Source organism: Lathamus discolor, chromosome 1, assembly GCF_037157495.1.
Source record: "Lathamus discolor isolate bLatDis1 chromosome 1, bLatDis1.hap1, whole genome shotgun sequence".
Classification (NCBI taxonomy): domain Eukaryota; kingdom Metazoa; phylum Chordata; class Aves; order Psittaciformes; family Psittacidae; genus Lathamus; species Lathamus discolor.
Genome location: NC_088884.1, coordinates 32356749 through 32428837, shown reverse-complemented (window position 1 = coordinate 32428837; position 72089 = coordinate 32356749). Strand labels below are relative to the sequence as shown.

Here is a 72089-nt window from a genome sequence, read left to right as displayed (position 1 = left end):
GAAAGGGCAGCTTCTATTCTGACTCATTGTTATTTTGCACTCAGTAATTCTGTTTCTGACTAATTCACTAAATCATCATCTCTCTATATGCTTTAATGTGTTAATTCCTCCATGCTTTTAGAGTGGGCTGCATTTTTCACCTGAGACAAAGACTGGAATGCAGTAGATTTTTAGCTATCAGCAGTCGCCCATATCATATCTTCCTCGACATAAAAAGGCATGGAACTGTTGGAACAAGTCCAGAGAAGGCCACGAGGATGATCAGGGGACTGGAGCACCTCCTGTCCGAAGACAGGCTGAGAAAGTTGGGGCTGTTCAGCCTGGAGAAGGCTGCACGCAGACCCTGTAGCAGCCTTACAGTGTCTGAAGGGGGCCTATAGGGATGCTGGGGAGGGACTCTTTGTCAGGGACTGTAGTGACAGGACAAGGGGTAATGGGTTAAAACTTAAACAGGGGAAGTTTAGATTGGATATAAGGAGGAAATTCTTTACTGTAAGGGTGGTGAGGCACTGGAATCGGTTGCCCAGGGAGGTTGTGAGTGCTCCATCCCTGGCAGTGTTCAAGGTCAGGTTGGATAAAGCCTTGGGTGGGATGGTTTAGTGTGAGGTGTCCCTGCCCATGGCAGGGGGGTTGGAACTGGATGATCTTGAGGTCCTTTCCAGCCCTAACTATTCTATGATTCTGTGATTCTATATTTTGCAGCATCATTTGACAAAGCCATGGAGAAGTCTAGTGTTCCTCCTCCTGAAGCAGGGCAGTAAGGCAATATTACAAATGATCTTGTAAAACACATTTCAGTGTGCAATGTTCAAACTGCTCCAGAGACAGCTGTGGTAGATACTGCAAATCCAAGAAAATCATATGTCAAGAAAGATTTCTGACAGACAAGGAACTCAAAGCCATTAAGCCCTCTATAGATCGCATTATTTTTAGCCATTTGTTCATGTCTTAGTGACAATACCCTCTCCACTGCCTTTTCTTCACTACATATTACTTTAAATGACAACACATGGACTCAGTGTGATAACCACACTCAGTGTGATAACTGCAAGACTCAATGTGATAACAGATTTTTGCCAAAGTCTCAGTTTACAGGACATAATAGATGTACAATTATTTAACGTAATGAAACCAAACTATCTGGCTGAGCAACTTGGCTATCCATGCTTTTGAAAGACCCGGAATGATGAGCATGAAGTTTAAATTTGTAATTTCAATCCCTTGCTACAATATACACCATCAATTCTGCACAGTTGTATATACCTCCCAAGGAATCAAGCTGTCGGCATCATGACCACATTCAAATAGTGTTTCTGAGATCAGATTGGTTTAAGCCAAAGAAAAATATAACAACTCCCTACACTTCACTACCTGCTACTTGTGCTTTAGCACTGTGGTATAACTTCATTTCAGCTTTCCTAGATGGGAAACTCCAAATTTCCCCCTCTAAACTTTCTATGTGCAGCCTGTAACAGGTATTACAAGGCCAAGCAGATGTGCAACATCAGGAGACTTCTCAGTACTTGCTTCTGGTAACTACGACTGTCTGTGCTGTTGTTCAGCTAAAGTAGCTGCACTAAACTTCTGTAATTCATAACAAATCATAACAATAACAGGATTATCTGTGGATAACCATCTGTGAGAACTGCTGACAGAGTGGCAGGAGAAAAGACTGTCCATTATGTTAAGTCCAGTTTGGAGGAGCCCAAAAGGAGGGGGAAGTGCAGCCCCATGGCCCTGGAGTGCTTTCAAAGCAGCCTACCGTGATCCAGGTAACATCCTCCCTCAGCTTTCCGAAGCTCTGATTTGGCCAGGTAGGGCTACCCAGCAGAGCCAAGGGCAGTCTGTTGTCCACTAACAGCAGGCATGTTTGTTGGAGACTCGACATAGCAAAAAAGCCTAAAAAGTCAGAGAAGGCTGGATTCCACCCCATGGTCCACCAGACTCTCCTTTCCACAACACAAAGGATGAGGGCAAAAACTGTTTCCATCTCCCACATTACAGAGATAGCTTAGTTTATCACAAGAGCCCGTGTCATCCCAAGAACATCAGTAGGAACAGCATGGTCAGATTTGCAGGACAACCTTTGTTGCTTATAACTCGCTCATCTTCAGTGCCATTTCTCTAAGCTCCAGTAAAGCAAACAGCTCCATATTCCACACTGTTACTTCAAAGAAGTTTTAAAACAGATGTCGCTCTACAGATTCATGGAGTACTCGGAGCAGAAAGGAAGTCTGCCATGAAGAAAAAAAGAGGTCAGTTTCCTTTGTTGCATTCAGTGGTGCAGTTGTGCCATTTTGCTTCTGCCACACATTTGTTGTTGTTGTGAAATAGAATATTGATTGGAGAAAGTAGAAAGGAGGCAGTCACAAAAGCCCGAAACATCAAAACTGGTAAGTATGCCCATTTTAGGGACTGTCTGATCTAGAATGCACCAAAGAGCATTTGATCTTTGCGTTCCCCCCAACCCACAGATATAAGCAGCTGCAAACCTAGGTTTGAAAAAACAAATGATCAGTTGCACAAAGAAAAGATGTTATCTTTAGAAGTTGGGTTATGGCTCTTTTTGCTGATTGCCAGGCACAGTAAATATTTGCCTAGAGTATTTACTTTTACTTTGTTAAAGGTCCAGATTCATAAACATACCCTACCTGCTTTATACTATCCCAAAGATGAAAAGCAGCCATAAACTCTACTGAAAAATAAACTGATTACACTTGCTTTGTATGGACAGAATGCAATAAGCCAGCAAGAATATACCAGTCAGTGTGGACATAAAATCTGTCTCCACTGCTAATAGACAATTTACCTTCCTAAAATGTTACACTTTAAATGGAAAAATGTGTCTCTTTCTTTGCTACTGAAATAGTTTCCCCCTTTCCTATAACATTGAGATATGTCTTTAAAATTGCATGTTCTGATATTAGTTCATGTTTTTCAAAGGTCACTTGTATTTCCAAATCTATTGATGATAAAGCTTAGACACCAGGGAAATGATTCTTGTAATGGCTTTGCCTGTTCAGTGTCTATTTCTATTTCCTGAAGGAAATCAAATCATGAGAAATATTAAAGTCCCTGGTCACATATGTGAATGTTTCATAAGTGACTTCTGTATTTATTTTCCTAAAAGGGATTCATCACCTCTGAATTACTCTGCTTATAAAGTGTTACATCCAAAGAATACAAAAGTCAATTCAAGTCTTCTGAATAACATTTAGTAGGCTTAACACCAAGCTTTAAAGTGGAAGAACAAATGTATTCCTGTATGCCTGGGTTTTTAGATTGAAAGCCATTGAACTTGGCCATTAAGAATAATTTAATGATATGTTGTACTTTTAATTCCAGATACATGTCAAGGTCTTGGGAGGCCATTTCCTCATTCTATCCTCACCTCCCTTACTGTTACACATTGCAGCCCAATGAGGCTGTCGAGTACATACACAGCAAACCCAGTTAGCGCACACAAAACCTATATGTTTACATACACAGCAAACCCAGTTAGCGCACACAAAACCTATATGTTATTCAGCTCTTTTCTTTATAGCTTGCAGCACTTTGCTTGAGCTGTGAATGGAACTGTCTATGCATGAACTCAGGCAGATTGAAATGCATCAGCAGATACAAGAGCTGTCTCCTGGTTGTCTTTCCCCCTCTGCTAGATCATCTCTATTTTCTCAGGAAACAGAAGATGGAAAGTTCTCAAAACTGTGATTTCATATACCCATCTTCAAGACCATGTAACACCTCATAGATCTCAGATTAAGTGGCTTCACATTGCTTTCAACACAGTGTTGTCTTTTAGCTTGAGTCAAAGCACTCCACAAGAAAGCTTTCATCTGCTAAAACCATTATCATTGTTTTCTGCTAAACAGGAGAGTACTCAGTTGAACAGACCCTGCACTTCCTTTATTGGGACAATAGAGTAATTCTTTTTGTTGTTTGTTTTAGCCATTTTTAAGCAACAAATAAGAATTCTGGCAGCCCAAATTAAGTGCTGTCATTCACATTATCAAGTGATTTCATTAACTGGAGAAATGAAAGGAATAAGGAGCTGCAAGAACACAATTTTATTAACTCTAGTGGCATAAGTAACAAAATATTAAATATATGAGTATTATCACCAGCTTTATCACTTTAGGAAAAAGCATATATGAATATATTTGGTTTTTTCCCCAAGACAACAATAGGTGCCCCAGAAGAAAGCTCAAATAACCCCATGATCCTAGTCTGAACTGCACACTGGGTCAGCCAGACAGCTAACCAGAGATCATTTCATTCAGGCACAGGGTTGTGGAACAAAGACAATTACTACTTTTGTTCTCAAGACTTAACCCTTCTTTTAGAAAGGTGACATCATTACCAAGCATTAGTAAACTGAAAGAAGACTGAGCTGATTTCCTGCTGCTTTGCTACCTCCCTTAAAGATGCATTTTACAGCCCCTGCTCACAGAAGACAATGCTTATTTTTAGCAACATCCTTGAAGGTTTCTACCAGTGAGCAGATCTATAAGCAAACAGTACAATTGCTAAATCTCATTGATCCAAGCGGGTTTTGTTACTGAAGAACAAAGCTAAACAGACTACAGTGGTGGGTTTATATAATGAAATCAAGCACCAAAGACTGGAAAGAACACCAAAATCATCTTATGTTTGCTTTTTATTAACATTTTAATTAAAAGAAAAATAGGTAAGCGAACAAGTGGAGGTCACAGCTTATGTTTCCAAGCAGAATGATTCACATCTACAGTTCTGAAAACATTACAAAATTCAGACCATGCAATCGAGTCCTGTGATAGAGATACAAACCTGCTCCAGATGATTTGACTTCAGAAGCCTCCAGCAGCAAATCTGCCTTTTACCTTCTCTTCCCATGCCGACAGCACCTGTTCTGTCATATTACCCACTATAAAATTCCTGACAGGAATCCTGTGCTACTTCACTGGATTTTAATTCACCACAGACAGTTCTAAAACAATATTTCTTGAATCGAGACAAGGACAGAAATTGCAGATCCTCAGGTTTCCTGTTTTGGCATCCCAGAGTACCAGAATCCACATCTCCATGGTAGCTTTCATTGGATCTTAAGTATTCCATATTCTATGACTGCATGGACTTAATACCCTTGAGGGCACTAAGGCCACAGAAGGCCTTAAATATATTTTCACCACACATCCTTCTGCTTCAGTCATAAACAATGTACCCCCAGATCGTTTATGGAAAGGTAAAATGCAGATGCAGCCCTGCTGCACTGCTTTGCTTTGGCTGTGCTTGCCTGGGACATGAGGAAGTGCCAACACCAGGTGCACCCTGGGGACACATGGGATGGTTTGAAAGCAAGCAGCTGTTAGCACCTAGGAGACAGACATCACAAAATATATATAATCTGGTACAGAAGAAGCACCAATTACTATCCCATTCCAATCTTCCTGCCCTCCACACTCCACCTTCTCCCACAGAAGACTACTCCAAGCTCCTAAGGCTTCATATTCTTTTTCAGGACAGCCTGTCCATAGTACAGATCCCAAATGCTGAGCTCCTTAGTAGAGAGAACATCAGCAGATTTTCCTGCAGTGCCCACCCCAGGTATTTTGCCACCAGAAAGAGCAGCAGATCACATAGCCTCAGTCCCAGATCTGGCTGAGAATCAATAAGACTAAGGGCAATGCCCAGCAGAAGATGTCTCCCTAAAGGATGATGTAGCTATTGCGGTTAACGATGGAGCACTACTTGCAACAGCACAAAGGAACCAATCCAATCCTTCCAGAGCAGGCAAAAAACTAAAACCAGGGATGGACCATTAGCATCAAATCCTTCCTCCAGCAGACTCAGACCATCTCAACTACTATTTCCCACAGTTACAGGAAAACTCATTCCAAGTACTCATCTCTGAGTCACTACTAAAACAGAGAGATCATCCAGACTGAACACAGAGCGCTGCCATCCACACCCTCTCCACACTGAAGGATTAGCAGTACTTAGGAAGTCAACTCAGTAAAAGCCCTCCTCCAAGAAGTCTTTTTTTGGTATGATCACCAAGCTGAAGATTCTTACTAAAAACTCTAGTGTCGAGGTTCTACTAAGATAGGTGCAGATATGGGCAACAGTGTGTGCCTTGAGACTAAAGCACTTCCTCACCACAAACACATCTGAGAATTTAGCCACACCTATTCCCAGGCTGGCACACCAGATTCAGTGCGGGTCATCCAGCAGCAGGCTGAATGCCAAAATATTGCATACAGAAGAAGGAACAACAGAAAACCAGGCTGTCTCATCGGCTGCATTTGAAAGATGGTCATGGGTAGCAAAAAGAGAGCAGCTCCTTGTTCATGTTTTCTAATCTAAGTCTCCCACCCCAGAAGACCCCATGGCAGGACACTTGTCTGGCCTCAGCGGAACAGCAGGGGCCCTGGCAGAGGCTGACTAGGCTGCCACCAAGGCTGCTGGCAATCTCTTCACAGTGTCCTCCACACACATACAGGCTGGCTGGATCCTTACCAAAACTGTAAAAATAACCCTTAAAAAATTATTTGTTTCAATGTTTTGTTGGGAATCTTTGCTGCTCCTACTCTTTTCCAAAACAGCGAGCTTATTGCCAAGAAGGCAACCCACATAGAAGGGTTGATACAGGCTGCTAGACAGGAGAGATATTATGGAAGAACACTTTATCTCCACAGATAAAAGGCTGGCAGCAGTAAGGAGGAAAGCCCAGAAGCTTGTAGAGATTTGGTGGAGGCTAAAGAGGAGCCTTCACACATACACACACAGATTTTTTCATAAAGATTTTCCTAGTCCTGTAGAACAGGGATGACCTTTACAAGGATTAAATGATCTGAATAAAAAGCAATATACTGCTTATGCCTTGTACTATACAAGGGTCCTTTTAAGTGCCATTGTATGGTAGAGGGTATTTTGTGCATACAGCATGCTTTTGCTGTGGAGAAAAGATCAGTGCTTTAGGCAGGGAAGAGGGAACAATACAGGTGAGTGCAATGCCTAGTTGTGCTAGAAGGGAAGTAGGCAGGTTCGGAGAAAGGCAGCATGGAACAAGGCTGAGCCTATTAACCCCTGCCTTGTGAACAATTCACTGCAGCTCACGGCTCTCTGCTCCCTGCACTAAGCACTTGGCCCTGTTGGCAGAAAGGCTGTCCCAGTGACATCCTCCTCCTTACTGAGATGACAGAAAACATGCTGTGTCAACACTGAGGAGTTAGGAATCTCTCAGGGCACGTGCATGAGCCTCTTGGTCTCCTGGTACAGCTGAATAGTGACAAAGAGTGTGGACTAATATACTGGTACCATGGAGGATGAGGTTTTCTTGGAGGATAAGAAATGTATTCTCAGTGGAAGAGGGCTAAGGTATAAAAGTCAATTTGCTGCAGAGACTCACAGAAACCACTTGTCTTCCATGATGGTTCACAGGGCCTGTAAAATGACAGAACGATAGTTATTAGTTAACACAGTCATGAGCTGCACACAGGGATGTGTGCTTCTTTTCAGTTGAGAGATCCCTGATAACACCACCAGTACGATTAACCTTGGGTACACAACCATTATGGGCTAAACTACACAGAAAGTGATACGCAGTGGCTGAGCATCCATGCGTAGACTCTTACATAGAGTGAATAGTATAAGGTGTGTCCACATTAGATTTAACTTTCATCAGGAATGGGTTTCCAAAGCAAATTTCCTAGTCATCCTTACTGGCTCCCACTGCGGCCAAGTTCTGCAATATCTGAACCAAGCGCGCACCTACCAAGTTCCAGCTGCTAAGGGCACTTGGCCTTGCAGCTGTAACGCAGAGATTGGGCACTGACTGCATCCTTAGTGATAGGCATTGTACTTGAACAGATCTGCCCCTCTTGATCTGCACTGCTTGCCGACGGGTATAGCCGAGGTGAGAGTGAGACAAGTGATCCATGAGCATAGGCAACACTAGAGACACATTGAAGAAGCAGCAAGTTTGTCCTGCAGGTGAACCATAGCACAGCCCAGGCAGTCCACTGTAGAGCACAGCAAGACAGAACAGTATGGTCACAAGACAGACTGCAACCCTTGGAAGAAAGACTTACACGTACCCCTGATAATGCCTATTAAAGTTAGCATAAACACGACTTTCCTCAGCTTCTTTCTATACTCAAGGTGTGTTTGCAGTGTTCTGTTTTTCTCTAATGGATAGAAAAAGCACACCAGGCTGGAACAGGCCTGGCAATTTCAGTTTCAGCTACAAACTGGTTTTAGTATCAGTTTTTATGAACCCTTGAAAAGAGGCTCAGTTTTACTTTAACAGGACTGCTGACAGATCATATTGTAAACAGTGATAGTACATAACATTTACAACCTTACAACTGGATTTGAGCAGCTGGCAAAATGTGAAGAGAAGCTACGGAATATGTTTCCGAGAAGTTAATCCCACTCTGAAGTCAGCTCTTCTTTATGGCAGAGAAAACATGATAAAACAGACTAACATAAGGTTCAGCTAAACATGCTTTCTCAAAGGACATAAATATACGTTTTCCAAGAAAAAGGTTGTACACCTAATTTCTAAAGTAGTGGTTTACTCTGTCTCTGTGGAAAATTGTGGAGAAGACTACTTTTTAACCTATGGCTTTAAAGAGAAGCTCAGTGCCTTTCCAGGCCAGATGGATAATTACATAGTAAATAAATTGTCTGTATTACATCACTGCAGCCCAGAGAACCAGATCTCAGAAATGGCTGAGGGATAATGGCGCATTTTGAGAGACATCCTAAAGAGTAAAGCTGAATATGATTATCTCATATTCACTTGTTCTGCACAGACTTCACATTCAACTTAGAGCAAGAAATTTAGTGTAATAAATTAGGTATGCCAGGAAATGGGTTTTGAGAGATTCTACTGAAGTCAGTTTTGGCCTTTGTTTTCAGTAAAAGTAATACCCCATGTAATTTCCATCAGTGGAAAAGAACTTCCAGTTTATTCTTACAGAAAATATCTTAAACATAAGACAGCACATTAAAGTCCGCAGAGTGTTTTACAGGTACAAGAACCATCTTAGCCTGTACTCTACATAGTATTGTTTATATACTCACATATAAGTAAAAAGCAACTGAATTCAGAATAAAAGTATATTTAAAATATATAGTGGAAGTATTTAGATTCATTAAAACACAGTAGTAATACAGTAAGTCTTGCTGCTAATTATTTTATGATGCTTCTGCTTCTGAAAACATTTGGGTCCCATTCATCAATCAGACAGAGGCCATCTTAAATGCCCATTGGACACCACTAAACCACTGTGCATCAGACCACCCACTGAGAGAACTGCCATGTTAGGAGGTGATCGTTCACCTCACTTACTAGCCTGCATGGGGCTTTGTGGCCATCTCGGGTAAGTCAGCATTGTGCTAGCTGATCATCCTCTACCCTTAACAGGAGCAGAATTCAGTTGTATGAGACAGACAATGCTGAACACAAAACTCCCATCTGTGTTGGCAGCAATGAGCAGCACTGCCTGGTACATTTTGCTGTTGTATTCTAGAACCAGTGGGTTTTGCTAGTGTCTTGAGAGAAACTCCCTACCTCTGATGGCCTTTTCTCATGTATACAGTGTGGCAAAGCGTTCTGATGGTTGCAGGTTTTTTTCTAAAGAGGATTGGTATCCCTGTCAAAACCAGGCTAATCTCTCAATCTTATTTACAGCAGTACAATCCTATCCAACTGGTAAATCACGATGTCATCTGTACATGCTGCAGACTCCTTCAGCTGCAATTCACTTTGTGGAACAACTTCTTATGTATCTTATCTCAGTTAACTGTGGGGAACTGAACCTTACTCATGTCTTATTTCCATGAAATGTTATTCCAGATAGTTCACTTCAAATGGTCATCTATGGAAACAAATCCAAAAGGATTTTGCGTTCCTGGTTACAGTGGGCAATTTGCCTAAGAAATGAGGCAACTTTCAGTTCAGAAGGAGTTTGCTCACTATAAACGGGAAATATTTAGGAAGTCTGGTTTAGAGTCCTCCAAATCTTCTTGTACCATCACTGCTTCATCTCTAATTCAGCATGGTTTCATAGCACTCCACTGCCTTGGATCAGACAGACCAGCTGTGACTACCACTATTAAAACAGCAGCATCAGGAGTCCTCTTTTTTCTAGAGCAGGGTAATAGTGACTGGGACCTGCACTTTAAGAAGTACCAACCCCAATAAAGACACATGATATAGTTGATAGTTGTAAACAAAGCACTTAAAGCCACAACACAGCAAGTGCTCAGAAACACATGTCAAAACCTCCTTTGATCATACATAAAGCGCAGAGTTCAGGAGCTGCATGGAAAACAGCCAGAGGCTGCATGTATGCCCATATGGAGACCGTTACAGAAGAGAGATCCACCCGTAAAGATTATGTATTGCTCTGAATGGGCTTATTCTTTATCTTTCCATGTTGTGCAGATCTGATAGTCTCTTTCCATCTGCTTCCTCTCCAGAACACTAAAAATAGCAATCACAACAGAGACATTAAAAGTCTTATTTTTGAGCTCTAACAAATCCCGCAGCCACCGGCAACCCCAGCTGCTTCCTCTTCCCCAAGATCTACTCACTGCCTTTCCTCCTACCTCCCCTCTGCTAATAAAATTCCTCTTAAATCAACGCATTACTTGGAAAGTGCATTTATTGTAGCCATAGATAAATAACTAGAGGAAAAAAAAACAACAACCCTGTAAGTAGAAAGGTACACGGGCTCACAGCTTCATTAAACTACTTAACTTTTACCAAAGTCTGTTTCATGAGCTAATGGCCCAAGTTAGCCTACATGCAGATTTCAGGCAGCCTACACTAAAAAGTAATTTGAAAAACACACTCAAACCTTCAAGTGGAGTCTCAGAACGGAAAAAGAAAACATGCACGACATTTTTAAACTGTCAGAGACATTTAATCATTGTGGTCCATAATGATCATTGTACCAGCAAGACCATAGTACCTGTGTTGTTTCACTCTCAGTATCTTCAGCACAGCTGTAGTGCTATAGAACATAGAAAAAGAAAGCAACAATAGAGAATAATAATTAAAATCCCAAACCCTCTAAATTCAAGCAATGAAATATCTAAACCCACAATAGGGCAATGAAAATAGAGCTGCAGAAAGACGGTTGAAGCATTTTCCATATACTGCATAAGATGGCTCTTGAAGAGGCAGTTCTGATGGGACACTTTGCAACAAAGACAGTATGAAATGTTTTCAAAGCATTTCAAACTGCCACAAAACTAACCACCTGCCTCTTGAGCTGAAGAGCCTCCAATGAGTAGCAGCCAGCTGAGATCTAAAGCCAAGATCATTGAGCAAAACTATTCACATACCCCACAGAAGTATTAAAAGTTCTGTCATTTGGCTGTTACTCCTCCATTATCTATAATCTTAGGCAGTAGAAGCCAATTCATCTTTGTGACTCAAAATACATTTTGATTATGCTGCTTCACAATTATCATGCTCCATGGCATGCCCTCTATGTTGTCTGACAGCAATAAAAACAACAGAACAGATTTTAAAGATACAGGAAGTCAAGTGATGGTAGCTTCTTACCATACTTCTCTTGCCATCTCTAACAGAACCAAGCCCAGAGGCAGAATGCAGCACCATTGGGCACCTACTTCGAATACAAGTGAAGAGCTGTGCTGATACAACGGCTAACAAAGTACCTTATTTTGGTATAATGAAATGCTATAAACTTCAATTTGCTGTGTTTGAAGCAGAGAAGCTTGTATAGATACTTTAACTCCACAAAATAGTGGCAAAATAGCCTTCCAGAATACAGCTTATAAGAAAGATATGCATTAAAAGTGCAGCTAGTACCTCTTGGGCCATTGCCCACCTAGGAACATGAAAGTCCTCTGAGGAAAATTAAAGCAGACAATGACTTCTTAAGAATCTCTTTCTGAATCAAAAACTAACAGCTCTAGAGCAGAATTCTGGTTGGCAATGAGGCTTAGAAATGCTTTAGTAGTAGCCTTTGCTCAAAATCAAATCAGAAAAGGGACCAACACCTCACAAGAAAGCTGCATGCATTCACTCAGAAATGTAAAGCATTCTGCTGTCCACTTAAACGCCTACAGTCCTGTTTCATTGAAGGCATTTCCTCAATATGCTACCCGAATTCTTCCAGAATGAATACAATATTATATGTCTGTCTTTCCATTGTCTAATAACATCATGACTTAATGGAAGTCATCAATTACTTATTCTAGTCTGAACACAAGCAGCATGGAGACAGAAAGAGGGCTTGGTATTTCAGCCTATGATGATATATTTTTCTGCCTTTCAATCTCCATTTTTATTTAAAAACTGTATTAAGTTGTTTACTAATCTGCAAACCTCTGAAGTAATAGTTAAGCTTTGGGAATGGAAAATTTTGAAGCTTGTTGAGATGTTTCAAACTGATATTTTTTAGTCAAACACTCATTTTGTATTCCTTCCCCATTCATCCTACCGAAAGGAAAACAATACAAAAAAAAAAAGCTTTCCACTTTTAAACCCTTTTCACTTATAAATAGCTTTGCAAATCAAGATTCACAAGGAGAAATGGAAATTGATGCAGAAAAGAATTGCAAGAATGAATGGACAGACTAAGAAATCCCACGCATTGTACATAAAAGTCTCACCAGGCTGCATCCATCCAGCTCAAAGAAACAGCTAAAAGATGGCTAGATCAGGCTTAAGTGAGCTGCAAGCTTTTCCTGTTTGCTGGCAGCTCAGAAAATAATTGATAAATTAATTTCAAATTAAATTGGACATTGTAACTATTGTGAATAAGATGGTATCTGGAAAAGAGATCTGAAAAGATGAATTTGTTACCATTCAAAGGTAAAGAGGAGGGACACAGCTGTAGCCTCACAGAACACAATAGGGGTACTCCCTCAGGATACAGGCAAATGAGTTCAGCACCTGCTTTGGTTCAGAGCAAGGACCTAAGTGAAGGTTTAACTCTGAGATTATAGCATAGTTTGGGTTGGAAGGGGTCTTAAAGATCATCTAGTTCCACCCCCCCGCCCATGTACAGGCACACTTGCCAGACCAGGTTGCTTCAAGCCCCCTCTAACCTGGCCTTGAAAACTGCCAGGGATGGGGCAGCCACAGCTTCTCTAGGCAGCATGTGCCAGGGTCTCACTGTCCTTACAGTGAAGATTTTTTTCCTAATAGCTAATCAAAATCTCCATCAGTTTAAAGCCATTCACCCTTGTCTGCCACTACATGTCCTTGTAAAAAAGTCGCTCTCTAGATCTCTTGTAGGCCCAGATTTCTTGTAGATCTTCTACTGGACTTCATACAAAATACAAACATGCAAAAGAATGAATTATTAGGGTTGGAAACTGTGATACATAAATTCTAGCCGTTGCAGAAATGAGGAGCATTATGTAAAGTGAAGTCAGTGTAACAAGCCAAGGTAGAATAACCAATTCAGAGTGTTTACTAACTGATTCATCAGGGCACTTCCCTCAGATTTGAGCAGTACACATCTATTTAAAAAAGCAGACCAAGTCTGAATCTTTATGTCCCAGGTGCCAGCTAAATAGCCTTTCAACCAGACTATGGAAAACACTATGGGTGGTCACCAACCCCTCAGTTCTGTCCATAGTATGACAATGAGAAGTGTTACCTCCAAAACCTGGCTTAGATCTACTTCACAAACAAGTTTCTGAAATACTGGCATACCATGATTATGTGTGTATTATCAAGAGAACACTAGCCTGGGCTACCTAATTTTAATTGTACCAATTTTAATTTTGCAAATTATTTCCTCATTAGCCCTGTGTTCCTTACTTCTAAATGTACAAGTTTCATTGTGTTTTAAATGAACTACACTGCACTTGTCAAAGGCTAAGAAAACATACCCATTACCACATGCCAGCTGATAGGTGATCACTTGACAAACTGTTTTAACTTGAAATGCTGAACATTAAAGTGAGGCAAATTACCCCATTTCTAAGAGAACTGCTCATTGCTTTCTGAAATCCTTTTGAAAGTGATGAAACAGCTAACTCCTTTTAAAGCTGTCAATGAAAGTCAGTTTATCTAAAGAGCCCTTCTACAGCAGTCACCACAGTTTGGCCTCAAAGGACCTTAACACTTGTACTCCGGTAGTTTAGGGCTCTGAATCATTGATACAATTTTAATATTTCTTTCTTCTTTGTCAAGGATGTCAACTGTCAATGTACCAGATTAAAACACTAGAGCTATCAGGAAGTGGTATCAGTTCTTTGCTGCAATTCCACAGAATATAGAAATGCTTTGTTCTTCCTCACTTACAGCACTGTATACAGCCTATGCAGTGCTGTCTCAGGAAGGCTCACAAAGAGCACTCTGAGTGCTCTATTAATCTTCCCTTCACACATTTACTGGGGAAAAAAATAAGTTAAAGGAAATAGCTTGTCCCTATCTCTGCTCTTTAATATTTAAAGCACTATAAAACTTATTTAACAGCTTCAGGATTTAAATTTTAGATCATCTTTGAAACTCTACAATACTAAAAATTCTAGTTTTGAAGAGAAAGCTCATTCAAGACAAGCAAACTATTACTCTGCAGCTGCATCAGCATTTTAGTCTTTCTGGCACAGCTTTTAACTAGAGGAATACAGATCTTCAAAGGCTGAGAATCTGGATAGGACAAGATGTTTCAAGGTTAAGTGTACAATATACCAACAACTTTCTCCCAGAAGCATCCAAATACATAATCTCTTCTTGTAAAACTGTATTAAACCCTCAGAGCATTCAAACACAGAGTTAACAGACATCAAAGGAGCAGCCACCTCCCTCCCTCTCCATCTCTCTGGAGAGTCTCTCCAGAAGCTGAAGGCCTTTTGCAGGTTTCTTTTTGCTGAATAAGCTCACAACCCTTTGCCTCAGCATTTGTAAGTTCAGGCTGCCTGGGCCTCTAATACACTGGCACCTAACAGCCTCACCTGGGAAAGAAAAGGGTAAAGGGCTGAGCAACTGCACATACCTCACTGTATCTCCTCACAATCAGAGCTCCAAAAACCAGAAACATACAAGAATCTGCCAAAACACAACGCTATGCCATGTGACTCTCCCAAAGTTGCTTCTTCAAATGTTGGACACAGCTGTGAAGTTCATCACTATTTTCTTTAAAGCCTTCCCAGAACATCAGTCTCATACGCCTGAGTGACTACAAATGTCTTGAAAATGTTCTTTTTGCTCAGTAGATGTTATAGTTTATGATTTCCTTCCATCCCCTAAATAGAAGGACAAAGACCAAAAACTGTATAAGGAATTAATTTACAAGCAGAAAACCAAGGCAAACTAACAACTTGTAAGCCAAGCCAACATAACTTGGCTATGAAAGATACTGGCAGAATCTATAAGCAACTTCAGAATTTGATCACATGTACTCATCTCCATGTGCAGTACCTAATAAGTTACTTTTTTTACAGTAACATTTGCATTAGTATGAAAGATTAAACCCAGATTTTTGTTAAAGACTAAAAATAGCAGAAAGATCATCAATAAAAACTAGATGTGATGAACTATCCTTGCTGACTTACAGGTATCTCAAAATGTAATACACAGGAAAAAAAAAAATCACTTCCTGGACATGTGATCAACTAAGACTGTTACAATAAGCCACTGAATGCAATTTGTATATGCTTCTTCTGTTTGTTTGTGTCCAGTTTTACAGTCTAAATTATGCAATTGATGACTTCTGATTTTTATCTAATAAATACACCAATAATTCTTATTAAGGAAATATAAGTTTTAGCAATTGACACCAAGTGAAGGTTAATATTGTTCTCATTGGAAAATTGCCTTTGCTCTAGCAACAAAAGTTAGACAAAGTATTTTAAGTTTCTAATTTATGTAATCAAAACAGGAATAGCTGCATCTTTGTTTTAATCTACGAAAAAAAGTCATGACCAACAGGACAAATTATCTCCAAATACTGGACAAGCATTTTCAATCAAAACTATGCAATTCTCAAGATGCCTTAGTTTCACAGGGTTTTTAGAACAGATTACAGGGGGGGGGGGTGGGGTATCACACTGTTTACTGGAAGAGAGGAAGAGTAAGAATTTGTGACTACACCTCAGCATATTTTTGTCAGAGTAAGACATTTTGGTTCCTGAGGTAAACTATTACACCTTTGAGTTTATGCACAAAACCGATGGATTACTAATTCGGTTTAGTTTAGATAATCTCTACTTTAACAAGTGGCCAAATCCTCCTACAAGTATTCTGGTATCTATTTGAAATGCGTTTCCCTCTCAGCCATTTGTACTGTACGGTGCCAAAGTATACTCTTGATTTTGTAGAAACAATGACACTCATTTGCAAGAGGTATTTGAGATGCTCTCTGTGTCATACTATAACGCCTTCTGATAAGACTGTATCACTCGACTTATAAGCTATGTAACTGAAAAGCTTTACCTGCTCAAGTTCCTGGTTTCCTAGACTTTTCTTCATACTTGTCAATATAAACACATGAAGTTTTAAGTACACTTATTTATTATCAGTCTGCATATTCTTACATTACTATAATAACATTATATAGACACATCTGTATGCTCTTTATTTGCAAAACTAATTAAAGATCAGCATATTCTGCAGGATTCAAGGCACCCATTCCTTGGATGCCTATACAACAGCATAACCTGAGAGTGAGAAAGCTCAATGACAACACCACTTCCCAAACTTCTCTATCAGTGGAAGGATAGAAAAGGAGGGAGAATAACAAGGGTAGCTGGGAACAGCTAATTCTATGAAGCTGCCAATGCATTTGGTCTTACACTCTTGTTCCATTGCAATTAAAAACAAAGTCAAACAGCACATTCGGCTCAGTACATTCTTGCATATATACATCTTTCTTTTGTAACAGCTGCTCTGAAATTCGTTTCAGAAGTCAGGCACTGCACTACAGGAACATAGTTCTCCTACAAGGCCTGTATTTCCACACTGCAGGCTCAACTCTTTCCCTTCCTAAAATCCGGAAGGGAATGAGACCAAGAACGGTATAGCATTACACTATCCCATTTGGAGCTCAACCCATTAACTGCACTTTAAAAAATAATCTAAATTATGCCTTAGTCCAAGCAAATTATTACTAAAATAGAACTGCTCAATAACCACAATCTCTGCATCTATAAGGAAACATATCTGCTGCCTGCTGATGTCAAAAACCACAAGCTTATTTGCCTGGACTAGCAAGCTGAAGTATATCACAATTTTGTTTTGTATTAAGATGTAAATACTTCAGAAAACACCATGTATGAAATTTAAAACATTCTCCAGTTGAAGGTATTAGGAACAATGCTCAAGGGAAAATATTTAGGAATTAATCAACAATCATCAATTTCTGCTCATTTTCACTGTTTCTTGCACAGTTTTTGCATTTACTCTGGACTTCTCTTTTTTCCTACCTAGTTACCCCACATGATGGATGAAAAAATATTTCTATCAGCATATTTAATGAAAAACATTTCTTTCAAGCAAGGCACAAAATTTAGATTTATTTGATTAATCCCAATTCTAAGTTTTACATTTAGTACAAAAACCAACTTGAACGTAGGTGTAAATACAATTTCCACAAAGTAGTTCAATGAGATTTAAAATCAGTTATGTATCCAGAACCGTAAAGCACAACTAAAACCAGCCCAGGATATACAGATTGTTTACCATAACTGGTGAAAGAGCTCATAATGTATGAATATATTTAACAAACTCCAGTAATAAGTTATCTCCTTTCTAATCTTTCATTTGAAACATATTTAGCAATTCTGTACCTAACAAAGCATTAAAGAATAAGAAGTGCAGGTAAGTGTTACTCAAGCTGAGGCCTAAATGAAACACAATAAATAACAATGACTTAAATAGTTTGGCTGAACATTAAGAACATAAATGTTAAGATAATATAGAAAAATAGCAAGAGGTTGAAAGACTTATTTACTTCTCAAAGAGCCTATGGTGTACTGTAGCTGCCTGAAATATTTTAACAATTATAGAAAACCATATTTCCAAGTTTGGTACATTTGTACTTTCTAGATGACATACATTTAAGACAACCATCCATGAACTTATTTACAAACAGGAGCTTATTCATTTTAAAACTTGTATAAAAAAAATCAGTTTTGGCACTACCCATAAGGCAATGGATGATATGTACCTAAGATAGCAGAACACATAATGAAAGCAAAATCAGAAGAAAATCATACATTTTAGCTTATTAAAGAAACTGTGAGACTTTAATTATAATTAAGGAAATTAATCAGCATATGCAAGTCAATAAAACATCCTATTCAAAATACTAATGATTCTTTCCATATGCAACAGGATATAGCTTTAATCTGTGATGCCACTGTGCCATGTCTTGCAGGAGAACCTGATATTTCTATGGTTATTAAATTATCAAACTAGTTTATTATCAGAAAATAGCAAAACGTTTAAAGGAGAACATGATTTGAATTTTAAGCTAAGCAGAAAAAAAACATTACTCTGAAGTCCAGCCTTTGTTAACTGTTTAAAAAAGTAATTTTGCCATTCACTTCACTGAGTAAAGACCACAGTTTCAAACTTTATTGATATGATTTGTTTTAACAACTTCCTTTTTGCATTTCCAACAGCTTCAATAACAGTGGAACTTTAAAATTCAATTTCAGTGTTGCCACATTTGCACTGCAAAGACTGAAAATGTCCAGATTTCATAAACTATCAATTTCATTTAAATTTAGAAAATAATCCTTGCATTTATCTTAAATTTATAAAAACATTTTTTCCCCCTGAAACTTAAGGCAAGCATAAGTTTTATTGGTTATGTTTAAGTCTGAGCAAGTGTATGAGGCTGTTTAAATATCAAAAAAGCTAACGCCATATACAGTATTACCAACAAAAGTAAAGAATAAGGCAGCATGCACCTTTAAGATGAAAAGAAAATTTAATTTTACAAGATGTTTAAATAATTCAAAGGCAAAAAGGTCTGTCTCCCCTAAGAGTATCTTCATAAAACATGGAAAGTTTAGAGGACACCAAGTTACTAAAATATTCCATTCAATGTTTATACAAATACATTACTACAATTATAAGTATACATACAATCAACTGACATCTCAGTGTTAACTAATTACTTAAATTTACAAGACAAACATAAATAAAGCTGTTAAAACAGGCAAGTACAGTACTGATCTATCATTCAGCACAATGCATTTTTCATTTCTTTCACCTTGAAAAGAATCAGATTAGAATTGTGCGAAGTCGTTCTCCAAACCTAGAAATAAAATGAAAGAGAATTAAGTATATCTATGCAGGTATTACACAGCATGGGCATATTCCAAATGCTTAAGTCCTGTTTCCAGAAATGTAATTTACCATTTAGCAACCTTCTGTCTGCTCTCAGAAGAGGCCACAGTCTTTAAGGTTATTTTTAATAATGACATCGGTTACAGCATCGAAAACAAACTGCACATTTTTTGTGTCTGTGGCACATGTGAAGTGAGTGTAGATTTCCTTCGTGTCTTTTCTCTTGTTAAGATCTTCAAACTGACACTGAATGTAAGCAGCTGCTTCTTCATAAGTGTTTGACCCTAGAAGGATAAAAATTGCTCAGTAAGCAAACTGAGAAAGAACAAGATACATAGTGTATCTTTCAAGGAAATGGTTCTCTGGAAATAGTTAACCTAAACCTGAAAGGGAATAGTTCCTCAGCCATTGCTTTAAGTTATTACAAGTAAATTATGAAGGAAACCTTTCAGAAACATTTTTAAGGATAAAAACTAAGGAGACAATTCCAGCTGCAGGAACAGTCTTTCCATTTACTTCAGCAGAAGACAGAACAAATCATTAATAACCCATCACTGCTCCCTAGATTAGGATATTTTGTTTCCTTCATTCATTTTATTTGCTTTCTATTTTTATGTTTTTAAAAGCTTTGGAGGTAAAAATTAGGGGGAATGTGTATGCCAAGTGTCTTTAACTGAATTTGAAAAGAACCCAATCTGCTATTTTCAGTACAATGGAACAGTCTGAAGTTACAATGAAATGATACATAAAAAAACTAAGACTTGTTGAACGAAATAATCCTCTTTTGCTATGTATTTCCTGAACAAGCTACCTACTTCTAACATACATGTACACTCCCTGTTCAAATACACTCTCACGTATCCCAAGGGATTCCTGCTAGCAAAAAAAAAATTACATCCAAGTACATAAATAGGAGGTAATCAGAAAAAAAAGAATGGACTAAATAAATTAGGCTGAAGAGTTGCAGCAGTTTCATGTAAATGCTTTCAGTGGACCAGCATTATTTTACTCAGTTGAAAATATGCCTCTGACTTAGCGCACTATTTTATTTGTGATGATAAAAACAACCTCCCCCTTCTTAACCTTTACTTTATTAAAAGTATTTTAGATACCTAAAGTTTAGAGTTATCAAGCTCCCCCTGATTTGTGCATCAAAACTGAGGCATTTTAGCCAAAATTACTTGACACCTGCACCCGCCCTCTGATACCTGCATATTCAGGGTAGCAAATAGTGAGAGGACTCCTTTTGATTTTTTCTTCAAAAAGATCTTTCTTGTTCAGGAAGAGAATAATAGAAGTGTCTGTGAACCACTTATTGTTGCAGATACTGTCAAACAATTTCATGCTTTCATGCATCCGATTCTGTAATTAGAAAAAACACCTCACTGTATTTCAGACTTCAGTAGTAAGATCAGGATACACATTATTGAATAGATACAAATGAGCCAAGTAAGTTACAGAACTACGTTTCTAGCCTACAGAATCACATTTTACCACAGGGAAACACCGAGAAGCCAAGATCACTACAAATAACACTTCCACGAGCAGGGTTTAGTCAATCTCTTTTCTTTCTTCTCATTTCCAGGTTTAAGCTGTTTAATATCTTAGGAATTTTTGGTGTGTTTTGACATTTTCCAGTGCAGACATTCTACAAGAGTTCCTGAGTTACCTGAATTTGTCCTACACCGATGTTCTGGATACTGAAAATTAAATTCTGCACCTAGCAGAGATTCCAGCATAAGAAGAAAAAAAAATATTCTACAGGACTAGAGAGAGAATCAAGTGAACAGGTTTTTTATCTCAGCATAATTTTTAACTGTAGAAAAACTGACCAACATGTAAGTACTTTGGCCAAGATCCAGTTATTAAGTAGCAAGGTCCTAGCTATGACCTTCTTTGACTACATTTGACCTGAAGGGTTTTTTTCCTTCCTCTTTCCTCCCCAAAATATATTCTGTAAGAAGTTGCAGAACTTGAGGAAGAACACAGAAATCTGTTAATGATTCACACAGTACAGATTAAGCATCACTTTAGACCACTCTGTGCATACTGATATAGAGGAGTCACACCTTGAAAGAGTAAAGGAACAGAGGGATTTGAAAAGGAGAAGGTAAAGAAAAATTTCTGCAACTAATGAAATAAATCAGAGAAACACATTTAGAAAGAAACAAAACCTTCAGGTTTTGAAGACTGAGGAAAGGAAAACAAAACACAAAGTAAAGTACAAACACAGAAGCTGAGCAATTTCTTACTAGATACTTCCAGCATCCATAAAGAGACTAAAATATATACTACTACTGATAACCTATCCTCCTGAATTTACGCATCCTTTAAAACATGAAAGAGTGTGGCTGGAAAGAATTGTCTCAGTATTCCTTCTGAGAATATGAAGAAAGACTTTGAAACCTGAAAGCATGAATTTTATCACAATTTCTCTGAGACCTTTTACAGAAACCCCATACATCTTACAAAGCAGTAAAACTCTAGAAGATTTATTTCTAGCTTTCCTTTCAAAACTTATTTAGTTTGAAAGAACTAAGGTTTATCCAAGAACATTCTTCAACATTACAGTACTTGCCATTTCCTCGTCTTCAGCCAAGACCAAGTCATAATCACTTAATGCCACACAAAAAATAATTGCCGTAACACCCTCAAAACAATGAATCCACTTCTTCCGCTCTGATCTCTGGCCTCCAACATCAAACATTCTGCAAAACAGAAGTGAAAAGCAGAGAATGAACTTTAGAATTTCTAACTTTCTGAATGTTAACCAATAAAATCTGAAATTATCAGCTGTACACGTGATCACAACATTTCTAAAAAGGCATAAAAACATTTGCCACATTTATTACCATTTAATGTCTCAAGTATGGAAAAAAAATATCTATATAAAGCCTTAAAAAGCATTCCTGTACAACATTTTATAAAATATGAGAAAGGGCAAGATGAAAGCTAAACAAAACTACTTATTTACAATACTATATTTAATAATTAATTGTAATCTATAAAAAGTAAAAATGCAGTTAGCTTTACTAAATGTAAACTAATGAAAGTGTTATTCAGCCTTTAGCCCAAATGAATTTAAAATATTGAGTTGAAAGGTACTGATCAACACTGTAAGATTCTTTACAAGCAGCATGGCGTCTAACAGTTGGAAATAGTGCAATACTAAGGAAGCTGGATACAAGTAACACTGTTATTCTAGTATTCTGAATGTAAATATATGAAATCTAATTTTCACTTTTTCAATCATCCCTTTTAAATCGGGTTTTTTTAAGAGATGCTAATATTTTCAAAGTTCACTTAAAAGACAAAACAAGCATCACATAATAAGAGTAATTCTTTTCCCTCTAATTAATGCATTTTTTTTGAAATGCAGTTAAGGGGGTGGAGAAACTGAGCTCTGTAAGTGAAACTTGTTTCTTTTAAATTCTTAGCTTAGCAGGAAAGAAAACCTTTCTGAATGGTTTATCTGTAATTGAGCAAACTGAAAGCCTTATGCAAGGTCCTTTCATCAGCACCATGTATTTTTAAAAGCAAGTGTTGCCACAACTGCTGAGTTCTGCTTCTTTCAGGCTATTTAAGCAACGAACATCGTCCCAGTACCCATACAAAATGGGATACAGGCCAAAAGCACAACAGATATTTCTTGTAATTGCTTTTTTTAAGGTTATACAAGTTGTTTGTTCCAATCCTCATCCTTGCGAAAGACTTTGACATATATTTTTTTGAATCGGGGTGTTCATAAAAATATAATATATATCTGGAAAGCATCACAGATCACACACTTGTTAAATCTGACCTGTATTTTTGTTATCCCCCTTTCCTGTTTACCTTGAACTGTGTGGGGGCAGGCAGACAAAAAAAAAACTCCCAATGTTAAGTTAGTGTACAACATGACTAGGTAAATTGCACTTGAAGAGGTTCAATTACAGTTGTTATTTTTAGAAATCTTCAAGTGTTCTGAGGTGCTACACTTTTATTTAAAAAAAAAACAAAAAACAACACAGTAAAAATAAAAAGAACCTTTGCTTTCCTATAAAAAATTATCAGAAACATCATAACCTCGAACAAGGTCTTCTGCTTGTGTATGCTATTGTGCAAGTGACAATACTCATTGTGCAATTAATGTTATCTAATGGAATAACGCCAACTTAAAAACACTTTGAAGATGACTCCTGTTAGAATTTAGAAAGGAAAAATGGATTCCTCGGAAGTGTTCCTTACTTTCAGAGACATCTTTGAGGGGAAATCTCTCTCTGGATATCAGCTTATATACATGTAAGTCACAACCACCTACTCTTAATCAGTTCTCAAATAGTTAGTGATGGCTGTACCCATAGGAAGGTATTTTGTACTTGTATACCTTAATAATTAATACCTTAAATTTTAGTTGTTACCAGCAATCCTAATGCTAATATTTTTTAATTTTGTATTAAGACCTGGATTCATTAGGTTATCAGAAGAACATTTCTACAAAATAAGGTGTTCTTTGAAGGCAAAAGCAGTAAATAATCAGACTCAACTTCTGAAATAGCCTATATAAAACATAACGAAGATGACTTGCAATTTGCATTTGAGATTGAATCAATAATCAAAGCTAGGCTAAGTGCTTCATAGAGAAGGTAGAAATGAGGCTCAACATCAAAGAATCTAAAAGCACACAGCAAAACAGGAAAGAAAAGATAATGAAAAACAACTCAAGTACGCAATATTGCACAGCTAGTCGCTTACGTACCCTCATCTTGGTATAATCAAGCCTTTTATGCCTTTAGTTCATCTTAAAAGTTCTTTTCAATGTTATGCAAGAGTATACTTCAAGCCCTTCCAATAACTCAAAGTTATCACTATCTCCTAAAGCACCTAAAATTTAAACACCTGCTGTTCAGGTGTTTTACATGACAGCTAAATACTTCCAAAGACCTGCCTTTAATTTGCACATTTTATAGAAGTGTAATCATATGGTCCTTGTAATAGACTTCATAGGACTGTAATGATATGATCTTTTCAACAGCCCAAAAAAATCAGTACGGACTGGAAATAGCCACCTGCATACAATCACTGAGTGGAAAAGAATTTAAACCCATCTACAATAGGGTCTGAACAAGAAACATTAGTAAGTTAGTGAGAAAACTGATAGCTTCTCAGAATACTGAAGACCTCCCTTGAGGCTTGGCTAAGGACTACTCTTAGGTTTGCAAGAGGTTCATTCACATTTAAGCATCCACATTACAGTACTTGCTATGCATTTACATGAAAAAAATACTTTCTATTAAGATACCATACATTGAATAGACATGACAACAGTCTCTGCATAATTTAAATGCAGATGCAACATGAGTTTTACTGAGTTATCTTCCCATTCTTCCTGATCAGGAAGAGGTAGGGTATTATTGCATTTAAACTATCCTATGCTTTTATCATGAATGTCTTTGGGCATAGAATGTTCAGATTTTTAACATTATTTTGTCAATCCCACACAACAGGAGACATAAGTCATATTAATTTACTAAATAAGGTACTAAAGTACAACACATTTTAATAAAGTTCTCCAGGAAAACATGTTTACTCTTTCATACAACACCAGCAAATGTTCATAAGCCTCCAACTCTCCAACTGAATTTAAAAGGGACAAATCTTATAAATGAACAGCTATTTAACATGGCAGAAAATTGAGCACTTCGAGATTTTAATTTACATGTATCTTTACAAAAAGCTTCCAATACATCCAAAGCATTCATTATTTAATATCTGCATATTTATTTCTGAGTTATTACAAGAGTTCCAATAACTCCCCATGTCCCTTCAGAAAATTCAGCCAAGCATGTAGAATTTTTTTCATAGGGAAACAAACAAAAAAAAAGGATGGGGGGTGTCAAAGTTGTAATTTAACAAATTTGTCTAACAACATCATTGTACTTTACAGAAAGCCATAACAGACAGATGAACATGCAGCATGATTTACATACTTAAAATGAAGATCTTTGAATGTAAAGTGAGTTTCCACTATTCCTGTAGTTTTCACTCTAGTCCTGAGAACATCCTGTTGGGTTGGAATGTAGCTGGTTTGTGCTATCCTGTCCAAGTCATTCAAGTAACTGAAGGTAAAAATAAATACTGCTTTCAGTCATTCATAAAATAGCAACATAATTACAAAGAAGTTCTAGGTCCATTTGTCATATTGTCCTTGACTTACTTTATGAAATAGCTTTCTCTGAGATAAGGCAAAAAACAAGACACATACTTGCCCTGAATTTTCCAAGGTTTTTTGAAATAAGCTTTAGAGACACAAAAGATATTTCATTCCAGAAGAAAGAAAACATATCCAACTGACTCCACTACAAAGAATTCTTCTTTTGAAATCCTAAAATGCAAACATGGCTCCACGTGCACTAATGTTACCTGCACTCACTGGAAGAACACCTTCATATTTGCAACATACTGAACTACAAGTTATTTTGAGCAACCAAAGCTCAAAATTACCCTGGATTTGATAACAGGTATGACAATAGTAACTCTGCATTTTAGCCAGAATTAATGTGTTTAAGAAAATGCTTAATGCTTTAACTTTCTATGAAGAATTTATAATTGCACACTTTTTTTACAATAGCACACTTCCACTACCAAAATTCCTGCAAAGCAGCCCAACATTTCTAAAAGCCATACAGATCTTATTGTGCTTTTTCCATAGTAAATAGGGAAGGCATTATGATGTTCTCAGAGCATAACCAAAAGTTTGCAATTTTAAGAATACAATTGTATGGCTGGAAGAACAGTCTTATGAAATTGGAGCAAGAGTTATCTAAAACAACAAAACAGAACCAAGGAGGTTACTAAGACGAAAGTGATCCATATTGAAGAAAGTTTGTGCAAGTGGTATCTCTTAAATTACGAGATCTGTCATCATGAGAGCTCAGCTTGTTGCCATCTACCCTCTGTACCCTCAGAAGCACTTCAGCAAACAAGTAACAATCATGCTGGAAGTATCAGTATTATTTCAATACAATTTGATAACATTCCTATTCATTCAGCGTGTCTATTATTATGTTACAGTCTTCTCAGTTACCACATCTGCATGTTCATTGTTTACATTATTCTAAAGAACCTTATTTTAAGGAAAGTGAAAATCAATTTCAAACACTACAAATTAATTCAGAACAATAAGGCTTTAAAAAATTGCCCTGTGAGACCAGTATCACTGCTACATTGTTATTTACCCTGTTATCACTCTTTCTATGGACTCTTTTCCTTCACTGACTTACCATTACTTGCTGCCATCACATCTTATTTCTCACACCCCCGATTCCTTAATATTTTACTTTTTCAGTGAAGTACCCTAGCATAGAAAACATCATGATTGTTGCTTCTGCTCAACATGTTTCTAACAGACTTTTAATTAACAAAGAAAATGCAGCAATGTTGAACCACAGAAGAAACTACTATGAACATGACAGTAGTATCCTCAGTAATATAGAATCACATCGTGCAATCAAGTTTCCTGGACATGTTCCGATACCAAACAAGTATTTGAGTCGTGTTTTTGCAATAAAAATGCTCTGGAAGTTATTTCTGTCTTCCTCAAGAAGATGAAACAACTGATCAGGTCATGACTCATTGATAATTATACCACATCTCTTCCTTTCCAAGCCTGAAGCTTACTTGGAGCATTTTGACCTAAGTAGACAGTATCCTTCTGCAGATACTTCTAAGCTTTCTATTTATATGGGAGCAGAATTCCTCAAAAGATGACACTTCCTTTAGCTACTACTTACAAGATGAGGAGAATCTTGTCTGTCACATAGTACTTACTAAGCAGCAGAGTCATTAAGCTGGTATTCTCTAGATCTGTTGAAGCAAGCCTGAACTCCACTGTCTTTCCACAGTCTCTTGATGACTCCGGCAAGCTCTGAAGTCATAAACCCTTCTTCTGCTGCTCCAGCTAACACAAAGAGTTGACGAGCATCATCCTTTAGGATGTAAACAGAAAGTGGAGACACAAACATTGAGAAATACAACAGAAGTATTATCACCTAAGAAATATATTCAGCACATTAATGATTCTCTTAACCTGGTAAATGTGAATGTAACCAAACAAAAAAATTTGAAGGAAAACAGCTGAGTTTAGTGTTCTGCATAGGATATTAATTCCCACATTTTTCAACAGAAAGACTAACAAATTTAAGTTCTCATTAGCTGATAAAGCTTCTGATCTGTTTGTAACTGGAATTAAGCTTTTATAAACAGAAGTAGTAACATTTTGTGCTCAAGTCTAAAGCAACCTTATTTGCTTACCAAATATCACAAACTGCACAGAATGGTTACAATGCATACTAGAACCTTCAGGAATGCAGATGCATATTGACTGACTGAAGAAAACACATTAATCACTTAAACCTCAAAAACCAACTTTGTCTAAAAGTAACAAATAATCATTTTTTACCAAATCCTGCATCAGGAAATAGAAAATTACTTTTTAAAACCTTTCTAGATAAATCAGTTACAAATACCCATTACCTTAATTGTTCTACAAAGACCCAGTTTTCTCAGTAATGCAATATCAAGGAAACATTAAGATTTTTGAAAGAGCAAATGCTGAATTTGAAGACTACATATAAGGACTGCCTTTGAGAGTGAGGCTAATGGAGTATGGGATGTCAATTCATCAGTCTCCTTTAACAGAATTTGACCGGTTAGCTACCTTCATCCAATTCTGAGTGAGGAAAGAAACTTCAAAACGTTAACCCTGCAAGGCACTGGAAAAAAAGAAGATAGCACATGGTAGAGGAAAGAGACCCATACACATTGGTATTCTACTGTGGGTAGCTACCTGACCTTGGTTATTAGTTCTACATGATCTAACGCCAAGGTATGTCAGCCAGAAAAACCAGCGTATTTGTGGCTTGTAACTACTGCCACAGCATGTACTGTTTGTCCAATGATTATGAGAACAGATGACCCTGGAAAGCGGGAAGGAGAAAAGAGAAACTTGGGCACATCAGCCAGGAACTGAAAGTATTTCAGTAAAGAGGAGGATTTTAAAAAGCAACATGTAAGGTTATTCTCATAAACAGTAAGTTAAAATACAGAGGCAAATTTTAGAAAAATCCAGTTCTGTCACTTTTGCTGTTCAAACAATAAGCTGGTGGGGAAAACCAAACCAAACCAAACCAAATATTTCAGGCTAACCACAGGAAGTAGTAATTGTTCTAAAGATACAGTTCTGCTGTAAACTTAAATAATCAAAGATCAGGACATGGAAATTGTTTACAGATGGATTCAGTAACACTGATATTCACAGCCTGAAAATGAAAAGCTTACATACAGTCAGTCAATTCAAGGCAAACTTGAAGAGATTTTTATATATATGTATACATATGTAGTTATACTTATGATATACATACACATATATCAGATATCTGATGTATATCACTCTATGATATAGTTGAAAGTCTTTTGAAAGCTAGAGTAGTTACAAATCTAAAACTAAGCATTTGTCAAACAAATTAACAGAATACTTATTACTGTACATGCACAGGACAAATTGTGGACAACCGAAAATTCAATGGGTTGCACTAATAATTATATAAAAAAAAGTCCAGAACAGCAAATATCAAAGGCCTGAATAGTCAGATCTCACAGACTGTCATGTGAGCAATATGCCTGAACAAAAGAAACCTGAATGACAATTCTGCTTTTGAGCATTGTTTGTGGATGCAAATACCAAGGACCTCAGACTCACAGAAGGCAGCAGATCTTGAAGAAGAGCCAATATATTAAGATGCGTTATGGAAACAGCTTAGAAACTAACAGTCAATTTTGTCATGAATGACCATGCCATTTTATACCTAACATGGTCTGACTTTTCAAACACTCCAAATTTACTCTGTTTCAAACAGCTCTAAAATGGGACGAGGTGAGGGAGGTGAATGGTGGTGGTGGAACAAGAAAACCAGTTTCAGCCCAAACATTAACATACAAAGTGGTCTCTGTTACCCCTTTCTAAGTATGAACAGTACTACAAGACGCAAGTTAGTATGCAGTGATCAAGTCCTATTTTCATTATTAATGAATGCTAGATACTTTAATTATACTGGAATGGGGTAGCTTTCTCACTACATATCATCATTTTTATACCAGATTTCATAAATAAGATTACATAAAGAAACTTATTTAACCATAGAATCATAGAATCATAGAATAGTTAGGGTTGGAAAGGACAATCTCTAGCTCATTACAGCAAATTTCACATTCAGAAAATGGTCTTTATTCCTTTAAAGTACATTCACTAATTGTCTCTCAAAACAGGTTCTACTTCAGTACTGAAACATCCTGTAGGACAAAGGAAAATGTACCAATCTTGAGATGGACCCATTACTGAAGCTGCTGTTGTAATCTGTGCTCTTGTGACTCAAGAGCGTTAAAAAAGAAAATGTTAAACTCGCTGCTTTACCTTTAGTCTTATGACAGAATTAAGAGTGTATGATTTTCCAAACAAACTCAGCCCATTTAGAATAAACCTCTCAGAAATGTATGGGAAAGAAGTCTGAATGTAATGGTTTTCATCAGGAATTACAATTCTAAGTTTGTTTTTCTGGTTCATTTCTTTTTCCTCAAAATAAAAAGGATAAAATTGCAACAAAATAACATTTAAAAAGCTACATTATAATAATGCAGGAGTATGCCTATTTTTTTATTATTTTTTTTTAAGCAAGACTGATGTATATAACTCATGCTCTGAATTCTTTTTTCCATTTCTGACACTACAATTGACGCTCCACAGCAGTGTTGCTCTGAAAAAAGAATTTGGACCACCAAGACCTGCCTAAGTGCAAACGGATGGACAGCTATTTTAAGATTAGCCCTGACAAGTTTGCCTCATCATTTACATAGCTCTCTGAAGCTGAGAAACTCAAGATGACTTCAGATTGATATCATGCATAAAATAGCCCTCAAAACCTTCTTGTTAGTCATTTTATCTGCCAAAACCTAAATTTACTCCTCCTCCATTTTCTCTTTCTGTGTATTTAGTAACACAAGTCTACCATCTGCCTCTTTCCAACATTAACTGCCAGACTCCCGGGAGGACTTCATTGCGCAAATACTGAACTAACATGCAATAAGATACTGTTTGTGCCCTGGAAAACTTTAGTCTTAAGGAAGGACACCAGCAAACACAAGAATAATGTAGAGATGGACGGCCAATGAAAACAAAGCTTCTACTAGTTGTGTTTACAATTGAAGAGGTGTCACATAGAATTAGATTAAATTTAGACTTCATATACAATTTTATGACCCACTTTATGTAAACTTATGAATGTTTGTCTTCTTTTGACAACCATACATAATGCATTTCACAAGGTCACTGAAGATATATACTAGTATTACTAGCGCTAGGCTAGTTCCCACTTCAGAAAGTGAGCATTCCATACTCCGATATTAATTTCTATGGAGAGAAAATGAAAATACACATCCTGAACTAAGGTTCAGTAGTATGCAGACTAACAGCTTTGATGATCAATTTCAGCACTGCAGCACAGTGTATTCCTGCAACCAGAAGATACACAAAACCACTTAAGCTCAGCATTTTACAGAGATTCAGAGCATCTAACCTCCCAACCAGACATGGACATAATCAGGGTCACCACAAGTAAAATTACAGGGTTAGGACTGGAGAAACTGTAAGCCTTATAAGAAGCAACTACGCAGAACGGCTTTAATAGTTGGAATGGCAAACAGACCCATCAGAGGCTTCTGCATGGAACATTAGATGAAATGACATGGAAAAGGAGCAGAAAAGCTTAGAAAAGGTCTATTCCTTGGGGGAAAGCCTTAATCCTTAATTTGATATAAAAAAATGCGATACCAGCAGCAGAGTTATGCCCATGTAAAATAAAGTCCTCCGCACTAGAGATTAGTATGAAACAGGATTAAGCTCAAAGGCTAGAAATGTTTTAGGCATTGCTGTGCCTACCACCTAATAGAGAAACGCAGACAGCAGGTAGATGCCTACCTATTTAAGCTGTTTTTAAGCAACATGAAGATGTCTAACTGAAATGACTTACAGAACATAATGGGCCACAAGTCCACACAAGTAAAGAGACCTAAGTGCATAGCTTAATGTTTTTCAAAACCTCCCTAAGACTCAGCTCTCCAAATTTAGGCAGAATTTGGAGAACTGTATCTAAACAAACAGCTGTTGTGAATCAGCCCAGCATTGACTGCTGTGTAGGTCACCTTGCCATGTTAAGATCAATGACACTTAGTTTTCAGTTAAACTTTTTAGCCTATAAAGAAGATTTCTGGATATCTGGAGAGTTTTTTGGGAAATAGTAACAGACAAAAATTGAAAATGAATGGATTTTTCAGCTGTGCATCTGTGTGCATACTTCAATACTTACAGCCCTGCCTGGATCACCAAAGTCTATCTTCAGCCTCCCCATTGCTCTAATGATAGCAATAATGGACTGAATGGTGTTACTGTAGACAACAGCTTTGTACTGTTTACATTCTTCTTCTGAATAACCAGCTTCATGGATAATCCTACGAAAGGAGAAAAAAACATAAATTCTCTATTCAAATAAACAAAATATTTCTCTAGGATAGTCTTTCACCATACTTACTTCATTTGTTTGACAATTGTGCTTTTTCCTGATTCACCAGCTCCTGAAAAATAAATGTGTGAAAATTGACTAGACTTTTAGTGATCTTTGAAAATACATTTCGTCTCTATACTTATACATACCCAATATAAAAAACTTCAATAATTAAAAGTACATTTGCTAAAAATGAATTTTTAATATCAAAACGTGTCAAGTCAAAATTAAGACATTTAAGAACAAATCATTTCATTCTAAAAAGTTTTTGCTTGCCTTTTTACAGAAGTGAATGTATTCTTTACACAGTCTGCCAGGTGTTTCTAATGCAAACAGGTATCAACTGTTCAAAGGAGTCTAAAGCTCAGCTCCTCAAAGAACCTTTTAAATCAACACCTCACCAAAAAACCTCCTTTATAAGCACTTCAAATTGCATTGATGGTCTTCAGTATTGCAAATGAGCAGCTTCAAACTCCACGATTCTAGTCCTTGTAACCATCTTCTTGGTCTTTGCAAGAATAAACCAGCTCCTCTTTGTTGGAACAGATTGCATGGGGTTTGCCAAATGTGCTAATACCATCCTCAATGCTTTAGAAAAGTGATAAAAAAGGCAAACTATGTTAAAATATGAAGCTTACAAAAACAATTAGCACGTCTATCAGCACATACGACAAAACTGCTGTTTTTGCTGCCTCAACCACCTTAGTTTACTTTACCTTCACTTACATCTGCTTCTTTCTCTGAAAAAAGCCTGCAACTCTTAAGAGGTGTGATCTAATCCCTTTAAACAGCACACTCCCAGTTTGTGTGTGACTTGTGCTGTATACTCCCTCCTACATTTCCTCTTTCTCAACACGGTTTTGCAGAAGTGAATATAATCTCATAGTCTATGGTGTTTCCAATGTAAACATATCACCATTTGCAATACAATCAAACAAAACTCTCTTCTTCAGAGGTCACTGTGACCACATGAAGCCACTGATAAAGGCCATACTTACTCATCTTCAGAAAAGGGGCAAGAAGGGGAATCTGAAGCATTATGAGAGAGTCAGCCTCACCTCAATCCTCAGACTAAGTATACAGCAAATACTCTTGGAAGCAATTTCCAGGCACATAACTGAGAATGCCAGGATGGCTGTATGAAGTGCAAATTGCACCTAACTTGGTAACTTTTTCTGAGGAAACAGCTGGTTTGGGGAACAGAGGACACCAGTGGATGTGGTTTACTTTGACTCTAATAAGGCTTTCAATTCCACCTCCCACAGCATCCTAGCACCAAATTCGATAAATATCAACTTCAGGGTGTCTGAAAAACTGCCAGACTTAAAGGCTTGTGGTCAATAGTTTTAAACTTAACTGGAAGCAACTCAGATGAGGCAATCTTCAGGAGACTACACAGGGATATTAGAGCTTAACATAGAATAGTTAGGGTTGGAAAGGACCTTAAGATCAACTAGTTCCAACCCCCCTGCCATGGCTAGGGACACCTCACACAAAACCACGTCACCCAAGGCTCTGTCCAAACTGGCCTTGAACTGGAGCATTCACAACTTCCTTGGGCAACCCATCCCAGTGCCTCAACACCCTCAGAGTAAAGAGCTGCCTCCTTACATCCAATCTAAACTTCCCCTGTTTAAGTTTTAACCCGTTACCCCTTGTCCTGTCATTACAGTCCCTGACAAAGAGTCCCTCCCCAGCATCCCTATAGGCCCCTTCAGGTACTGGAAGGCTGCTATTAGGTCTCCACGCAGCCTTCTCTTCTCCAGGATGAACAGCCCCAACTTGCTCAGCCTGTCTTCATACGGGAGGTGCTCCAGTCCCCTGATCATCCTTGTGCCCCTCCTCTGGACTTGTTCCAACAGTTCCAAGTTTTTTTTATGTTGAGGACACCAGAACTGCACACAATGCTCCAGGTGAGGTCTCACAAGAGCAGAGTAGAAGGGCAGGATCACCTCCTTTGACCTGCTGGTCATGTTCCTTTTGATGCAGCCCAGGATATGGTTGGCTTTCTGGGCTGCGAGTACACACTGAAGCCGGCTCATGTTCATTTTCTCATCAACCAACACCCCCAAGTCCTTCTCCCCAGGACTGCTCTGAATCTCTTCTCTGCTCAACCTGTACCTGTGCCTGGGACTGCACCAACCAAGGTGTAGGATCTTGCACTTGTCATGGTTAAACTTCGTAAGGTTGGCATCAGCACACCTCACAGGTGTGTCAGGGTCCCTCTGGATGGCATTCTTTCCCTCCAGTGTATCAACCAAACCACACAGCTTGGTGTCATCAGCAAACTTGCTGCAGGCGCACTCACTCCTACTGTCCATATCACCGACAAAGATGTTGAACAAGACCGGTCCCAACACCGATTCTTGAGGGACACCACTCGTTACTGGTCTCCAGCAGGACATTGAGCCATTGACCACAACTCAGTGGTCCATCTATCAAATTGATGTCTCTCCAATTTAGAGACGAAGATGCCATGCAGGACAGTGTTGAATGCTCTGCCCAATCTTCATCAATGTTCTGAAAGCCAGGATGGCATGCACCCACATCAGGTCTGAAGGTGACATCAGCCCGAGAGGCCATTAAGTGGTCTCCAACACTGGTCTCCAGTGTTGGAGAATAAAGGTGCTATCAAGAGGGTCCTCAACAACCTAGAGGCCTGAGCTGACGGGAATCTTATGACAGTGAACAGAAACATATGTGAGGTCCTGCAAGTAGCACAGAATAACCCATGCAACGATATACACTTAGGGCTAAGTTAGGGAACAACCTTGCAGAAAACTGTGGGGAGCAACAACCTGAAGAGTGAGTAGTGAGCCCTTGTGGCAATGAAGGTCAACCACATACAGGGCTGCTGCACTAGGACAAAGTTTACTTTCTTCACAGCAACCCTGTATGGTTCAGTACTTTGGATCTGTGGCTAAAACAGTGTTGGCAAGATACTAGTGTTGGTGCTACTGCTGAAAAGTGCATGTACAGTATCAAGGCGTTATCTCTTTTCCAGCCCCTCCCCACCCCTAGTGAGAAGGCTGCGGGTGGACAAGAGGATGAGACAACTGACCCAAGTTGACCAAAGCAAAATTCCATACCATATCATGCCATACTCAGCAGTAAAAGTTCATGGAAAGGAGGAAAAGGGGACATTTCTGGTTGTGATGTTTGGTATAACTTTTGGAAGGGTGATTATGAAGAGTCTAAAGCACTAGAGCACCCAAGTCTTATGAGGAGTGGCTGAGGGAACTGAGGTTGTTTAGTCTGGAAAAAAGGAGGCTGAGGGAAGACCTTATCACTCTCTACAACTACCTGAAAGGAGGCTGTAGTGAGGTAGGTGTCAGTCTCTTATCCCAAGTAACAAGTGATAGGACAAGAGGAAACGGCCTCAAGTTGTGCCACGGAAGGTTTAGATTGAATATTATAAAAAATCTCTTCAAGCTCATGCAAGCACGTGAACATGCTTCTCAGGGAAGCAATTAAGTCACCATCCCTGGATGTATCTAAAGACATGTAAATGTGGTGCATTTGGCAGTCCTGGGCCAACAACTGGACTTCATGATCTTAAAGGTCTTTTCTAACTTAGAATCATAGAATAGTTAGGGTTGGAAAGGACCTCAAGATCATCTAGTTCCAACCCCCCTGCCATGGGCAGGGACACCTCACACTAAACCATCCAACACAAGGCTTCATCCAACCTGGCCTTGAACACCGCCAGGGATGGAGCACTCACAACCTCCCTGCGCAACCCATTCCAGTGCCTCACCACCCTAACAGGAAAGAATTTCCTCCTTATATCCAATCTAAACTTCCCCTGCTTAAGTTTGAACCCGTTACCCTTGTCCTGTCACTACAGTCCCTGATGAAGAGTCCCTCCCCAGCATCCCTATAGGCCCCCTTCAGATACTGGAAGGCTGCTATGGGGTCCTTCTCTTCTCCAGGCTGAACAGCCCCAACTTTCTCAGCCTGTCTTCATACAGGAGCTGCTCCAGTTCCCTGATCATCCTTGTGGCCCTCCTCTGGACTTGTTACAACAGTTCCATGTCCTTTGATGCATTCCATACATGCTGAGGCCCTGCTTTCCAGGAGATGGCCAAACATCTGCCTCCCATCAAGAAGGAAGGAATTAATTCTTCTCTTTGCTTGCACGTGTGAGCTTTTGCTTTTCCTATTAAAACATCATTATCTTGATTCACAGGTGTTTTTGCTTCCTTCTGTTTTTCCCTTATCCTTAGGGAAAGGAGAGTAACCAAGTAGCACTGTGGGTGGTTGGGTTGTTTAGTCTGAATAAACCCTGGCCAACCACAATGCTTCAGTGGCAAAACTGCAGTCAACAAGTCAAAGAAGCTGTTATTCCCCAGCAGTCAGCATTCATGATGCTGTATCCGAGTACTGTGTACTGTTTCCCCCTCTTCAAGCATCCAGTAAATGAGGAATTGATAAACTATACAAAAACCAGTGGAAGATCTCTTAGTTGATTAGAGGGCTGGTGCACAAGGCATACACAGAAAAGCTACACAGAACTTGGCTACTTAGTTCTGGAAAGACTACTGGTGTGTGGGGTGGGGCTGTGTGCTGGTGAGGTGGGGTGTGTGTCCAGTTGCTGTCCTCCCCATAAAACCCACTTAAGACAGCTGAAGACTGAAGCAAACTCTCAGAGGTACACAACAAAAAGAAGCAAGGCAATCAAGAAGCTGCAGCACAGGAAGTTTCACAGAGATATAAGAAGGTACCTATCTGCATGGAAGAGGTTAAGCACTAGAACCAACTGCACATAGAGGAAGCAGAAACACAGCCTTGGAGATCTTAAAGATTTAACTGCACAAGGCTCTGAGCAACCTTATCTATTCTGATGTTAGCCTGTCTTTGAGCCAAGGGTTGAGCTAGATGCCCTCTAAAGGTTCCTTCCAATTTAAAATACTATTTTCATACCAGTGTAGCAGATTATTTCTATACTTTGTCTATTGTAAAGCAATGTCTTGGGATAGTCTCCAAACCAAACATGCATCTTCATGACAGGTTCAAGCAAATTCAAAACTAGCTGCCAATAGTTGTCCCACCTCCTCCCCAACACTGATACTGATGTGATGACACTGCTAATGATGACTAGACTTTCCTTACTCCAACACACAGCAGAATGAGTGTCAGCACCAACAGCAGCTAGCATGCTGCAGAGTTAACTAGCTGAGAAATAAAGTAGGCCTGTCAACATCAGTCTAAGATTGCTTAATGCCATCTTTAGCTAATGTCCAAGTAAAAGACTTTTTCATAAACCTGCAAGTTTCCTCATAAAGTAGCAACAGTTCTCAGACTCTGAGCTGCCATCAGAGCTCAGTATATCAATATATCAATATTATTATAAATAGAAAACAAAGACACAAGTACAAAAGTCATTTGTTATTGTGACACCAGAAGCATCTGTAAATCCAACTAAGACCTTATCTGTAAATACATAATTATGGACTTAAGCACAAAGAGGTGGCAAAAGTTCAAAGATTAGCTTTATTTAATGAAATTGCTGTAATTTGCTTTGGGTTAATATTTTTACTCAAACAATTTGAAGAAAGTATATACCCCTTCATTCAACAGAAATCTTTAAGAAATATTACAGCATTCAATTTATATAACCTCGTGAAGTGCTCTTTCTGCTAAAAATTCGCCATATTTGACTAACCAAGCAGGTCAGTGTCAGGGCTAGTCACAGTATCAAAATTTAATTATTTGTAATAATCTTTCTCCAGTTTTTCTGGAGTCAGATGCGCTTCTCTATGGCATTAGAATTCACATGTAACAAATACCTAGAACTCTCACAAAAGCCATTTCAGTAATATAACCACAAACACATAATAAATAAGAAAAAAACCTAAGTAATTTATTACGGAGTACCTAACATCAACGGTGAGTTCCTGGAAGGTGAACTCCCCTACTTTATTTAATGGAAAATAGAAACAGCATGCTCAGGTTGGTTTTTTTTCTTGAACTGCATGCTAAAAAGCCTGCAGCTTGCCCAACAATCTTTGCTTTAGTAAGAAAATTACACCTTACTGTCCCATTCTGAAAGGAGATTCACCCTTTTTGCGCTCTTAAACGCAGAGCTCAGCCAGGTTTTCTGATGGATGCACTTGTAAAACTTCTCCTTTATCTCAGCATGAATAAGTTGTCCACACAGCAAAATGAGAGCTAATTCTGTTTTAGAAAGTTTTAAACAGGAACAGCAGTATCAAATATTTCATGTGACAGCTGCATATAAAATGTCAGAGCTAACTGTACTGTCACAACCAAACCCCACCCAAATTTAGACAGACTTGATTGTATATTCCTCAATCATCTAGTAAAGGATGCTATTTATTGCCTACTACTCAAGTGTGATACTTGATTTCAGCTTCACTACTGCCAGTCATTTGAACAGTCTTATTGGCTCAGTTACTATTTATGTCTAGCATAAATATTAATAAAAAGACTACAGTTCTCCTCAGACTAGAAAAATAGTAGTGTGTCAGATCTGAATTTGAAAGAATGGTGGTTATTTCTTGTTTGCTTAGTTTTAAATGACAATCTAAGCTAACTGTCAGGGGATCACTTCGACAAAAGAAAAGTTTTAATAACCGATGGGTGTTTTCATTCCTTGCACACTCTGTGTCCTTTTCGCACTCCTCAAAGAAAACAAAAAGAAGCAACACATCCTATTAAAATCCAATTTAAAACTTTTATTCACACAGTTCATTAGTAACGTAGCTTCAGCTAAGTCTCACACTCTTTATTACATCTCCTTGCCAGAAAGCAGGTAGATCCTTATGCTTTATTAGGCAGACTGGTCAAGTGTGGAAGCAAAGCATGTGCAACTTAACGGAGACAATTTAACACAGCAAGATGCGGAACCATGTTTTCCCCCATAGATTATACTATAATCTGAACGTCTTCTGCCTCAAAGTTTAGTAATCAATATCTACCCTCACCTGTCAATAGTTCCACAGCTAGTGCTGTCCCAAGCAGTCATTAACCTGGATCAAACATGAGTTAAAACAGCACTCAGTGATTTTATACCTAGCATATAAACCCAGGCCTATGACTAACCCGGCTGCACCATCCATGGCACAGTTGATCTGAAGCTCAGCTAAATAACAGGACTACATTTTGTATTAACTTTTCTTTCAAAGCCAACTTTCACCTTCGGAAATAGAGAGAAAAATCAAACCATCTTCATGTTCAAATAACCAAAAGACCATTTAACAGATCAACTTCACATATAGTGCTCTGAAGGAACTGAGTTGAGCTAGCAAAGCTCAAATAAATTTCAAGAAACAGCTAAAGCAGTACTTGATTTTTGAAGATGCTATTTGGCCAGTTAAACAAGATCTTACTAAAAAGTACTAAAAAGACAGACTCAGTTGGACTCCATCTTAAGGGTCTGTTCCAACCTAAATGGTTCTATGATCCTATGACTCACTACTGTGAAATTGTAACAAACGTCATTTTGCACAGATTCTGTATCCTTCTACTTTCCAAGTAGAGCAGGTCTGTGCTTACAAAGAATTTTACAATTTAATTAAACAGGTCAGCAAAAATGTTACTTTAAACTCCTCATAGTGTCTCATGATTTATTATCCCACACTGCCTACATAGCAAGCATTCCAGAACTACAAATTTCTAGAACAAATGTTTTCCGCACCCAAGCACAGAAACTGGTGTTTGTAAATGCTGAGATCCTAATAGCAACATTTCTAACTTGTGAAGCATTTACTACCTGCTTGCTGAAGAAACTAGTCAAATACCAAAATAAAATGCAATGCACACTTCCAAGTTCACAGGATCCCCCCTTTAGACAAAACCAACTGTCAAGTACTGCAATTCCTAATAGCACAAATACACTCCACACAACACTAACAAAAAAAAATTGTAGACTAAATTTCCGGGAAGGGAAAAAAAAAACCAACCAACCACCACAAACAAAAACAACAAACACAAACCCCTCGGAACAGCGGCTGGCTTTGAATGACCAAGTCAGACAAAGGACAGAACCCACTAAGAATAGTCTTGTATGCTGCCAGCAGAGAGTTCAAGTGTGGACAAAAGTAATTAATATAAAACTTTCGATGGATGCTTTTCAGCTTTTCAGACTGTTAAACAGGAGACTTGCACCAAATTAACATACAAAGGCACATGCAAAACAATACACAGATTTGTAAATTGTTGGCTTCATCTACTGTAAAGGCCTCTCCTCACAACAGTCCTATATCCAGTCTTCTGTCAGATGCTAGTATTTCCCAGTTGAAGGCACAAGATGAATGCTGCCTGCTCCTTCAGCTGCTAGTGGTCACAGCACAAGCTAAATATCCCATGATTTTTACTGTTTCTGCTGTGGGGCCAGTAATCTTTTACAAAAGCACATGGTAAGGATACTGTTTGGAAGTATAATCTCTTAAATTTAACACCTCATGACACATTAGCAGACATGAGACAAATTAGAATTCAAGCTGCTAATCGTTGTTACTATACTCAAAATACATCAATACTAGTACAAGAAACCCACAGTGAAAACTTGTTGCTACACATCCACTAGATAGGCTGGCCACTAAACAAAACATTCCCTGACACCAGCACCTACACTGCTCTACTTCCCTGCAAATTAGTTTTTGTCTTGTGTTCCCGGTCTCCCTTTTTGAAGCCACCCAGAAGTTACAGTACTTGTCTACCACCATCTTGTATTATTCCAATTCTGGGGCAGCTGCTACTACCAACAAAATTCATGTTCCTTTTCCCCTTCCCAACAGTTTTTATACAGTCAACCAAAGGTCGACAGCACTCAATTCTTAGAAGATGGCATTAGTCTTGGACATTAGTCCATAGCTACTGGAATTTGAATAGACCAGGAAACACTGAATGAGTTAAAAAGAAAGCTGTCTGAACAATATCTGGAAGAAAATATCTCAGCAACTTAGCCATGCAGTAACAAAGTGTGAATCCCAGATTACTTCACTGGCTGAAACCAGAGGAGTGACAGATTCTAAAATTATGACACTGACACAGATAAAAGATCTGGGCTAATTCTCAAGATTTCAGTTGCTGCACACTGACTTAGTTCTCCAGAAGAAGCACCGTTTAAACCTGTAAGCTGCTGTCACTTTTTAAAGTTCCCTGTCAAATCAGGAATTAATTACAAAAAATTATTTCCTAGGTCTTCAGTATTGCTCTTAGTAGATGTCTGAAATCAATAGCACACAACAAAATATATTATATATAAATCACTAAATAAAATTATTAACATTAAACATTACCTCACAGGAGCAATTGCTTATTAACTAGTGTCCTGTGTGTTTGTTCAGGTCTACACATCCAATAAACTGCTTTGAATTTTTTAGATATCCGAGTCATTACTATATTAAACACATAAGCAAGGGATAACAACTCTATTAATTAGTTTAGTACTGAAACAAAGTATTGGTTTATATTCGTTATAAGCTCTGAACTCAATGAATTCTAAAAACAAAGTTTATGGTGAAACAAGCAGAGCACATGTTCCACTTTGCAAAACTTAAGGTAACTTAGGTTTACGGTAACTTTTATTCACTTCTTTTCAAGTATTAAGTTTCCAGCTATTTTAAATATCCTATTAGTGCCTAGTATCTTTTTATGACAAAGGTTATAATCTTTTTCTGAAATCATCTTTTTGCTTAAACTAAACTTGATGCAGGTGATAAGCAGACACCTAAATTTGCCATGCGCAATTTTATGTACAAAACACTTCGCTGCCTGAAGCTTTTGAATACAAATTATATCTCATCAAAACTGTTCTTCTATCTATATTCTGCAATTGTTTCAAATTACTGGTTGTACAACTACTGCTATGTAGTAGGACCCTTTTATCATTACATGCGTCACTTATACCATAACCATGCTATGGACTCAGTACCTCGCTATGAAGAGCACCAGTACAATCCCTCAGAAACTGTGAAATATTCAAAATGAAATTTGGTACCTTGGAATTCAATCCACTTTAAAAAAACCACTTATCTATTGAAAAAGAAGACCTCTCAAAAAACAGTACCATCGCCTTACAATGTTGTACTTTAAATCCTGAAGCATTTCTTTAAATTAACATGCAGAAATAGTTTCCTTTATGCAAAGTGCCAAACCCAGCAAGACCATGACAAGCTGAGACTTGAAACTTTGGATATAGATTTCTTTCTTATGCCATAAATTAAGTAAGGGAATGAATGTGTATTTAGAAATGAAAACCGCATAGTAATGATGCTGGCTGCCTGGTAACTATATGCTATACCACCAGTAGCTAAAATATTTGTGGCTCTAGGTTTACCTAACATGTCAATGCTGACAGCAGCTTGTAAGATTATCAGTTGATTACTTAAATGTCTCAAAGACCAGCCTCCACACTACCATACTCTAAAAGATATGTGAATCTCCTCAAAATTTCAAGTCCAGAAACTTGTGTCATTGATAGCAACTAAGTTATCATTTCTTCAAAATTAAAGTAAGATTTAAATTTGCTACGTAAAAAATTAGAGTGGTTATCTTCTTTCATACATGAGTTTGAGTGGATATTTTATGTGACCACACTACACAACATAAATGTGAAGCGCTCTAACAGTAAGAGCCAACTCCTTTGCAAAGTTTACCAAGACAAGTTACTGTCAATTTCTGCCAACAGGGTACAGAATGTCTTATCCAGATCTCTGAAGACACATCCAGTAAACCTCAAGAAATTTAAAGTGCCCTGACATTTTCCTTGACAGTGTTGTTAGCCTTCATGAGCTTTTACTGTTCACTGAGCTATAAATATGATGTGCAAAGATGGCAGGTACAGTGACTGAGAAGCCAGAGAGAACTTCTATTACTAATCAGACTACCTTAATCACAAAGATACTTCATTAAAAACTCAAACAAACAATGCTGCAAGAGGCATACTTTATGCAGGTAGAGAGATACAACAAAAGAACGTAGAATTCACAGCATATTTTCATCTCAGAATCCGCTTGTAATTCAGAACAACAGTACTGTTGTACAATCTACAATTATGACAGATCTGACTGTCCCTGCTACCTCATATTACTATGCAACTGTCCAAATAAGTTGGTAAAAATCAGACAGCGAAGTGCACACATCCTGTCAAAACAGGAAAAAGATCTTGTGTAGATCCCAAATAATTATAATATATAATATTTATAAATAAATAATATATACTATTTATAATATATAATATTTATAAATAAAGCTCTACTTGTCATGTAACACCAAGGCATTATTCACAAATAAGACAAATGGGTACTGTCAACGTTTAAATGAAGGCAAATGCAGCTATACTAAAGGTGAGCCCATTACTGCAAAAGTAAGGCAATAAACTTTGGTTCACAAATTCTGTCTTCATCCACAACCAACTCAGTGTGTTTCATCTCATACCCTGAGGACTAGAATCCACAAAAATAAGGAGAATAAGCATACTGGTTTTGACTTAAATTCACTACAGAAGTCTCCACCTCCACCAAAAAATTGTAAGGACTTACAAAGTGACACAGACTAATATGTTAAATAAAAACCTAGCTAACAAAACTGATGCTTTCAAAAGCAAACATTTTCAGAACTCAACTTGTGAATCTGCTTTCCTGGTTCAGATACATGTATACTCAATCATACCATTTTGTTACATGCATTTTCCACACAAGGCTACCCATAAGTAGAGTATTATTTATAGTTAACACACTAAAACAAAAATCTGCCTTTTCTTGGTTGCTGTTGTTTAAACAGACTTTGTATTTAACTGTTCTCAAACTGAGAAAGCTTTGACATATATAAAAACTTCAACCCATTCAACCAGGCAGTATCACCAAAAAAAGCCCAAAAGCAAGGAATAAGAGAGACACCTACATAAACAGCTGTCTGCTTGGCCTCAGACAAGTATGTTGTCAAACCCCAATTTAATCTAACCCTAAAAGGTCCCCTGTTCCAACATGGCAGGCAGAGAAAATAACCTAAGTAGTCTCTCATCTAGGAATTAAATGACAGCTTTTGCTAGCAAACACTGAGGCAGTAAAGCGTATTAGAAGGAATCCCTGTCAATGTTTTTAAGAGCCTTAGAAAGCACATAATGGTTTTGCACAGAGTTTACCAGATTTATTAAGGATCAGTAACTGAATCTGCACACAGCTGAAATCCACTTTCAAAGCATTTCAAGAAACATTTAATCCATCAAGAATACATGCAACACTAATGAGACTTAGCAGCTTATTTTCAGTCCACCTTTCTACAGTACATCATTGGTAGATTCAGAAATCAACAAGCATTCAAAATAGCACTTCATTAGATAAGATCTATAAATACTCTTGTTTACTCCCAATTTTGTTATTGCAAGACACTTCTCTCCACTCATAGCAACTTCTAAAAATTGCATTCCAATACTACATTCATACTGTGTTCTGTTTGCAATATTAGTACAATTTTACTGTTTCAACTGTAGCCTATTATCTCCATTCTCCGCCGTTCAGCCAACAGGCTGGCAGTTATGCTTCTTGTCCACTATCACCTCTCATTCATGAAAGGGCTAGGTAAAAAAGGATTCTTCCTAGTTCAGTCTACAACCTGTAAATTACATTAGCATAAGGAAACGGAGGTCTGAGACTGCCTGGACTTGGAACAAAACTAAATTCCTACCTCCATTTGCTGACCAAATGCCCTAATCAACACACTCCTTGAGAAAGATTGGCACTATCTCCTATTCAAGCAATCATGTTTTTAAATAAATGGGTTTTGAACAGAGTTTGACATGTCTACCAACTGGACCTCGCAGGTGAACACTATTTCACATTACTCTTAATCTAATTCAGCAGTAAACTTTGACACTGAAATGCAGAAACAAAGAATCATAATCTGCAGCCATTTTCTCCTGCAGCCACTGCTATTCATTTCCAGTATCCATTTGCATAAGGCAAATATATTTCTGCTCCTCCTCATGCTTTCATTCAGGTCCTCAACAAACCATTATGACATACCAGTTAAAATGACTACTCTAGCAGCAAACTGACTCCAAACAGGACAGTCAATTTGACTATTCAACCAGCAGAAAACTGAATTAGGCATTTAGAAGTGCCAGAGAGAGGGCAAAACTATTCAGCCAACAACACAGGGCTTCTAGAATGGCTTAGCTGCTCATTAGACACATGCACTACTTATTTCCAGCATTCCAATGTGGATTTAGAAAGGAGGCAAGAGCCTCTTGAGTTTTACTGGAAACTATTAAAAAAAGACCAGAGATTCAGAACCCCTACGATTGTGATGGGTAACAATTCATATTATAAGCCAAACAACTACAACAGCTTCATCCATGAAAAAAAAAAAAAAAAAACCCAACACATATTGTATGCAGGAAATTATTTTCCCAACTTTGCAAAGAAAAGATGGGATACAGGTAGCCATTTGATTCCCACAGTACTTTAATTCCAAGAAAGAGAACATATTACATTCTAGACTATCTTAGGAATTACAAACGTGCTTCACAGCTTCAACAGAAATTTTCATTACAGTACATTGATTTCTTCTTTAAAAGCAATCTGCTTAAAGCAATGATTGTAAAAGACTTCCTGTCCACTCTGGTTGCCTAGATACTGTTATATTTCACTAAAGATTTAATCAGGTACCTTTGCTAAGTATATTACACACTTCAAAGGCAGTACTCCATTTCTAAAAAGCATGTATGAAAAAGTAATGAGGTAAGAATTTACTTTATATACTGAAGCACCAGATATATATAGTGTTGATTCCTTTAAATAAGTAGCTTTATGAAAAGTATTTTTAATTTCAATATTAATTTACATAGTTACACGTAATACTACAGTTTACATGCATCTCTGAATACAGAATCACAGAATCCCAAGGGTTGGAAGGGACCTAAAAAGATCATCTAGTCCAACCCCCCTGCAAGACCAGGGTAACCTACAGTACATCACACAGGAACTTGTCCAGGCGGGCCTTGAATATCTCCAGTGTAGGAGACTCCACAACCCCCCTGGACAACCTGTTCCAGTGCTCTGTCACTCTTACAGTAAAGAAGTTCTTCCTGATGTTAACGTGGAACTTCCTATGTTCCAGTTTACACCCATTGCCCCTTGTCCTATCACTGGATATCACTGAAAAAAGCCTAGCTCCATCATCCTGACACCTACCCTTTACATATTTGTAAACATTGATGAGGTCACCCCTCAGTCTCCTCTTTTGCAAGCTAAAGAGACCCAGCTCCCTCAGCCTCTCCTCATAAGGGAGATGTTCCACTCCCTTAATCATCTTTGTGGCTCTGCGCTGGACTCCTTCAAGCAATTCCCTGTCCTTCTTGAACAGAGGGGCCCAGAACTGGACGCAATATTCCAGATGCGGCCTCACTAAGGCTGAGTAGAGGGGGAGGAGAACCTCTCTTGACCTACTAACCACTCCCTTTCTAATGCACCCTAAGATGCCATTTGCCTTCTTGGCCACAAGAGCACATTGCTGGCTCATGGTCATCCTCCTATCCACCAGGACCCATAGGTCCCTTTCCCCTTCACTACTTTCCAGCAGGTCAACCCCCAACCTGTACTGGTACATGGGGTTGTTCTTCCCCAGATGCAAGACTCTACACTTGCCCTTGTTAAATTTCATCAAGTTTCTCCCCGCCCAACTCTCCAGCCTGTCCAGGTCTCGCTGAATGGCAGCACAGTCCTCTGGTGTGTCAGCCACTCCTCCCAGTTTTGTGTCATCAGCAAACTTGCTGAGGGTGCACTCAGTTCCCTCATCCAGGTCACTGATGAAAATATTAAACAGCACCGGTCCCAGCACCGACCCCTGAGGAACTCCACTAGTCACAGACCTCCAGCTAGATTCTGCGCCATTGACCACAACTCTCTGCCTTCTTCCTTTCAACCAGTTCTCGATCCACCTCACTACTTGATCGTCAAGCCCACACTTCCTTAGCTTATCTATGAGGATGCTGTGGGAGACAGTATCAAATGCCTTACTGAAATCAAGAAAAACTACATCTACCGCTCTACCATCATCCCTCCACCTAGTCACTTCCTCATAGAAGGCTATAAGGTTGGTCATACATGACTTCCCCCTCATAAAACCATGTTGGCTGTTCTTAATGACCCCCTCATCCTTGATATGCCTAGTGATGGAGTCAAATACATAGCTCCCATATATAGATCTATGTCAGCATTGCTACTTGATTAAGTTCATACTGAAACATAAAGGAAATAGTCTTATTCAGAGCTTCAATGACTCTTCAATTACAAAAGCCAGAAAAGGAAAGCAATTTATTTGCCTATCATATGTTTAACAACCCATCTCTTATTTAGCAAATTGATTCTTAAATGCTCTATGCCAGCCACCCCCATCAGTTGAGATCCTGAAAGAAATCTAGCAAAAGAAAACTTTAACAGTTTGTCCTGGGTTTAGCAGTAGCAGTCAATTTTTCTTCTTCTTAGTAGCTGCACCAGCTATTAAGAAGGAGAAAAATCTGACTGCTACTGCTAAACCCAGGACACAGTTACACAAAAATATGTTTTTTCAAGAAAGGGGCTAGCCATCAATTAAACCGAAGTGAAACATGAAGTCAAAAGCTGACCTGAACAGATAATATACACCCAAATCAAAGAATAATGCATATGGCTATCTGTGAAACTAGGTGATTTTTAGGCCATTTTGCTGGGACACCATAAAGAGATAAATGATACTTTACCTCCTGTTACATACATAATCTATAGACAATTCCAGAGATTTTGAAGCTGGCTCCACAGCACAAATTCTAACAGCAAAGCCATGATGATGGGAAACACCTTCCAAACCCCCAACTCTAACATTTCTTACAGCTATAATGTGAAAGGGTTATGAGCAGTCACAATCATGGATAATTAGTCTATAATATCACACTCATTCCTTCATTTTCCACCCTGAATTTCATTAAAAAACTTTTTTTGCCTTGTCTGGTCCTACTTAATGGGCAAGAAGAACAAAATTTTAGTGTAAGAAGAGATGAGTTCAAATCTTTTCTTACATTCCAAAGCCTCAGCAACAAGAGATTATTTTTGTCTTAATCATCTAACATTTCAATATCTTAATTATTCTCCCACTCAGAAACATCACTAAATTGACCCATTTCAAAACCTGCATTTTCCTGAAAATTTTCTACTCAAAACTTCTGGCTCTCACAAGTTCAAAGTTCTGATTCTTTCAACTGCTCTGTATATTACCAACTTAAAAACTTTTTGGATACAGGATCTCTCAGGTGAAGCCAACTAACTTTTCCACTTACAGAATAACAAAAAAGTAATTTACACAAAGCCTGAGGTAACAGCAGGACACTGCGCAAACAAAGGCAATAAATAGAACAGCTGACCTCAGGTAAAGCTGGACAATGACTAAGATTCAACCTCAAAATATCAAGTTTTGCATCAATACAAGTTGTCCTATATATACACATCTGGGGGGAAGGAAAAATAAGTTATCTTTTACCAGGTAATTATCAAATAATTTCAGATCTTTATTTCAGCATTTCCACGGCAGAAAAACTTCACAGAATATCTTAAACACCTCTTTTCTACTTCCAGTTTTCTATCTTGACATTTGCCGGGATAGCCTATTACAGGAAACACTGTAGATGCACGCCAAGCTCAGTAGCAAAACTGACTTCAGAACTCATACCCTCTGAAGTTGGACTCATGGCTTGGTTTCAAAACATTTAGCGCGGCTTTAGCATGTGCTGACTATTCCCAGGAGACCAAAACAACTAAAATGTAAAACGTGGCAGCAAAAGAACAATTCACTTTGGTGATGTGGTATGATACCATCAGAGTCTGGACTCTTTCTAGCATAAAGCCCAAGTTCAAGTTGTGCCAAAAGAGCTATGCACAGAGCTGCTTCTGATACGAGCTAAAACTAACTTCTCAAAAGTAGATTAGCTTAAATACGCAGTCATTTCAGAATCTACAGGACTTAAGTAAACTGACATATCAGAACAATGATGACAACGAACTGTACCACCAGAAAAAGTAGGAAGAAACCAATTGAATCAGCGTATTATAGAACTTATATGTAGTCTTGAGCACCACTGATACTGGGAGTGACTGGCTTACCAAAAAAGTACCTTCCCAGAGCATTTTTGGTCTCTTATTGGGGGCCAATGGAAATATTACATGATTTTTGAAAGACAACTTGAAGGAAAATTTTTTCTTTAACTTAAAATGTTTTCTAACTCTTAAAATATATTTTAAAAAACCTTAATGCCTGATGCAAAAGGCACGCAATTTTTATATATCTGTAACTACACTTTTTAATCAAGAGAAAAAAAGCAGTCACCACTACTGGTATCACAACATAGTACAAAACATACAGTTTCTCCTTAATCCTTTCTAAAACAACTATCACTTAAGTGAATTTTTCCCTAAGGATGTTAAAGAACTAAAAACATTATATGAAAAATTCTTCCAAAATTAAGATTTAAAATAATGCAACAGATGACCTGAAATCACTAAAGATAACTTATATTGTAGTGAAAAAAATCTATGCAGACATTACAAACCACTATTAGGATGTTGTAAATTATACCAACATTCAAATATAAAAAGACAAGCATAAAAGAACCTAAACTGCAATTACACAAACAGCCATAGCTGAATGGCTGTGTTTTCTGTACATCCATAAGTTTCCTTTCACAAAAGCAAGGGGGATTATTACACTACCGGAATCTAGCAATTTTGACTTTGTTCCTTGAAATTATTGTTATATTTAGTACAAAGACTTGAGGATTTCATTGCCTTAACTACAAAGTCAGACATAAAAGTCCACATAAATAACATCCTGATTGTCAGAGACCAATTGTACCATATTAAAATGCAAGAGAGCTCCTAGTGCAGAACTCCTGCTAAATCTAAGTGACAGGCAGAAAGTTGGGGGAAGCTGACAAACAACAATAAAAAGAAAACTGAAACAAAACAAAACCAACACCCAAAAACATTAGACTTTTAGGTACCATAAAACAGCTTTTATATAAGAGGTGAACTTGGTAAACATCTATAGATAGTTGTCTGTGAAGGTGAAACAGGAAATTCTGACAGGAATGTTTTAGACTAGGCAAGTATAAAGATGAGGTCAACAGCTCTGAAAATGTGCAATGTTTGTTTGTGAGAATAAGGCTTTTTTGAGAGCTTTGATAAGTTCAAACTTTGAAAGTCTCTTTTTGTCTGCAAGTATGAAGAGAATACTCTGGAGGAAAGGCAAGAGGAGTAATGGTACAAACAGCATATCTGATGTGTGGTCAGGTCTGGAGCAAGACAGGTATTGCCAAGGACTGCAAGGATCACACTGTTGAAAAGATGGATAGCTGACTGAGCAAAAATGCAGGTCTGTAACGAAAGAAAAGCAGCCAGAAAAAGACGCCTGCAATGTGAAGATTTAGAGGAACAGTGGAATAGAATTGTTTTAGTTACAGACTTAAGGAACAGAAAGAATTGCAATGAAAAAGACAAAGAGCAGCACTATGTCTTAAGTTAAAAAAAACAGGTATCTTTAAGAACACATCAACAAGACGTTTCAGTCTGAATCACAAGGATCTATTCAGGAAGTGAAAAATGGCTCCGTTGCTTGTAAGTACAAAGGTATCCATTGAACTTCAATCTACAAACATGATTATTCAGAAAGAACAGTTAATTAACAGTTGACAAATATACAGTCTGTGACCAGCTGGATCCCAGGATCCACTTCTAAAGAACATTTAAGACACATGTATCTATCACCTTTTTGATTCCAGATACCAAGAACCTGAACACTGAATTTGCTGTATTAGGTGAAGAATGTGATAATCCACAAGACAAAGTGCTAATCCTGTAAACTCATGCTGCCAGTTTGAATGCATTCAGAAAGCCTGATGAGCTAACCTCATACCAGAAGGCTTTCTACTAAATGAGGTACTGCCTGTTTTCCTGCAATTGGCATAAATTCCATCTTATGTGCTTTAGCTAATTTAATAGAAACGTACTTGTAAATCCACACCTGATCTGGGTCACATGTATATTAATGCAGCACACAGATCGGTCACACAGAACCACCATCTCCCAACATGAGTAGAATTACATTCCTTCTGCAAGCATCACTGGAATTCTTATTTGTTCAACACTAAACTTAAGATGAGGAACCATGCAAGAGAAAAACAACTTAGGTCTACTGCTTTCTCTACTTGGAAGCCAGCCAAAATATACATTGCTTTTCTAAAAATCACACTAAGTATATGAGTATACCTATAAGAAACAACAATGGCAAAAATAATGTTTTTGTAAGTTGACAGTTCTTAAACTTCTGTTTCCTGGTTGAAGTAAATTTTTTTTTTACAGTAAAGTGCTTAAGGAAAAGTACTTTTGTATGTTGCATTTTTAATGCTGTATGTGTTTTTTGAGTTCCCATGACATTTAAGTATTTCTTTGTCACACACTGATACAATTTTGAATGACAGAAGACTATTTATTTAATGATTTTAAAAAACAAAATTTCTGTGTATAAACAAGCATTTTGAATTTGCCTTACAAACTACATGCTCAAATTCAGTCTACTTCTAATAATGAGGACGGTGCTGAGAAATTTTCCAGTAAAGGTTCTCCTGCTGCTGGGATAGCACATTAAAGTGTGTAGGATTACAAGGTTAAAATACTGCTGTAGATGGATCTCATTCAGAGTTCAGTATTCTTATTCCATGGCCTGCATATTGATAAGCCAATTCACAAATATGGTGAAAGTTACATATTCCAGGCCAATACTGTTTTGCTCAGCTTAAATATGTCTGCTTCCTTCTACAAAGAGCACAACAAAATATGTATCTAACATGGATCAGTGATATTGCTCACAAAGTTGTAGAGTAGGTACAGTCACATCTATCTCTTAATTAAATCAATGCAATTTCCTGTTTTAGAAAAAACTCCAGGAAAACATATAATGCAAGAAATTAAATTTTAGGGCTAGAAATAGGCTGATTTTATAAAAACATATACCCTTAATTGAGCATTCTAGCTCAAGCTTCAGTAGGATTCTCTAATTACTACACAAAGATATAATTTTTACAGATGCTGGAATAAATCCATCCTATTGGATTAATAGGTACACAGCAACATGCTCTTTATCTACATAGTAAGGTATTTTAGATGTCTCTCACACACTGTATTTCCCTGGCAGCAGCCCACAGTTTGCACTTTTCCTTTCATTTCAGTATCTTTTTGACAGAACAAGCCCATACATAGATGCAGGAGTACGACCAAGTAAATGATAAACTATGACATATGGGCTGAACAAGCAATTGGGAAAGTGAACAGTGAGAAGACAGTGACACTAGTGGAAGTAACTTTAAATAGTTTTGCCATCAGATAAGGCATTCACATAACATTTAAGACATCTGACACAGTTACAAGGAAAAGTAACAGGAAAACTTTCACTCCAAGACATGCGAAATACACAAATACATCCACAGGTGTATATACAAAACCTCGAAGATCAGTAAACATGTAGGTTATTTTTGTTTAAATGATGATTCAAACACTGGTCCTAAAGAAGTTAGCCTGCTAGTTTTCAAGCCTCCTTTTACTGCTTAGAACACTACGAGAAAACACGTATTTGAGCATTTGTTCCATATACTAAGATTTCATGAGATTCCAGCAGAAAAATATACTTTCCTCAAAAGCTGTGCTGCATTATAAACAATTTATAAAACTTAAATAGAAGCTCATAACACATGGCTTTAGACGTAACAGCATTAAATAGCTGAAAATGGTGACAAAATTAATTCCAAAATTTAAAGCATCTTTCTACAGATGGCAATTTTATCCATATCCCTAGAATAAGAGATACGAAGATGACTACCAAACAATGTGCACTAGAACTTCCACACAGAAAAACAGAAGACTGAAAAATCATTTTAAATGCCTTGTCAAAAGACATATCAAGCATTACTCTGACACATTTGAAAAAGTCAATAACTTCTTCTGCAGTACTGTTGTTGAACCCACACAGGAAAACCTTTCCACGCAGCAATCTGAGGATTCCAGAGGCATACAGGACCAGGCACAGCACCAACCAAAAGCCTACCACTTTCTGGAAAACAAACCGATTAAAAAAAGCTCTAATCGTTTCCCTCACAAGCAAATTTTACAATCCATAATCACACTTTAAGACATTCCTTTTTCCCATACTAGTTTGTTTCATCTCTTCATCTACACCTGAAAGAGCTTCACTTTCCTGTTCCCTTCTGGAGCTATTTTAGAATTTCTCAACAGAAAGAAGTTATTTAAGAGGTCTATTACAATGTCTGCAGTGAACAAAGCACACCAGATGAGTAATTTAGCATAATCAACATCAAGGTTTGCCTGAAATTGTAGCTCTGGGAGAGGAAGCCTGCACGAGGAAAGCTGCAACTCAAAAGCTCCTTAACTCAGGATTAGGAGGATCCAGTCTGGTTTAACTATATTGGATATACTGCAAAACTTCCTACATCATCAATACAATACAAATCTTTCAGCATTCAGCTGTCTGCAAGTTGTACAGTATTTTTACTTCTGCACAAACGTATTTATAATTAAACCTCTCGCTTTCTTTTTTCTTGTATAGCCGTTTTTAAAATCATCTAATTTTACTTATCTTTACAACCAAGCATATCCCTTAAAATACACAAAAGAGTCAGCTTCGAGTACTTGTGAGCAAAACTCAGCAATACACGACAGCATATTATGTAGGTCACGTAATTTGTGGGTCACAGATTTGGAACCCCATCTAGGTTATAGTCCCCAAGCAACTTCCACAAAAATAAACCACCACCAGAAGTTAAACGGTGCTTTGCCGTGTGTTCCTTTGATGCTTTCCGGACTTTATTCTTGCAGCAACAGCTTAGACGTTTAGGTCTACAAGAAACATTAACAGCGAACATCCTCCATCCTAATACCTCCTTCCTCTGAGCCCAGGCACGCAGAACCCACGTCACAAGTTTCAGATGTTATCCCCTTCAGATGGAAGCCAGGGCCCGCTTTCAACAAGGGCCCCGGGGCAAACGACACCGCCCCGTTTCCCTAGCGGGCCCTATCTCTATCCCGGGAAGAAGCCGAGGCGCCCATCTTCGTCTACGGCCGCTGTGTCCCCCTCCTCACCCCGGGAACTTCTGAGGGGCCATGAGCACAAAGCCCACTGAGGCGTTACCGGAGGCGAACATCCCACCAGCCACCCTGCAGCCCCCCGCGGTGCCGCCTCAACGGCGCCCCAGCTCGGCTGGCACCTGCCCGGCGTCACCTCAGGCAGGGCGGCGCAAGGGAGAGGAACCACCTCACCTCAGGGCTATGGGGTTACTTCATGGGACCATCACCTCCCGGCAGCCCTTACCTAAGAGGAGCAGCTTGACCTCCCTGGCCGCCTTCTCGCCATCCTCTCGCAGGTTCCTGTCGATCATCTTGCTCCTCTCCACCGCCGCCTTGTCCTCGGCACTCAACGTGCAGCCCATGCTGGCGAGGGGGCTGGTTGTACTCCGCCGGGAGAAGAGAAGCGAGGGACCGGTGGGGCTCCGCGCGCGGGGCCGCCGGAAAGGCGCTGAAGGGAGGAGGTGGGGAGTGAGTGTCTCCGAGCTCTTTCTACTTCCCTCCCTCCCTCCCTCCCTCCCTCCCTCCCTCCCTCACCTGAAACGCAACGGCGGCGGAGGCACCACACACCGAGTTTACCTCACTCACAAGCGAGCGCAGGGGAGCGGGAGGCTTAGCTTGAAACCCGCCCCGGGATAAGCGGAGCGGGAGCACCAGCGAGACCCACGCACCGAGCGGGGCCGCCGCGGGCCGAGAGGAGGCTGCAGCTCCCGCGGCACCGCCCCCGCCCCGACAGAGGCGATCGGCGGCGCGCACCGCCCACACGGCGGCGAGGAGCGGGGCTCAGGCGGGGGCGAGAGCGCGCACGGCGGGAAGGGCGGGGCGGCGCGGGCCGCGCGTGCGCACGGCGTCCGCTGGCCGTTGTAGTGGGGGGGAAGAAAGGTGGGGGGGGGAACGGGGTGATGGCAAAGGTAATGCAACGGTAACAAAACGAGAATAAAACGGGAATGGTGTTTAAAACGGGCACAGGGTGGGGAAGATGGCTTCCCTCCCACCAGACGGTGCCACCCAGAGCCGCGCTCATCTGCCGGCTGCGGGGGGAAACCGTTGAGGGCTCGAATTTAAACGTTTCTGGGCGGGCGGTTCCATTGGGCGGTGGGGCCGGGGAGCGGCGGGCAGGGCTGTACCAGCGCCCGCAGGGGCGGTTCCAGGCGGTGAGGCCGCCGGAGGCGTGGCGGGGAGCGGGAGGTGGCGGCGGGAGCGTTCAGCTCGGTTGTAGTCGCTGCTGTGTGGTCCCGCCATGGGGGGGTCAGGGTGCGCCCCCACCGGCGTTAGGTGCGTGTGGGGGAATCGTGCCCTCAGGAGCGGGACGGGGCCAGGGCAGCGCAGGGTTTGCTGCTGTTGATGCTCGCCGGTCAGCTGCGTGTTCCCCCATGGAAAGAGAGCCAAGGGAAACGATCCCACCCCACGGCCCAGAACTATTCCATTAACTTCCTTTTCATGTGCCTGTTTACTTGCACAGAGCTCGAGTGTAGTCCTGCACATCCACATCGGAGCTGGGGGTTGTTTTGTTGCTTGACTGTTGTGTTCTGTAATATCAAACCTCTTAAGAACATGCAGTGCTCGCAGTTCTTTCCCCAGCATGCATATACTGAGGCGTTTGGAGTCGAAAAGAAAGATCTTGTTGCCTTGTACCTGAGATCATCCGGTCCAACCTCCTGCCCAAGGCCAGGTCAGCTGAACTACTGCATGACCCCTGGCTCCACTTGTGAGCACAGCCAGCTTGAAACAAAGTACATTTCACAGAGTACCATAGATAAAAAAGCCTGTACATGAGATAAAATGAGATAAAATGCCATGAATCTCAGCGAAGTCTCAGTCAAAACATAAGACGCAACAGTCTACACAAGGCAGACCTGTTCAACTGAGGTTAGTCTTCCCCAGTGAGTCCTTCGAATGTTTTGATTCTGTAGGGTATCAAGGATTTCTGCCCCCAGAATGTGCTCAAAACAAAGCAGAATTTTACAGTACAGGAGGTGTTTTTAGCATTAGAGTACAAAGACTTTAGGTCAGACTCAGATATTGCTACACTTGGTAAATTAAAAAGTTTTTTGTATAATACTTGATGGAAAAGTGTATCAAATTCATTTTTTTAATTGGATGTGTTGGATTTTCTTCTTCACAGGGATCTTTGCTGATGCTGAATAAACCATAAGAAATGATGTAAAATTAAGTAGATAACGCTCAATTAAACTGACATAAACAGTTTTTAACATTTTCTGGTTGGTAAGCATGTACTCTAGCAAAGTATGGTATAAAATTCTTTCTTAAAGAAACCCTGAGCAGCATTAACTTTTAGGATTTCATCAGACCTCTGAGACATAGTTAGTGTGAGGGTGGTGAGGCACTGGTACAGAGAAGCTGTGGCTGCCTCATCCCTGGCAGTGTTGAAGGCCAGGTTGGACGGGGCTTGCGGTAACCTACTGTAGTGGAAGGTGTCCCTGCCCCATGGCAGGGGGTTGGAACTGGATGAGCTTTAAGCTCACTTGCATTCCAAACCATTCTGTGATTCTATGATTTTATTTGGTTATCTTCATTGTGCTGCTGCTCTGGAGAATGGCTGGGCATCTGAGACTTACTTCTCTGCCACCAGCCGTTTGTCTACCTGGGTGGTTCATGTACACACTCCACTTTCTGTTCTCTTGTGCAGACTGGTACCATAGGATAAGAGTTTTTGCAAAACAGTTCAGCTTATATATGGGAACTTAGTCTTGTTTTAGGCCTCCTGGCATCTTCTGTGACAAAGTGAGAGGTAGTAATTTTGACTGCTGCTGAATGGAGTTAGGGGAGAGGAAAATGAATAAGCTTAGGGATAGTTTTCTGGTTTGGAAATAAAGGATAAAAATAACATTGTTTGGTTATTGGCAAGTGAAAGGGTGCAGATTAAGGGATAAGAAAGCAGTAAACAGATTATAGTAGACAGAAATGTGATAGTGAGAGAGGTAGATGTTATGAGGATGAAGACACTAGAAGTAGGACACCCCAACTCTGCATGGATTTTGTTTTACTTAATCACGCGCCTGGCACACACGTTTTTATACTTCTGACTAGGAGTGTCTGCTATGGTTCTGTCTCTGCCCTCTTACCCTTTTAACACTGTCACTATGTCTGAAGTGTAAAGGGTGAAGTAGGCTGGAGTGCCTTTTATCTCCCTGTTGTAGGAAAACAGAACTGTCTACTGTCTGCTTTCTGACACATCTGGCTAGTCTGAAATATAAATAGATTTCATTCTGGTTTTAGTCCTTTTTTTTTTTTCTTCATAATTAGGGACTTTTCTACTACCTTTTTGCTATTACAAGCACATGGATAAGGTGTACCTGTTTATACATGAATGACATTACCAAAACCAGGGTTACTCCTAAAGATCTGCTTGCATATATTTTTTCTGACATGCATGTTCCTTGTGTTGAAATGTGCAGCCAATTTCTGTTGATATCTAATTTTACATGTGTAGAAGAAATAGTCATTGCAGGTTACATGGGCTTTTCCAATATTATTTCCTTATTCTGTCTCCTTTGAAACAATAAAAAGGTATTTTCAGCTGTGTTCAGCGATGTCAGTTGTTTAGTTCTACTTCTAGAATAACGTCACAGGCGATAAATTATTACATTCTAGAGTCACTTCACAACAATAGAAGCTCTCAGGAACATAGAATCATGGAATAACTCATACTCTTTTTACATTGCCCAAGATGGCTGAAGAATGATTGCACTAACTAGTGTGGCCAGGAAGCTTTTAATACTCAGAAGAAACATTGTCTGTGCAGTGCTTTACAGGTACTGTCTTACATGATGTTTAGTTGTAGAGCAGTGGAGATCTGAATCTCTATTTGGAGCTAGTAAAGATCTGTACATGATACCTTAATGTATTTTCTTACAAATTAAAATATTCTACTGCATAGTAAAAGAAGCTGTAGTTAAATATAGTCTGTATTTGGGCAGTACACCATCTTTTAGTTTTATTCCAAAATGTCAGAAATGTGTTTGCTCTAACCCATTGATTAGATTTGCTTCACAGCAGTGTGGTTATATGAAATAATGTATTTCATCCCTATAGTTAGAACTGTACAGATTTTCCCTTATCCAGCAAGTTGGGAGATTGCTCAGAAGCGGTGCTAGTTTTTTGCCTCTTCAATCCTGAGAGAGGATTGTTTTAAGAGATTTTGTTTGCTTGCTTTAACAACAAATAGCTGTTGTTTGGTATGACCTCCTTTTGGCTCCCCATCAGCTGCTCTTAGGCTCAATTTTCTCTTAGGTTATGTTTAGTTATTACTGCATGTGCTTAATAGATAGAATTCTCATGTTTGGTGTGGTATATATAGTGGTTTGTGGGGATAATAATCACCCTCCAGCCTTCTATTTTGCTGGTTTTCAGATATTGATTTAAATTATCTGATTCAGCCACTTTTTTGCCCTCATTTTTAACCAGACACAGTATGCAAAATCATGTATGAGAAATTGAATGTAATTGTTATGAAAGAAATAGAGGAAAGCGGGCAAGAATTTTAATTTCTATGTATTTGAAAAAGTGAATAGACCAAGATAAAGTACTTTCTGAATAAAGCACATAACTATATACATAATTATAGGTCAATGCCTAAACTAAGATAAAATTTTATCTAATTCATTTATTGTGCTAAGAAAACAAAATGCTCCAGGATTCAATGCAAGGTACCTTCTTCCATACCACTGCTTTACTTTTTAAATTATTTATATATTGCTGTTCTGCCTTTAGCCAGCTTGACATTTTTACAGTTCTAGCAACCCCCATTTCTTTTCCAGATAGATAGACTAGGGGCTTCCCATGTGTGTTGTGTTCCCATGGGCACCATATGTAGATGACTACCAATTGCGGGAATCTCTGTTACACTATCTGAAATTTAAACAAATGAAAAAAAACAGTAAGTAGACATCAAAGCAAATAGAAATTCATCACACCAGCACCTATAGTGCTTGTTAACATGGATTTAAGTAACTATTGTCAGTGCTTTGGTGGATTCTGAGGTGTATATTGTACGAGGATGGTGCTGTTGGGAGGGAGACACATGCCGTATAAACCAGTGAGTGCTATGCATGACCTGGTGCCCAGTGCTGCCCTGAAATACACAGTGAGGATTCTGTTAGTGGTAATGAAGGTAGTGCTAATTACACTAATATGGGAGGAGAATCAGCTTTGTGTACCCATACAGTGTAATCCAGAGGTCCTTGAAAGTGGACTGCGTGTATTTTGCTGGGAGAAGGCTCAGCAAGGGGGCAGAGGGGAATTTGACATTTAATTCATATTGTTTTAACCTTTCCAAAAGATCAAGTTTCCAACAAGTCCTGCGAGTCTGTAAGTAAGTTGATGGTTTCAGTGTTCAAAACACTGTAGATAAGTCATCCACTAAAATATGATAGAGCAAATGTTCTTGAAGGCAGATTTCTTTTTGTGAGGTCTGCATGTTTTTGAAAGATTATCTTGTTAAATTTAATTCTCAATAGTTACAGCAAAGAAAATACATAATCTACTGCCTGTTCTAACCCTGAGCTGCAAATGAATTAGAATATCTATAGCAGAAATGAATTATGCATAAAATAAACCACAAAAAAACAGGCAAATGTAATATTATGAAATACGTGCCTCTTTGGTATGTTGTCTGTGCAGTTATATTGTTCTTTGTTCCTCTGTAGGTATGGAGAAGTTGAAATTATTTCACAGTAAGTAAATAACAGCACTGTGAACCACTAAGTGTGTTTGTAGGTGTTATTTCATATGAGTAATAATTAGATATACATAAATGTATATATTCATGTGCAGTTGTTACATCAGCAAAAGTTATAAATTGGGTATCATTCTATTTGTGTAAAGCTTTAGTAAATCTTTTTTGTGGTGACTGTTTCAATTTCAAATTATAGGAAATAAGCATCAGTGTATATGCAAAAATGCCCATCAGTATAATGTTTAATCTTATGATGCTAGGTCATCATAAATTGGTGTCTTTTTAAATTCATTTAAGGTAGACATCTTTATTCAAGATCCGTAGAACTACAGTGATTTAAACAGCCACCAAATATGTTATATTGAGACATTCATGAAAATTACTGTGGGAATGTGCCATTTCCTCTCACATTAACACAAAAGTAACTGTAATGAAATATTACAACTTTTTGATGTCTCACACAGACTCTGAAAGGCACCTCTTATGAGTACGTACCTCGAATAGTCTATTTTCTTTTACTGCATTTAAAAATCACATATGAACATTACTTACTGTGATAGATTCTATAATGTATTAATACAAGTGTTTTTTCATTCCTAGTTATAAATATACTACAAATCCAGTAACCATTTTGCTGACAAAGCATATCAACAAAGAATAGGACTGATTACTTATGGAGAGTTGGAGATTTTTTCAGTAATTGCCAGTTTAAAATAAATTGCAGTCAAAGTCTATTGATTGTATGGTGCAGAATATGACCATGTTATCCAATAAACTTTTCTTTTCTTGCAAATTAAAAGTACATGATATTTACATGTAAATGAAAAATATTCTTTTAATACGCGGTCCTTTTATTCTTGCAAACAGTTTATGGTTATGGCAGTAGTCTTTCCCGTTTAGAATGCTGAGTAACTGTGAGTACTCATCAGTAAATACCAAGTAAAATAACTTTGAAATACATATCAAAGTGGGTTTTTCCTTCTCTTCAGCAGGCAAAAAGTCTTAATACCAGACCTTGGGACTCCTATTACTATGATTCTGTAGAATTTTCTTGATTACAAAAGACAGAGAAGAAACAAAGTCTTGAAGCTGCCTGTGTAAAGCTGCCTAAATCTTTTCAGTGATTGCTATGGAGCAGCAACATGAAGCAGGTTTGAAGGAAGGCCTTTGCCATGATTTTATGTTTACATGTATGCTGAATCTTCAGAGTGTTCCTGTTCATTCTCAGCTACACAAGGTCCAGATTCAATCCAGAGTTACACTAAACATCTGTGCTTGCTTTTAAGCTTGTCCTTAGCTTTGAATTCTGCTGCTTCTGAGGAAGGGCTTGTGTGCCCTGAAGATTGTGGGGGTTTTTCTTATCTACACCAATTGATCTAAATAAACCAACAAACCTTAGATTTAAGCAGCTTATTAGAAGCCACATAGTTCATGGTTCAAATTCTGGATAGACCAAAGTCAATGGAAATGTTACTATTACTTTACCCTTACTGTACCTCAGTACAGCCAGAATTTCTTTTGGAACTGCTCAAGTGCTTCAAGTTATACACGTGTTTAAGTGCATTCCTGATCTACAGCCAGGGTGCTCAGCATCTGTCAAAATTCTTATGAAGTTAGACAGATCATGGTGACACACTATGGTACAAAAACTGATTTTATTGGGTAAGTTAGAAAAGTCATTATAACCTTTTTGTCTAAAGTCTGATACTAAATTACTTGGGAGGAAGGTAAAAATACTTATAGTTTAGGCCTTGAAATAGTAACATCTAAGTTAATTTCCATTTCCAAATTTTGTGTGTCTATTGACTAATTTTCTCACTACTTTCCCCTTAAATTGACTAGAAAAAGCAGAGCACTTCCTGGCATCATAGAGATGTGGATAAATATGCAGGATATTCTCTGAATGCAGCGGCAACATGGGTTGTATTTTGTTGGTTTATATGAAATGAATAATTACTCAGAGCAAAACAGATAGTTTTACTTCAGGAAACAGCAGTTTATGATGCATCTTCCTTCACCTTCCAAATAGGAACAAATGAACCCAGCACATATCTGGTTATATTCCAGTGCTCCTTTGTTTGCCTTGGCATTTGCTTCACTTTTATATAAATTAGTCCAAGTTGCTTGGGTGGTGTTAATCATTCTATTGTTTGTCTACATGTTCAATGTCCTTAAAGCTTGTGGTAGTAATGGGCTGCTATTTTTTTTCAAGTAGACTGGTTCACTTTCCCTGATATCTGTGCAAACTACAGAAAAATGAATGGTGGCAAGTTATTAATTTTCAATTTTCATTGTGAATTGAATAACATTATGGTGTTTAGCTGAATAATACATTATGTCTAATGGTGCCTTGTATTATAAATTACACTTTGAATATAACCTTCCCTTTGAAAGCCAAGAAGTTTTGCCCTGGAGTATTCTCTTGATCTGTTTAAGTCTCACACATAAAAAAAGCAATCACATGTACCTGAGGAGGATTCTGACAGATTTTTTTTTCTCTGAGTAAAGTTTGTAGAATCAATTGTGTAACAGAATAATTTTTTTTCTAAAAAATGTAGTGCTAAAATAGGCATAAAATCTATTTGTAAAACAACATGAAAATATTTTTAGTAATATTTTGTCTTTAAAATGTTATAGTTAGCAATAGAAATAATAGATAAATACTGTCAGCATTATTAATGCCAAATCCTAGATCCATTGTAAGGAAACAAGAATGCTGTCATCACTATCTGCAAGACTCAGTTGTAACTTTGAATTACAGTGTTGAAGAAAGGGGTAGAAGATGTAGAAATAAAAGCCTTGCTGAACAGTATAATTTGTTCTTCTCTCCAATATACAAAAATAATTCTTCCTTGCTGTCACAAGATCACCTGCTTGAATAATCTGGCAAAGTATTCTACGCAGTTTATTCCGTCATGTTGAGTTTTGGCTAGTATACCTAGGCTTTATTCCCAAGAAAGTAGATGCTGTTTTCAGCTTCTCTCATGAGAGGCATTTGGAAGATGCAGACATTTCCCTAACTGAGGCAGAACTATAAAACTCAGTTGTGAGCATTTGCTGCCAAAATTTGAGGAACCCAGATTAAGGAAACTATGTATGGATAAAACTGTCTAAGGGAACAAAAACAGGAAATGTTTTTAGATGAGAAAGAGCTATCAGGAATTTAAACAGGAAAGGCTGAGTACAGTTTGTTACTGCAGAATGCTAATGCTCTGTGCGGAAGGACCATTGCCTTAATGATTAGAGCTTTAACAGAAAGTCACCCCAAGGTCAAGCAATCCAGGTCAGCAGTACTAAGTGGTCCACAAGGTACTTCGATGGTTAAAAAAAAAGCTGAAAATGCAGTTGCACACAGGGGAGGCAGATGTCCAGCTATGCCCTAAATTAGCAGGACCAAACTGCAAACAAGAATTATCAGAAAAAGATGTAGGACACTCCAGAGAAAGTTGTCAGGAGCTGATCACAGCTAGAGGTACAAGCAGATACGGTGCACACACACAGAATGTGTCATTATCTGCAAGACAGAAAGCCTTGAAGAAAGGGAAAATGTTGGAATGGTTTAAATGGCATTATGATAGCATGCTTTATGGCGTGGCTAAAGAGCTGGACTCCCCGTGGGCACGGCAATGAAGGTGGAATACGGTCAGGCCACCTGCTCACTATTCTGATTACTACTAGGAAACTCAGAGGCTTCAGGGCTCACTGAAACTTGCCAGTTGAGTTATCAGCTACTTTGCAGATGGGTAAGAATTACTGTGCCAATGAAGAGCTGCATTTCACGGATTTCCACTTCCTGAGGCTCACAGCAGTTATCCAGGGAGGCAACTAGGCTGGGCTGCAGCCTGAGGCTCTGATTTCAGGGCAGACCTGCAAGCAGTGGGCAGTTAGACTCTTAGGCTGAACTCTTAGACTGAAACCCAATCGACAGTGAGCAAAACAAGACTGCTTTTTTACAAAAATGAAACAACAAAAAAACCCCAACCAAAACACAAGCAAGAAATCCCCCCAAAAAACCTTACAGCATTCTCCCAAGTTCTAAACTGACACATTTGGTAGGTTTCCTGCACCTTAAATAAGACCTCTCTCTCACTGATCTACCCTTCCTTTACGCGTTTTAGCGAAGTAGGAGTAAGTTGCATGACAACCCTTGTTTTTGCTAGGCAAAGTTGTTGTAAGTCTGGGCTATATTGTGCTTTTTAATTTCCGGAGATATTCAGATGTATATTTAATTAATGTATAAACAGTAGGTTTCTACAGTGAGTTTCTGTTCCTACAAAAACAGATCTGGTGCTATTGCATTATCTATTAAACAGTAACAGTAAGATGATACTTATAAAAATATTTTTTTTTAAAGTTAACAGTAAGACGATACTTATAAAAATATTTTTTTAAAGTTTTGTGATAGTAACATTGTAATACTGCTGCCAAGATATACCCTGTTGTAGCCTGGTCATGCTGAGCCAAAATAACAGAAAACAGATATGCAGTTAACTTCCTTATGAATGTAAAGGTAAAATCAATTCAAATCAATATTTTACTGAATTTTATTTTCCAAAAATGAGTATTTTTCCTTTTTTGATGTAAACTTGTAAGATTTTTGATTAAGTATTCCATGAGGTTCAGATTGAAAATGTGGCAATATGCTTTATCCATGATTCAGACCTTAGAAGGATTTAAGAGAAGTGAGCTGGCAGATTTTGAAAATATATATAAAATTATGTATCTTTATATAGATATGTATATTTGTCATTTGTGACATTTATGTAAATATTATGTCCATATTTTCCACCAATGGATGTGATTTGTAGAAGGGATCTGCAGAAAACAGGGCTCATTTCTGTTCTGTTCAGCGCTGTGCTTGATCACATTGAATTAATTATCCTATCTGATAAAACTTGCACATGACTCACAGGCCAACAAAACATTAAGTAATGGTGAGGCTAGACAGTTATACAGAGTAACCTAGAATCATTGTAATGCTGGGCCCTTAGGGGGGAAAGAAAAAAAGATGTTTATATAGCTACACAAAGGATAAGTGTATGAAGAGGCAATTTTATCTCTTCTTGAAGTTTTAATGAGACCAATATTGAAATACTACTTACAGAGCTAGTGTAGATGTGCCAAAAAAGAGAAATTGAAAATCTACAGTCTATGTATAACTCATCATAAAAATCCCCAAGGAGATTTCTCTAATAAAAAGGAGGAGGAACATGAGCGGCAACAGAAGAGCCTGGCTGCGCTGCATCTTGCAGTGGCTTGGACAGTCTCTTCAGAAGGTGCCGCACATCCATCTTTTACCAAGATGAAGGCATGGATTCAGAGCAGTTACCTCATGCCAGGCAAAGCACTGAGGAGACAGCTGACTGTCTCCAATGACAAGTACATAGTTTAAAGGTCAGCGATAGATGGAGAATCAAACTTGACAATCCTTTTTTATATTTCATTAATGTCAGTATACCAATGATAAAATAATTCAGGAATGAATTATAGCAAATCTCTTCTAATTGGAGATTACAGATTGCCTCAATGTGATCTTGCGGAATATCCACAAGCAAAGCTGATTCTCTAAATGGTGTGATTGTCCCTTAGTTAAACTAAAGCTGTGTGACTCGTCATGGGTAATTTTGACACAGAATTCTGTAATTTGAATAAAAGTAACCTTTTAGTTTGTTATAAAACCTGATGGAGATACCTGGCATCTTTCATGTTACTTCTTTTTAGCTCATTGCTAGCCTAATGGCTGCTAGACTTTACAGTTACAGTTCAAAGCCTGATTTATGTTGCTAATTAAAAAACACCTAAAAGCCATTGAAAACAAGAACTGTGGGCACAAAAGTATGCAGTCCAGGTCTGTCCACCAGGTTTACCAAGCCTTTTACTGGATCTGGCTGCTGAATTTTGACTCACAAAGGTTTCAGATCTTGGTGACTGACAGAAAAGAGAAGATTAAAAAATCACTGTTGTAGTTTTATTACTGTGCAGAGTAGTCAGACTCTTCAGTCTCTTGTCTGATATCTAAACAAGATAGTATGTGTAATTGATAAATATGACAGTGAGAGCAGGGAAGAGAACAAACAGTGCTTTCCAGTTACAGCATCATGGGTTAACATGTGATGTGAATGTGTAACTTGACCGTGGAGATTACAGAAACAAAGGACACTGTGACCCGCACTAATAGTGAGCTGATTTTACATTGAGAATGTCTGCACTGTGCAGTGGTCAGGGGCTGGCAATTTTGGAGCTAAGAGGAACATTTTGTGCTTCAAATAGGACTCTAAGGCCAGGTGTGCTGCAGTGCCTCACCTAAACTGCAGAACTGGCTCCCCAGCTCGGTTTGAAAGTGTCTGTATGACCTGGACACCCTCTGCCCTGTCTGCAGTACGAGCAGTAATGAGCATTCAAAGCTTGCTATACCCCATTTAAGGCTGTAGTAGAACAGCAAACAACCCAGATTTGGGGGATGAGAAACAATAGAGGTATGATGGCAGTATTCTCAGGAACGGGTGTTGCACTATTGACTTGGCCGCACCAGCCTAACCTGTCTGAATCTAAATGTTATTTTTCAGACCAAACTTTTTCATTTTGACTTCCTCTTAATATATGTATATATATTGTTTATTCACAAGCATGTTACAGCTTCTAGTGGGTTGAAGCAGGCAGTGGGGTATCTCTCTATTCATACATTTCTGCTTTTTAATAGGATCCTTTCAGAGCAAGACAAAACCCTGACTGAATGCTGGGAGAAATTTTGTATTGCGGAGTCATTTAAATGTGAACTAGGACATTCTCTGGACAATTACATAAAAATGGCAAGTGACCCTCTGTACAATAGTTGCTTTCAACATGATCCAAGGCCAAGACAGGCTTTTGACAGTTACATAATGCAGATGGGTCATGATCAGCCAACACAGAAATGTTCGGCATTGTGCAAAATGAGAATCACATTTAGCAAAGTTGAAACCAAAAGGATTAAAAAAAAAAAAACCACCAGACAAAAAAGCCTCAATTTTCAGTATGCTGATCAATTTCTAATTGATAATATTTAAATTTATAAATATTTATTTGTAGTCCGAAAACTAAATGCTAATGGAAAGATTGGAAAAGGCTGAAATAAGGAATCTGGGAGGTCTTCAAGCTTTGACACACCTGTTTGCAAAACCATCTGTGATATATTGTAAATGGTTTATAAAGCTACAGATTAGTGATCATATATGCTATATCCATATGAAATGCATGTGGTTTTATTTAGAAATAATTTAATGTGCCTCTAAAATAGCTGTACCTCTAAAATAGCTATAGACTAATTTAGTTACACAACTGAATTCCAGAATTCACAAATCCAAATAATATAGCTTACTACTAATGTCCTGCCACCTCTGCTTTTCTGCAAAAAAAATACACTTGCATCAGTAAACACCGCATTGCAGTAGTGTGAATTTTCTCTTCTCCCAGTGGTAATAAGGTCTTAAACTAAATGGAATTCATAGAATCATAGAATCATATCATGGTTTGGTTTGAAGGGACCCTAAAGCTCATCCAGTGCCAACCCCTGCCACGGGCAAGGACACCTTCCACTAGACCAGGTTGCTTCAAGCCCCATTCAACCTGGCCTTGAACACTGCCAGGGATAGGGCAGCCACAGCTTCTCTGGGCAAACCTGTTTGAGGGTCTCACCACCCTCATAGTAAAGAATTTCTACGGTTTTTCAATTTAAAGCCATTCCCCCTTGTCCTGTCACTACATGCCCTTGTAAAAAGTCCCTCTCCAAGGGAATTGTGGCATTTCAGTGTACTTAATTTATACTGTGAAAGCCAAAGGGTTTACAGATGTATGTATCTTTTTGTTTAGAAAAAAAAGTTGCACTTAAAAGCTTATATATATATATATAAAATATATATATAAATATATAAAGCCTATTATCAGTTGGCTGCAGGGAGCTAAAGCACAAGTTTCTTTGCTGTCTCTCCTTTAATTTTTTCACTATAGCTTGAGGAGAAATCTGCTAATATTAAACAATAATTCATGGTCTCCCCTTGCATTCTCTGTTTTACTTCATGGATGAGACCAAGAATATTAATTGCAACACAGGAATTATAATATCATTTCAAGTCAATTATCTTTTTGTGTTATCCCTTCTTTGAGAATAGCTGGCCCTTAATGCTCCCCAGTATGTATTCCAAAACACTGTAATGGACAATCACATAAAAATACATCAACGAGGAAACTTTTTTGTGAGTCTAATAATGGGTTGTTTGCACAAACTGGTGTTGCAAATATTAGTATCTTGATTTTGTGTTGCGAAAGACAATATTTTATTATTGACTCTGATATTTTTTCCCTCCTAAAACCTTCTTCTGTCCACTAAAATACTTTATAGTAGTGAAGAAGTGAATTATAAGTTGTGTTGAAAACAAGATTTCAATATCTACCCTTAGGTTCCTGGTTTTAATATGTGTAAACTGAATTACAGTGGTGAATTTTATCAAGAAGCAGGATTTTTATGCTAAATCATAAAAAGAGGCATCTATTACGTGTCATGCGGTATTTTCTGCTTTGAGGCTAGCTAGTTCTGGTTACTACTTCTTTTTGCCATGATGCATGCTGTCAATCTATGGAACAAGTATTCAAATGACTGAATCTGAATCTGTGTTTTGACAGCTTTTTTCTAAAGGCGAACTTGGTAGGAAATTATCCCAAAATACTTGCATCTCTCAACACAGTAAATATGCAGGGATTTAAGCTTTAACTCTTCCATGCAGCCTTCCTTACTATTAAAGAACATAAATAAGTAGAACTACATCTTTTTGTGGAACGTTAGTACTTGAACTAGTACATCATCTCTATATATCAGTGTAGAATTGTGGAATGACAGGTCCTTGATAGTAGAAAATGTGTTCATTATGAAAGTAGTATTGAATCAGTTCGTTGCCAAAAACACATAAAGAAGTGACAAAGCAATCCAGCACTGGCTGACAACACATAGTCAAAAGCCTGACAGATTAAGCTTGTTTAGTATACTTACTGATTAATCAAGACCTTTCCAACTATATTATGCCAAAATCTCATAAAATCAGGTGGAACTTGCATGAGAATAAACTGAAAGATACAGAGAGAAAAGTAAGGTTTCCTCCAAACTCTAGTACTTTCCAACATAAAGTATGTAGATATCTTATTTAGACCCTTATCTTGATCCCACTGAATTTATAATGAATATTTAAAGAATTTCAGTGAACTTCAGATAATGCCCTTGCTGCACAGGGTATCTAATAGTGGGTATTATACACCTCAAGGCGAAGCAGAAGTGCAAGCTTAACAAATATTTAAACCCTTTCATTTAGTTTGGATGAATGTACCTCCTTTGAGAAATACAGTGTTTAGCTTTGAGAGATATAGTATTTAATAACACCGTACCCTTTGCTGTGTTTTTCAAAAGGATGCCAGAGAGGGGCTCTTCATCAGGGACTGGAGTGGTCGGACAAGGGGTAATGGGTTTAAACTGAAACAGGATAAGTTCAGGTTAGATATCAGGGGGAAGTTCTTTACTGTAAGGGTGGTGAGGCACTGGAATGGGTTGCCCAGGGAAGTTGTGAATGCTCTATCCCTGGCAGTGTTCAAGGCCAGGTTGGACAGAGCCTTGGGTGACATGGTTTAGTGTGAGATGTCCCTGTCCATGGCGGCGGGGTTGGAACTTGATGATCTTAAGGTCCTTTCCAATCCAAATCATTCTCTGATTCTGTGATTCGAGGTACCACAATGCTGGCTGAAATTCACTTCGAGTCATAAACTTCCACCTAAATTTCCTGTGTGGTTTTTCTTACTAGGAAAACATTATACTTCACTGACCTTTTTTTGGGGGACATAGCTTTCTTTTTTCCGTATTAAAATGGGGGGGAAAAAAAGTTAAAGATAGTTACATTTCTTAGTTTAAAGGTAGTTACATTTATATAACCACTTTTTCTATCCATTTTCTGTCTGCCTACCCAGAATCATCCACACTTAATTAATTCTATGGATAATAATGCAAAATAAAAAAGACCTCATAGCAGCCTTCCAGTATCTGAAGGGGGCCTGGAAGGATGCTGCGGAGGGACTCTTCACTAGGGACTGTAGTGATAGGACAAGAGGTAACGGGTTAAAACTTAAACAGGGGAAATTTAGATTGGATATAAGGAGGAAGTTCTTTACTGTGAGGGTGATGAGGCACTGGAATCAGTTGCCCAGGGAAGCTGTGAATGCTCCATCCCTAGTGGTGTTCAAGGCCAGGCTGGACAGAGGCTTGGGTGACATGGTTTAGTGTGAGGTGTCCCTGTCCATGGCAGGGAGGTTGGAACTAGATGATCTTAAGGTCCTTTCCAACCCTAACTATTCTATGATTCTATGATTCTATGTATGTAGTAGCTGTTGCTGGCTGTGAAAAGTGAAATTTCTTGATGTTAACAATACTGGTCTATTGTAAAAGGAGCCAAAATTATAGAAAAGACATGGCAAAGACTTGTGGGAGAAAGTATCCTAATCACCTGTAATCTTGGGATTTTAACCAAGTGATTTCCCCCTACGTAATGGGAAGCATGATTTTTAAAGGCCCCTTAAGATCTGAAGTGTAAATGTAAAATTGTATGAGGAAAGCAGCCGGTATTAAGTTCATATTGTTAATGATTATAAAATGTGAGCAAAGACTATGTTAAAGTAAGTAAAATGAAAATTTGCAAATGGTTGATGAAACATGAATATGGAAAAAATAATGCACACAGTGATGCTATCCAAGAGTGTCAGAATTGCCATATCCCCTGCTGTTTGCACTCCTGAAAGCATTCAAATGACACCTTGCATCTAAAGCCACAATTACCAAGCCTCTTCTTTTGCTTCTGTGCTAAAGAGAAGAGAGGGATTGCTATGGAGACAATATATAGCTAATAGCTGGAGGGTAGGTGGAATAAATTCAATAAATAAACAGGTACAGCTGAAAAGAAGGAATGAGGGATGACAACCAAGTCTGACAAAACACTTCTGATTTTATATTGAAACTTTGAAACTTATGTAGAAATCAAATACTGTCACTAAAAGCTGATAAAGCCATTGAATTGATCAGAGAAATACATCAGGAAATTATGTCCTAGTCAAAATGAGAAGCTAACAGACAATCATAGGACCTGTTACTAAACCCTACAGCTGTTTCTCTGGCTTTGAACTGGTCATTTATATTATGGCACACTCTGAGCATCAGATTAATCAGAATCCCTCTAGGTTTCCAGTGTGGGCATTGTGTGAGCGCTTACCCTCTCTATATAGCCAGTTCGTTTCTTCCTGTGCTCTTAACACCAGTACAAAGCTGGGCTGGTATGACAAGCCAGCTCTGAGGAATAGAATCAAACAATCTTACAAATCACCTGCTGATTTTAAAAAGCAATTATATGTCTGAGAAAAGTCATTAAATAATTCATAGTATGGCAGGTGACATAGAGTTACATTAACGGAAACACTTAACACTGTTACCATGGTTAGTGTGAAAACCATGCCCAAAAGGAGTCAGTGCTGTTGACTGCTGTTATTTATTCCAGAAAAACTCATTAGTTCTGCTTCTCAGCAAGTTATGAAATACTGGAGAAATGCGTGTCATTGTTCTCCTGTCAATTAGAACCAAATATAACAAAAGTATAATCTGGTTTTCGTTACTGTGTCTCTGTTCCATATGTAGCTCTGGCCCATGGTATATTATTTACTGTTGATCAACAGAAGTATTTTTAATGGTGGGAAAGGAAAACTGACTGCAGTTGTTACCTTCCGGTAGTCTTTCTGTGTACCAGGTCTGGCTTCACATCTTTCATTGCAGAGCCAGATCATAAATACTTTTCCTTTAGTGACTTTTCCCTTTGTAATCAGATGGTTTTTAATCATTAACTTGTGTGGGTTTATGCTGCCTTTGCTCAGATTCACGACCTGGTTCTGATTCTGTCACTGGCCATGTGTCACATCCTGGAAAAAAAGGAGGAGGGTCTTTTTGGTAGGGATCAGGAGGAAGAGAAGGATGGAAAGGCTGAAGGGTTGTTGAGATTTTTTTACGAGACTCAAATTCAACACATCTCTTCTGTCTCAGTTATTCAGCCAAATGGTAACTAACAGGCATGATGACTGTTAATTTTTGGTGTTATTTGCAACAAAATGTCTTTGTCCTTTTTATTAGCATATAGTCTGAGTTCTCCATGTTCATTTGAGTTCCTCATTACTCTTCTGTAAAGCAACACAAATCTTTTAACAATTTGCGAATACAGCTGACAGAGCTATCTTTAGAAGATTGGGTTCAGCTCGTTCTTCTCCCTGTTGTCACCTAGTACCCTTCTAATCAAATGTGCCTGGCAGTGAACTGTAGCAGTTGCAAATTGACATACATTTACTTT

General features: G+C 38.4%; 1 protein-coding gene across 4 annotated transcripts; it reads right to left on the bottom strand.

Moving 5' to 3' along the window:
• Nucleotides 1–17462: 17462 nt before the first annotated feature.
• GNAI1 (G protein subunit alpha i1) lies at nucleotides 17463–54776 on the bottom strand. 4 transcript variants are annotated; one of them, XM_065667028.1, is made up of 10 exons: nucleotides 54534–54776; nucleotides 54244–54447; nucleotides 31897–31939; nucleotides 31675–31816; nucleotides 27086–27243; nucleotides 25246–25374; nucleotides 21855–21984; nucleotides 20485–20638; nucleotides 19346–19560; nucleotides 17463–19244 (listed from the first exon to the last, which is right to left on the bottom strand). In XM_065667028.1, exons 2-9 carry the CDS (start codon nucleotides 54359–54361, stop codon nucleotides 19370–19372), a joined length of 1065 nt encoding a protein of 354 aa, XP_065523100.1. In that variant the 5' UTR covers nucleotides 54362–54447; nucleotides 54534–54776; the 3' UTR covers nucleotides 17463–19244; nucleotides 19346–19369. The 4 variants fall into 4 exon arrangements, with proteins under 4 accessions (XP_065523100.1, XP_065523091.1, XP_065523109.1 ...); XM_065667019.1 differs by having other exon boundaries at nucleotides 17463–19560; XM_065667037.1 differs by having other exon boundaries at nucleotides 17463–19560; nucleotides 54576–54776.
• Nucleotides 54777–72089: the final 17313 nt, after the last annotated feature.

Bases quoted from the DNA above. Each gene is read 5' to 3' on its own strand.
- GNAI1 (XM_065667019.1), bottom strand. From the start codon at position 54,361: ATGGGCTGCACGTTGAGTGCCGAGGACAAGGCGGCGGTGGAGAGGAGC. The intron at 31,940-54,243 runs GTAAGGGCTGCC...TTTATTTTTCAG, and splicing joins GGTCAAGCTGCTCCTCTTAG to GAGCTGGTGAATCAGGAAAA. The intron at 19,561-20,484 runs GTATCAGAGGGC...TTATCCTTCTAG, and splicing joins TTGCTACCCTGAATATGCAG to GGTCAAACACTTATGAAGAA.